The following is a 71,711-nucleotide window of genomic DNA, read 5'->3' as shown; positions in this document are numbered from 1 at the left end:
AAGGCTCCGGATAGCGTATGTCAAGTTTCACAGCTCTGAGAACAAGTTCATGTCCAGCCCGCTGAGGAAATCCAGGCAGAGGTCAGAATTCACTGTTGAGCTGTCTGCACACCGGAGGGTAGAGGACTGGGCCCGGGACGGGAGCCGGGGGAGCCTGCTTTCTCGGTGGTTTGGCCTGTCAACATCGGGACTGGAAACGAGCATGGGAAAAAGGTCAGCGAGGGGGGACCGGGGTTGCAGTGTGTGAGGGAAGGTGGGGTCTCTCTTCTCCTCCACCCATCCATCTCTCTCTTCCTCTTTCTTTCAAGAAACAAGCCAGTGGAAAGCATTCTGTTCATCGATGCTTAGATTTTGAATCAGCCATTTAATCATCCAACTCTCTATCCTAATAACCAACATTTTGTTTATCTATATATTCAAGTATCCGACATTCATCCATTCAAACATCTCTCTGACCATCCACCCAACCACTTGTTTGTCTGTTTGTCCTTCCTTCCATCCATCGAATCACCAACCATCTATTCAAACACCACTGGAGAACCATCTACCTGTCCACTCACCTACCTATCCATCCACCCACCCATCCATCCATCCAACAAATATATCTTATACTCACTCGGGATCAGACACGGTTCTATGGGATACAGTGATGAACAATACAGACCCAGTTTTTCTGGAGCTCATTTCCTAGTGATAAAATCCAACAAATATTCAGTGACTGCCTATTCTGTCCCCGGACCTTAAACAGGAAAGACGGATACAAAATGGGCAGTTGCCCCAGACCTCTAAATGCTGGGGTCGGGGAAGCACAGAATCTAGGGGGGCATCAAAGAGGCTCCTGCCTCTGGCCGGCACGTTCAGGAAAAGCCTTCCTGGGAGAAATGCTCTGTAGGTTCTGGGCGGTGAGTAGCAATGAACAAGTAGAAAACAAAGTCCAAGCACAGGCCCTGCCCTTCCTCCCCGGCATCTAGAACAAGACGTAACATGCAGTAGGAGCGCCATAAACCCTTGTTGAATGAATGTTGGGTAAAAGTGAGAGAGAGCGAGACGGTGCTTTAGGGAATTCGACGATCGCGCTTGGTACGGGGCCCGAGGCATATTTTTAATGCAGTGAAAGGTTAGAGGGCATAACCGTTTGCCCACCTGTACAATGAGGATGATAACAGTGGCTGCCTCGCAGGGCTGTGATCAGGATTAGAGCTCCCAAAACACTCGTGGCACACACTGCTACTCTGTGTTCCTATTAGTAATTAAGGTCAATAGCAATTGATCATTAATGACGCAATTCAACAACACGATACAGCAATAATAATCACACTGAATGCTCCGTTATTGGCACCTAGCTATTATTATTGCCATATAGTACCGTCATTCATTACAGGTGATGCTTTTCTGTACCGCTTGGCAGGAGGTATCTGCTGGGGAGTCCAGAGGGTACCACGGCCTCATCTCTTTTCTCTCCCTACTGAGCCCTGGCTGAGAGCAGTGGAGTAGCCCTTGGACTGCTGGACTCAGAGGCTTCTAGGAGGGCCTGCCATGTGCCCGGCCTCTGGCTGCTGTGGTGGCGAGGGGATGGCTGCAGAAACGTACAGGTGAGCAGGTCCCCACCTGACCGGAGGTAGGTCTCGCCCACGGCTCCAGAAGTGGTGCGTCCTACTCTCTAAATAATGCCATTATGGCTGTCACCCATGAATTTCGCTAAAACCTTTTGGAAATTGTTTATATTTTCAGCCGAATGACCTCTCGGGGTAATGAGTTTCCATAACGACTAATGGGTGGCCGGCGTGCTTCCGCCAGGCTGGGCACTGCCTGCTGGTTGAGCGCTGATGGAAGTTCCTGTTTGCATCCTCCCGCAGGCAGGGGAGGGGCGGGTGAAGGGCTGGGTCTCTGGCTTTGCCCCCAAATACCCTCTGACATGAGCCTCTCCCCACTTGGGGCTGAGGGGACAAGCTTGTGGCTGGCTGGAAGCTTGGAGAAAGCACTCCTAGGCCCAAAAAGGGGACACTCTGGCTCCGTGGCCACCTCTGCAGCTAAACAGAGGGAAAGCTTGGAACGCGAGAAAGCGAGGGCATAAATCCAAGTGTCAGCGTCCACGTCTGGACTTTTTCTCGGTCCGCTGTTCCTGCCGGTCGGGGAAGAGAAGGGGAGATTTACGGAGACCACAACAGACCACCTCCGGTGGAACTAGGTGTTACAGTAGAATGGGCTGCCTCCGACTTGCAGGAAACACTCTGCCAGCCAGCAGACTCCCCAGACCCCGCTCCGGGCCTGGAGGAGGGAAGGTTGGGCTCAGTTTCCAGCCTGGAGCCCTCCCGGCACGGCTCCCACCAGAGGGGATAAGCGATCCTACACTATCTTCAGTGCGCAAGAGGTGAGCTGATGGGCAGCTCTTTATGAAGGATTAAGAGCCGGGGAAGCACCTGGCAGATGTCAGTGGCCTCACAACGACTCTGTCTCTTTCTATCTTGGGAGCCGCGTGCCTCTCGCCGGAACTGAGCCCTTGGTGCCAGTTTCAACTCCTCACTGGAAGTGAGGGGCCTCGGTCACTGACAAGGCCAGGTGGTCCCATTGACCCCGAGGGCCTTTTGGCCAGGCTCAGAGGCCACGTGGCACCATCTACCTTCTTTCCAAACCCAAAACCGCCCGGAGGGTACCCCCAGGGTGGAGAGGGGACAACCTGAGGACCCCACTAATAGCTGCGGGGGGAACCCTCCCAGGACGATCAACCTACTGGGAACCTCTGCTCTCTCGTGTGTAAAATGAGCTCAAGAAAGATGAGCCCAGACTCACGAAATGTCACAGCTGAAAAAGGCCTGTAATGAGCCTTTGGCCGTGTCCCAGGGCCTCCGAAACTCGTCTGATCACAGAATGCATTCATTCACTCATGCACTCCGCTGACGTCTCTGAACACCTACTATGTGCCAGACCAGGGGCCAGGCATGCCGATGCAAGGATGAAAGGGCACATTCTCGTGAGGCAGGAGACACACGAGCGGATAAACAGAACAGTATTCCGGGCCACGATACGGGGCGATGCTATAGGAAGGTAGACGGTGTGACCTGGGGAAGTGACCACTGAGCTGAGGATTGAAGAACATGATGGGTGGGCCACGGGCAGATCAGAGCATTCCGGGCAAAGGAAACGGCATGTGCAAAGGCCCTGCGGTGAGAACCACCAACTGAATGAAGCCCAGAGTGGCTTAACAGAATAAAGAGGGGAAGAGTGGCACAGGTGCAGGCAGAGACAACAGGGGGAGGACCCTGGGGCCACAGTCCCAACTCCTGTGGGTCTCACTCTCAGTGAGTTGGGAGCTGCTGGTGAATTCTGAGCCAGGGTTTATACTTTAAAGTTCACTGGGTAAAGAACAGACGTGGGGGCCAGAGAGGCATTGACCGCTGGAAATGCTGAGTCAGGGCCCCCGGGCAGAGCCAGGCTGTCAGTGTTTCTGTAGAGTTTGGTGCTCAGGCAGAGGTGGACCCCTCTGCAGGCTCTGGCCCCTCGGTGGTGGACACAGGCGAACTGAGACCCTGAAGGGTCAGCGACTCTCCCAAGACGGGCCAGGGGCTGCTGGCTTCTCGGCCTTTGCTCTGCACAGAAGTGAAGCTCTGTCAACAAAGGGGAGAGAAATCAGAAGCAAGAAACTTTCTGAGCCTCTGTTAACTGTGTCCTGAGCAGAAAGAAAGAAAAGAGCTCAGAAATGATGGAGGGGGGACGATGAGCCGCATAAAATAGGGCTTATGAAAGAAAAATCAATCTGTGCTCCTTCTCAGGAAGAGGCCCCACGGGGCCCAAATTACCCCTGTGGGTTATTTGGTTTTGCCTTCAAATCAGAAAATTGTAGTTATTACAGCCCCAGGACTGATTGGCACGGAGGCGGCCTCGGGGCCGCACCTCTGGCTTTGTCTGCGCAAGATCGGGATGGAGGGTGGGTCTCATTTCCTCCCTGGTGGGTGAGGTCCGGGAGGGCCAAGCGTGGGCGTCTTCATGGGGCCAGTGAACCAGCAAACCGCTTCCCTCACGCACTGGAGCCCTGGTTCCTCTAGTCTGACACGTGCCGACGCATCGCATACTTTTGATGTTCACAGGGGTGCAGTCAGAGCTGCCCCCTCCCCTCTGGCAGCCCCTGCCCCCAAGGCTGCAGCCTGCTGCCCCCTCCCTCCAGCACAGCACAGCAGTAATGGCCCATTGATCATCCACAGGCTTTAACCTTAATCCCCTTTAAGCCTCAGTCAATAGCCCTTAATTCACAATCACCTGAAACGCCACTGATTTTTTGTTTTTTAATTTAACCTGGCAGTAAGTTTCCACTCCCACTGCCTCCCAGAGGGAAGGAGATGATTTCAAACCCCCTCCCCAGAGCCATTAAAACACCCCCGTCACCCCCCTCCAAAATAAAAGCCTATCTCTCAAGCACAAAATAAGCTTTTTTTGGGGGGGGGTCATTATTTATTGTAGCTCCATGACCTTTTAAATTCCTAACAGCTCCAAGAACAAAGGCAAGTCGCTAGGGCACGTTAGTTTTGCAATTTGTTATTAATTTGTGTTCCTTGGATGTGAGCAGATACCTTCCCTCTGGTGTGTGTGTTGGGGCCTCGCCTGCCCCCCTCTCATGGGAGGTGGGTTTCCATTTGCCAGTGGGTCTCCCCCAGCCCTGGCTGTCCCTGGTCACTTTTGTCCACACCACCAGACTGGAGACACCTTGTCAAACCGCCCCTTCTCCGCAACTCTCCACCTGTTCACTCACGTCAAGGCCACGCCCAGACGGGACGACACTTGCACCACACTTGTTTTTTTTTAAATCTCTCCTCATCGCGTATCATCTTTAGAGGAGATAAACTGGTAAGAAGACATTTTTACCACCAGCTGTGTCGGTTATTCAAGGGCTAAATTCATCCGCAAGTCAAGTTTCCACATTTTAATCATGTTCCCACAGAGTGGGGCACTGGAAAGTCTAGAGGGGCAGGTGGGGTGTGCAGGCATCTGACCTTGACGTTGCCTGGCTTGGCCACTTACAAGCCTTGTCATCTTGGGCCAGTCCCTTCAGCCTCTCTACAGTTTGGTTTCCTCATCTACGAAAAGGAGATCAGTGACAAAACTGAATAGAACTACACACACACACACACACAAATGGTGCATGCAAAACCAGTGATCTCTGAGTAAGGGCTGCAGATGGAACCAGTGTCAATGTTCCTGCTTTTGATACTGGGCTATGGTCACATAAGATGTCATCAAGCTGGGTGAAGGGTACATGAGACCTCTCTGTTCTTTGTTTGCAATTTCCTGTCTATTTCAAAATTAAAAAGTTGTTTTTCATAAACAACAAGGTCCTAATGTATAGCACAGGGAACTCTAGTCAATATCCTGTAATAAACCATAATGGAAAAGAATATGAAATATACGTATAACTGAATCACTTTGCTGCACAGCAGAAATTAACATTGGAAATCGACTATACTTCAATAAAATCAATTTTTTTAGAAAAAATTTTTTTCTTAAGGGCATAACAGTGTCGATTTTACCAGATTTTAGAGGGGATTCAGAGAGCTAAGTCAACGCGGAGTGCTGAGTGCCAAGCCTGGCATCCCTTACTGTGTTTACTAATGGGATTTATTTTTGACCCATCGGTCTATTTATTTAAACCACCGGCAGCTCTTTTTCTCATTAGGAGTGTCCAGAAAATCAGAATGGTGTTTGTTGAAAGGGTGTCTGCTGTGCTTGGCAAAAGAGAAACTTTTTCTTTTGTGGTGGTTCATTTATTCTCAAGGTTAATTGTTGCTAATTGTACCATTGGATTGTCAAAAGAAGTGTCAACACAAGCCCAATTAGATGTTCTGGTTGTTGATTGGCTCCCGCGAGGTGGCCAGGAAGCAGAGCCTTGGGGAGAGTTTGGGGTCCACAGAACAAGATAAAGTCCAAATAAGGGAGGGAGGACCCTGGCCACTGGTCCGTGTGGTGCCTGTTATCCCTCCTACCCTGTAGGAATTCAAGTCTCCTCCAGGCCTTTGCAAAGCAAAGTGCGTCTCAGATATAAGTGAAGCTGTGTCTTCATTTCGGCTCTTAGGCATCAGACGTAGCCTTTTGCAGAGGCCTACAGTTCTGCTCCTGGATTCTGTAGTTGCACGACAAGCCCCTGCTCCTTCTTTTTAAGCCCTTCGGTTGTTCACACTTACAGGCAGCTGGGGGTGTCACAGGCAAAGCTGAACCCAGATTCATGCTCATATCCCACCATTGCTGTGTGACCTATTGCAGGTTCCTTAACCTCTCTGGGCTTCTGCTTTCTCTTAGAGATTGCTAATTAAAAACACTTTTTGCTGTCAACACAAGGGAAAGCTGGCTGAAGGGTCTACAGGAATACTATTTTTGCAACTCTTCTGTAAGTCTCCATTCATCCAAAAAGTAAAAGTAAAAAAATTTGACCCAAGCACTAACTCTTCCTAGGTTGTCTGAGGACTGGAGATGACAAATGTGAAGTGCTTGGCATGTACCCAAGCTTTTTCACTAGCTTTTATGTAGAAGAAAGAAACAGCCCAAACACTGCTTCATCTTCTTTTCTTTTCCTTTTCTCCCCTGCTGTACTCTGTTTCAGATTAGGAAAACAGATTGATCCAGCTCTGAAGGGGTGATATAAATTAAAGAAGCTTATGGTCTATGAAAGAATACTCTTGATTCTATGGAGGGAAGCGTGTTTCTCCCCTTGGGATTGCAATCACAACCTTAGAAGCGAGTTCCTGGGGCCGCCAGCTGAACGCACTGCTGCTTCTCCCACAACAAGGGTGAGAGCCCACCTTCTCCCTAGGGCCATGCAAGGCAGGAGATGGTGGGGCTGGTACAGGACCCGTCCTTAAGCTGCTGAGAATAAAAGGAGGCTCAGCTTCCTCCTGTGGCGCATCCCCCAGGCGCTCCTGGCAAGCTTAACGCTTTGTGTCATTCTGGAGCCCAGGGACAGCTGAAGAATGCCCTGTATCCATTTCTGCTATTAAAGCAGGAGGGGTCCCTGATTGTATTTACAGGGAGAGTTGGCAGCGGAAAGGCAATTCAATTAAACAAAAGGCAGGACGCCCGGGAAGTTTGAAAGGAGGGTCAATGGCTGAAATGCTTCATCCAAACACAATTCCATCCCCACCTGGAGGCTGCAGAGAAGCTGTGTCCTGCGCAAGATTTACGGCCCCGAGCATCGCCTCCGTTGGGTAATAACCTGTGTCCTCTAATCAATACCCGTGCTGGCTGCCCGTCTGCAGCCTGGCCACCCATTTAGCAAGATCACTGAGTAATGGAAAGCGCAGTCAAGTTGTATAATGAGTTTGGGTAATTGGATGGACCAGGCAGAATGGCCCAGCTAAATATATGCAGGCTGCCAGTGTATTAATTAAAAGCTTGACACTCCAAGCCCCGTCCAAAGTGCCCCATTAATTATTCTTTGAATCCAAAGGTCAGACGTGGTGGGTGAGTTACAAGATGGTGATCACATTGCTCAACACCAAGGCCTCTGTGGTCGGCACCGCGTCGGGGCCGGGATTGACCTGTAGCTCCCATGGCGCATCAGCTCTCCTCTGTCACCTGGGCACCCTGGGTGCTGGATCTGGAGGAAGGGCCAGCAGCTGCGGGAAGCGCTGACCCAGCTCAGCCCCAGCCCGGGGCCCGGGCCACAGCCACCCAGCAGCAGAGTCTCCCTTGCATCGGCCCAAGGAGGAGCTCACCCCATTAGGCCCCTCACCTGTGACCTCTGCAGGCACACACAGGTAAAGGGGCTTACCCAGAGTCAGCAGGTGAGGATTCAAACCCAGAGCCATAACATGGTCCTTATTTCATATAGGAAGAAACAAAGATATTTTGGGCTTCAAGCAAAAAGCAGAAGTGGTGGAGCTCCCCCTGGGAACCTGACAAGCTGTGTGACCTTGGGCAAGTCGCTTTGCCTCTCTGGGCCGCTGTTTGCCTATAATTGATCAGATCACCTCATCTCTGGGACTCGAAACCACTTCAGAGAGGAGTGGACCATCGGGAGGGGTGGCCTCACTTAGCAGCTGCCCATGGGACCTCAAAACAATCCTTGGAGTTAGTACAGAGGCACGGTAGGCGGTAGCAGCGGCTCCAGAGGCCTCCATCTCCACCGCGCTGTGTCTCTGGGCCTGAAAGTGTCAGGCGGAAAGAACGTACAAGACTTCCGGAAAAACCCAGAACCGTGCCAAGAGTCAAGGACCAGCTATCTCCTCGGATGGGTCAGCAATTTGACAATATCCATCAGAGTTAACCACTTGGCCCCTTTGATTTGGGGACTCTGCTTCCAGGAATTTACCCTCCTGATTCATTGGTTCGTGCGTCTAAGAAGCAAGGGGCTTTCAGAGCAGGATTTCTTACAGCCCTCACCTCCGGCTCCTAGGTCCCTGAGACCCATGAGGGGGTGTCACACCATGAGAACCCCACAGCCGGCCAACAGGGAGGCTCACCTGTATTCCTCCACTCGATGCAAATATTTCCTGGGGGCTACTTCAAGCCAGGTGCTGGGCCAGTGACCAAGATAGGGCCTCCGCCTCCCTGGGCTCATATGGGAAGAGATCCCAGTTAATCCAGAGGAGAAAAGCTAGTGGCAACCAACACACGAGAGGCTCCACTGTAGTTGTTAAAATGTAAGATAGACACATACACGGGTGAATATATATGGAAAAGTTCCAGAAAAATGTAACATCAGGGTGAAGGAGGGGGGAACATTTTTTCTTTTAAATTGTATTTCCTCCCATCATGATTAATTTGCTTTTGCACTATCATGAACACATATTTTATAATTGTTTTAAAAAGAGTTTGAATTTGAAAACTTCCATGACCAGCTCTGAAGTCTGCCGATGAGACGGAATTCCTCCTCCCTCCAGGGATGGCCCCCCACCTCCTGGCCTCTGAGGGAACCGCACACACATCAAAGTTCAGAAGCCAGCAAAGCCCCGGGAGAGAGCGGCCAGGCGGTGTTCTAAGCCCGGCTGGTCCTTGAAACCACGTGACTGTTTATTTAACTGATGGCTGCTGTCCTAATTCAAACGATGTTCTCCCTGTAAGAAATGAACGCCCCTGAATCTGTCACCGTGACAAAGTGCATCTGCGCGTGTCCTTCAGGGGCCAAGCTGGCAGCTTAAGGTTTTGTACATTAATTTTTAACACCTTTTTGTAAATGGGTCTTTAGAGAGGGAATCAATAGGAGATCACATACGGTCTCCCCCCCTCCTCCCTCTCCCGGGGTTCGTCTGGAGGCAGAATGAGACAACCTCGTGGGCCCTGCTGTGGAAGGAAGGTCACGCTCCCCAAAAGCTGTGGCTGATGGGTAGAAAGAGGCAGGTGACTTTCTAACCGCGAGAGGACACCCCGGCTTGTGTCCAGACGCGTACGCCCCCAGTAGGAACATCCCGCTGTCCTTTGAAAATGCCCAAACCTTGTCAAGGCTTCTGGGCTGCCTCCTCCCCTCGCTCAGCCTGCTCTGTCCACATGGGCACCATTTCTGTTCCTTGTCTTGTTCCCACAACAAATGTTCTCCAGGTGAACTGATTTATTCTGTTTCCGCGAGGCTCTGACGTGGATTTGGCTTCGACAAGCTCATGTCCCATAAGGAAGGACAGAAAGGTTCTGCTGTGTGAGCTTGTTCGTTCGTTCATTCATTCATTCACTCATTCATTCTCAGCCCGTCTGAAGCTCCTGATGAGGGCTGAGTACCACGCTGGGTCTGGGGACCTGGCGGTGAACCATCACACGGGAAAGCCCGTCCACACGGAAGGGGCAGGCTTCCCAGGCGTGGTGGGCACTCGGGGATGGACCCCCCTCCTCCATGGTGCTGGAAACCAAATGGAGCCTGGGACGTGTGAACAGGCAGGGTTTGAAGGCAAGGGGAGACGGCCAAGGAGCCCGCAGACTGTGACCAGCTTCTTGAGGCTGGAGCTGCGTGACCTCAGTGCTGGGTTTCCATCTCTGTCTCCCACGCGCCTTCGCTCACACTGAGTAGAACTCATCCTCGGAAGCCTTCCCCACCCATTGCCCAGCACAGGCCGCCTTCACCCCTCAAACTCTCTGTGCCTCTGTTTCCTTATTCCCCCAGCGGGGATGGGACAGCTCCTGCGTGGCCGGTGCCAGGCTGCCTCCTAAACCCTGTCTGTGCTGCATCCCTGCTCGTCATCCCAGCAACCAATGCAGCAAGTTCTAGCTCTGCCCCCGCGACCCCAGGAGGAAACTAAGACTCAAAGAGCCCAGGAATGGCCAAGGCCACGCTGCCGCTGAGCGGCGCAGCTGGGATTTGAATGTGCCACGTCTGACCTGAGTGGCGATGGCCTTGACCACCCTCCTTCCTCCACGGATGGGGGTGGGAGGCACTGGGCTGCAGTGTGTAGAAGCCAGGGCTGGGCACGGCCAGGCTCAGTTACAGCTTCCTTCCTTCCCGCTGAGGTCCGGCCCGCATCCGGTCAGCATGAAATACACCACGGATGACCTCACCCCCAGCTCCAGCCATATCCGGGCCGTGGCCTTGGGGGAGCACCCAGAGGGGGTCCAAGGCTGGGCCACACTGAAACCCCAGACAGTGGGTGCCCTGCATCTCCCCAGACCAGCTGAGAGCCCACACGGGACCCCACCAGGTAGAGGCAGGGGTCACCTCCACCTGCTGGAGAAAACTCCTGGTATTTCATCGCACCCTTTTGTTTCTTAGAGGGTGGGTCCTGGTCCCGGTGAGCAGGTGGGGACACAGAGAGAGACAGACACAGAGAGAGAGGGTGGCAGCGGTCCTAAAGACAATGGAAAGCACAGCAGAGGAAGCCTGGCCCCGACTTCGATGGAGCTGAGTGGGGAGGGGGAGACGCGCAGAGGTCAAAAAGGCCAAGGCAGCATTTCCCTTCTGCTTTCCTGGACCCCAGGAGCCCCTTGGCAAATGTCCCTGTGGTTCCCTTGGGGCCATCCCCGAGGCCCTGCGGCCCGGCGATAAACCCGTGACAATGGGGGCTCCCCTGAGGCCTGCTTCCTCCTTCCCCACGTGCACTATTGATTATAACAACCCCGAGGATATTCAGAATAGCTGCTTCCTGAGCCCTTGCCATGCCCGGCATGGCTGTGATCCCACCGGACACTCATATCAGCCCCATGGGAGAGGCGCTGTGGTCACGCCCATTTTTCAGATGAGCAAACTGAGGCTTCAGGAGTCCAGCGGCCCACTGCCCAAGGTCATTCAGCTGGAGCAGCAGGACTGAGCCCATGACCTCGCTGTCCCCTTTACTTCATTCATTTGACTCAGTGACTAGACATGAAGTGGACGAGTCTATCCTCTTAGAAAGGGTCCCCCGGACAGGCCTGCCTCCCCGGCTAGAGTGGACACACCTGAAACAAAGGCCTGTGATGGCCCACAGGGCCTGGTGCTGGGCAGACTGTTTATATCCAATCTCAGCCTTATCAGGTAATACCATACCTTTGTGTAATTATACTTAATTGAGGGGGAATTGGCTTCTATCACAAAAGCCATAAATGGCTTTTATCACAAAAGCCATAATTCTGATTTTGCTTTTTCATTTTAAAAATTCCATTTATTTAAAAAGCAAAACAAAAGGCCTAAGAGGGCAGGGATGGGGGTATTTAGGCTGAGACAAGAAGAGCCGGCCAGGTGAGTGGGTGGGGGAGGGCACTGCAGGCAGAGAGAAGAACACGTGTGACTCTCAGACGGGCCCGGCCAGGCACTGGCTAAGGACACAGGGATGACCAGCCTCTGCTCTGTGCACACAAAATGGAACAAATGGTCATAGCAGTGGCCAACTGGAAGCCGGTGAGATTCAGGCCTGGCTTGACCTGGGGTCCGAATCCTAGTGGGTGACCTGGGGGGGCCTCTGAGACCAGCGTCCTCATCTGTCTCGGGGACGGGGTTCAGATTGAAACGTGAAATTGCTACTGCCCCAGTTGGTGAGTCAGGCAATGGCCCCCTGCCCAGAAGGATGCCGGTCCAGAGCCTGCTGGCCACACAGAGCAGGGAAAGTGACCTCCTGCCGGGGGCTCCAGCTCCCGTGGAGCCAGTGAGGATCTCAGGCCACAACTCAGAGGGGCCATGTTTCTTAGTCTCCCCATCACTGGAATTCACTGCCGTGGGCCTCTCCTGTCAGCTGGAGGGCACCATGGGGCTCCCTAGGGCGTGCTGAGGTCTGAACAGCCTCCAGAGTGAGGAGAGATGCCTCTGGCTGGTCCACCATCCGCAAAGGTGCCCACACTGCCCCAGCCAACGAGATGACGTTGGGGAACCCGTGTGAGCTCAGACCTCCCTCCTCCGGCCTGTCCTGGGCCCCGAGTGAGGATGAGTGCCCTTCCACAAGCTCCAGCTTTCCTCTGTCTCTGCCAAATCGCCCCCCGCCCGCACTCTCCGCAGTTCCTGCAGGACCCCCAGCCTTAGTTCTGCAAACAGCCATGATCCGGTGGGGAGGGCGGGATCGTCTCAATCTGACCCAGACGTGCACCCGACGTGTGCACATCTTCTGCTCCATGTCAGTGACCCGCGAGGCCTGGGATGCAGTGGGTCCAGCATGGATGGAAACCAGGGAGGTGAGGGCCCCCTTCCCTCACTCAGCTTCAAACAGGCAGGAAAAACAAGCCCCCCTGAAGGCAGCGACGGCCGCCAGCTCCAGCCCACTGTTGCCAAGTGTGGATGCCCAGATCACCCGGTTCCTCAAGAGAACCCAGGTGCCTGGGTTGTGTGTGGAACCTGCGGATTTCCCGTGGCCAGTTCACAGGGGACCTGCTTTCATGAGGAGGGAAGCTCCAGCAGGTGACTCCCACCTGGGCCCGTGGAGCACACACCTGGCAGGAGGCCAGGGGGTGCAGCCGGGCCGGCGAAATGCCAGAAAAGGGGGAAGGAAAAATAGGAAATCCGGCCTGAATGACTGTTTAAAGAAATGACCAGTTAACACTATCTGGGGAGGCCAGTCCTTGTGAGGAGCAGAGAACAGGGTCACCCGAGGAGACCCCCAGAACCATGACTGAAAAAACAGAACCATCCCGAATCCAGTGGGCCAGAGTGAGGGGCAGCGGGAGGCGTGTTCTAGGAGAAGGGAAGGAGAAATCTCGGCACCACGGGAGATCCTATCGGCCCTGCCATCTCCTGGGAACAAATTATTAATTACCCAGATCATGCCAGTGGTACCAGCTCTGAATTCCTTGAACGATTCAGTACTGACGTCAAGGTTCAGGTGGATAAGTAACTTCCGCCTCGGAGAGGAAGGAGTATAGCATCTGCCTGTCCTCAGATGAAAGATCTCCAGATAAGTGCTGTATTGTTGCTGCCACACTCCATTAGGGAAAGCAAGTTTAACCTATTCCAAGCCCTCAGGTTAGGAAACGCGGCCACAGTTTCCGAGGGAGAGAAAGTCATTTTTCTTTTGTTTTTTTTCCACTCTTCAAATTTAGTTTCACTTGCTAAGGCATGCACCAGAGCTTCCTGCTGGCAGGTTGGGTCCCAACTCAGCAAGCTGGCACACAAGCCCACCCCAATGTGCTTCTCCCATCCACCTCCCTCTGCCCCTGTCACCCACCCTACCTGCAGGAAAACGGGCCCTCCCTCCCCTGGGTCCCCATTGCCTCTGTTACCACTCTTCATCTGACTGGGCCAAAACGTAGGTATTTATTTGATTCTCTTTCCCCACCATGATGAGCGAAGGACATCCAGAAAGATCACTGTGTACTCCTAAGGACTTCATACAGAGCCTCACATCGCAGAGGCACTAAGTGATAATTGGATGGAAGGAAGGAAGGAAGGAAGGAAGGAAGGAAGGAAGGAAGGAAGGAAGGAAGGAAGGAAGGAAGGAAGGAACCAAGGAAGACTTGCCAATAATTAAAGCAACGCTGATCAAACTGTAGCGTGCAGAGTCCTCATCTCTAAAATGGAAACAGTAACCCTACCTCTGAGTTGGGGGTATTATTGCCTCCATTTCACAGATGAGAAGGCTGAGGCTTAGAGAACCCAAGTTCCACAGAGGCTGCCTCCCGGTCACCTGCCCCAGAGCCCACATCCTCAGCCTCCCTGTTGATGAGACACACACAGTTCCCGTCCCCTGGTGCTGAAGTCTAGGTGGGGAGGGTGGGAGGCTCGTGGCTAACTTGTCCTCTGGCTGCCACTGGGTAAGGGTATGGGGGAAGCAAAGCAGGAGGCATCGGAAGGGTCAGAGAGGGACTCCACATGGCGGGGGGTTGGGGGCGGCGGGGGGCGGGGATGAAGACGGTTCTGGATTCAACTTTCATAGTGATTGTTTGCTCTGATTGGCTCAGGGTTACTTGGATAGCTGTAAAACGGAGACCTGGCCCAGTGCATTTGCCAGCACTATCAACCCTTGGATGGGCAGGCGGTGGTGAGGAATTTCTGTAAAAGAACTGAAGGCAACTCTGAACTTGCCCCTAGGTCTCCCCGTCTTAGCTGACATTTTATTTTTTATTTTTTGCGGTACGCGGGCCTCTCACTGCTGTGGCCTCTCCCGTTGCGGAGCACAGGCTCCGGATGTGCAGGCTCAGCGGCCATGGCTCCCGGGCCCAGCCGCTCTGCGGCATGTGGGATCTTCCCAGACCGGGGCATGAACCCGCGTCCCCTGCATTGGCAGGTGGACTCTCAACCATGGCGCCACCAGGGAAGCCCTAGCTGACATCTTTCAGAGCTGGGTTGCCTCCTGGGTGGCCCACTGAAGCACAGATCATAGCTTTTCTGGTGCATTAAATGATTCCCCCATTAAAGGGGGCCTGTTTGGCCAAAGATCTCTGGGGGAGGAGAGGAGAGGTGCGTGATGACCCCATAGTGAGGATGTGATATCCACACAGACAGTGACCAACAGCCCAGGGCCTCCGGCAGGCTACACTAAATGTTCATGTCATCGTGGCTGGTTTTTGTTCCTTACATATTTGTTTAGATTACACCATAATCCCTGGAAAAGGTAAAAGGCCCTTCCAGAGTATATGTTTAAGACCCATTAGGAAAACCCTGCTGTGTTCGAATGGAAAAATAGGATCTGGGTTAATGAACTGTTTCTTTGTGTTTGTTTTATCTTGGTGTCCTAGGGGGTTAGTGCTGGAAGCAGCACGGATGGCCCCTTCTTCTCAGCCCTGTGTTTTACAGAAGGGGAAGCTGAGGTTCTCTGGACTGCAGGTTTCTCACTGTTTAAGTGACATAAGCAAAGAGGGGAGGTGAAAACGACCCATGAAGTAGGGGGTTACACTGGAGATACCAGTATGAACTCACTGCTGACCTTAATATAGACACAGGTAGTTGCAGATGAAAATATGTGTTGATACGTGTAGTGCCTGGCTTAGTGTACACACACCCATCTCCTCACTCTGCCGCCTGAGCACACCTGGAAGCAACAACACCCCAGAAGCAGTGAACACACCCAGCACCCAGATCTTGGTTTCTAATACCATTCTCCAATAAAAGCAACCAGAGCTCCTTAGAGAAGTAGCTTATTCTGGACAGGAATATGCAAGATGAACTTGGGGCATCTTACAGTGCCAGAAAGTCAGGAAATGCTTAATAATAATAATAGTGACCACCCACAATGATTGGGGGTAAGTCAAAGAGACATGGGAGCCAACGGAAGAACCCCGAGTGGTCAAAGCCGGACAATTTATGCAAGAAAAATAAAAATGTAATACTGGATTAAAACTCAAAGCTAAAGCAAATATCCATGAGACCATACTGACTAAATAAATGATTGAATAAATAAATAAACTGGGGAGAAGAGAGAAGTCTCCCATGAAGAATAATCCCAAATAGTTGATGTATCCTCCAGCCTCAAGGAGGTGGAGCGTGACCCCTGCTCTTTACGTGTGGGCCGGGCATTGTGACTCCTTCCAAAGGGGATGGGATGCAAAGGGAGGGGGGAAAAAAAGAGTAACTTTACAGTAGAAAAAGCTGATAAACACGACCTCAGCCAGGTGGTCAAAGTCAACGTCAACAGTGATAAGTCAGGTTGAGTGCGTGGACTCCTGATATGATGTGATGAGAAGGGTGCCCTTCGACTCTTCCTCCCCAAAGCCTTTAACCCTAGTCTAACCAGCAGAAAAGCATCAGACAAACCCAAATTCTACAAACTACCTGACAAGGAAAGTCTGGAAAACCTCCACAGCGAAGAGGAGCCTAGGGAAACGTGACTATCAGATGTCATGTCGGGTCCTGGGTGGGATCCTGGGACAGAAAAAGGACATTAGAGACCTAAATGGGAAGGAAATCCAAAAAACAGGGGATATTTATACACGTGTAGCTGACCCACTTTGCTGTACAGCAGAAAATAACACAACATTGTAAAGCAACTACACTCCAATTTAAAAAAAGAAAAAGGACATTAGGGGGAATTCCCTGGCGGTCCAGTGGTTAGGACTCTGCGCTTTCATTGCCGTGGGCACAGGTTCAATCCCTGGTCAGGGGATCAAGATCCCATAAGCCATAAGCCTCACAGCGAGGCAGAGGAAAAAAAGGAAAAAAGGACATTAGGGAAAGGACTAAGAAAACCCACACAAAGTACGGACTCTATTGCTCCCTTAGTTGTGACAACATACCGCACTGATCTGAAACGTTAGCAGGGGAACTAGGTGTGGGGTACAGGGGAACACTCTACACATTCTTCACAGTAAGTGTGTAAATCTGAAACTGCTCTAAAATAAACAGTTCATTTGTTAAAAAGGCCTTCACCTCCACTGAATCTATAATCAGGAAACTGCAGTATACTAAAACATGGCCCCCCAAAGATATGGGGTCCTAATCCCTGGAAGCTCTAAATGTGCCTTTGTTCGGAAAACGCATCTTTGCAGATGTGACTAAGAGTCCGGAGATTACCCTGGATTATCTGCGTGGACCCATAATCCATGACAGATGTCCTCATAAGAGCGAGACAGAGGAGAGGAACAGAGAGGGGAGGCCACCTGATGATGCAAGTAGAGACGGGAGGGATGCGGCCACCTGCCACGGAACCCCTGGGGCCACCAGAAGCTGGAAGTGGCAGGAAGGATCCTCCCCTCCAGCCTCTGCAGGGAGCGTGGTCCTGAAGCCACCTACATTTTAGACTTCCACCTCCAGAGCTGTAACAGGATACATCTCTGCTGTTTTAGGCCCCCCCCCCCCCCGGGGTCGTAGTCATTTGTTACAGAAGCCACCGGAACGCAGTCAACCACCTTTTCACAGAGTCCTGCCAGGAGCCCGGTGCCTCCCAGGTGCCCACGATTCAGCCCTGAGAACGACAGCAGGGTCCCCGCACTGAGCAGGATGGTAAGCACAGCAGGCGATGAGGATGTAATTACAAATGTTCGAGGGATCACGATGGGCTGCATCGTGAGAAGTTCACGGCCACAGCAGCACGGAACCGGGGATCTCACCTAACCTTGGCGCAGAGGAGGCCCCGCTGACACTTTAGCCGAGACCTGAGTGGGAGAGGGACCAGCTGAGTTTGTGTGGGTGGTGGGGATGAGGGGAAGAGCATCCGGGCACAGGGAACAGAGTGAGCTAAGACTCTGCGGCAAAAGGAAGCACAGTTTGCTGAAGGAGCAGCAAAAGGACCAGGGGCGGGATTTAAACCATGAAGCACCGGTAGCATGGTGGGAGCCATCGTGAGAGAAGACCCGGGTGGTCGCAGGGGTCTGGACCCCTCCTGACGGCCCAGCTGTCACCCCTTTGTTGCTGGATTGGGAGAGGTCCCGAAGGTTCCTGGCGAGGGGCGCTCAGGGCAGCCGCGGTTTAACAACCGGCAGGGAGGGATTTCACAATTCCAACCAGGCGTCAGAAAACATTTTCTGTAAAAGGTCACATAGTAAATATTGTAGATTTGGGGAGGGACGACTCAGCAGAGGAAGTGGAGGAAGCAAGCCTGCAGCAATCCGTAAAAGAACGGGCGTGGCTGCGTTCCAATAGAACTTCCTTTGTGGACGCTGAAGTGTGAATTGCAGTTGATTTTTCAGGTCATGAAATATCGGTTTGATTTTTTAAAATTTAATCAACCATTTGAAAGTGCAAAAAGCGTTCCTAGCTTGCAGGCCTTACAAAAACAGGGGGTGGGTTGGATTTGGCCACAATTTGCTGGCCCGATTGTCCCATCGATCAGCTCGTAGCTGCACCCGGCACTGAAAGTATCAGCCCCGAGAAGGTTTGCAGGGCCCTGGTGTGCAGAGAGCAAGGCAGAAGGGGCCACATGCCCCTGGGGTCGAGCTAGGCGAGGCGGGAATACAGGCCTCGGTGCTAACCTGGCCTTCCTGGTGCCCAGACACTGGAAAGCCTTCCCCTCAAATCTACCCTTTGGGCTTTCTTTCCAAAAGACCACGGAACAGCAGGAGGACGGGGCTGAGTCTACGGGTCCCACTGCCTTGGACTCTGTCTGCTCAGAGGCGACGGCAGCAAGGCGCCTTTTTCTGTGGGGCTGTGGTTTCGCCATTGAACTCAGACTCCGTTAGGCAAGGCTGGGCTCTAAAACCACATCTGAACCTGTCACCCTATGGTCCTGCCCTACCCCACACACACCTGATCTCCACCAGTCTTGAAGGCATGGGGGAGGGGAGGCAAGTCCCCTGCAGGAGAGTTTTACTTGGAAGTTAATTTTTAAAGATACAGCTTTCTTGACCAGCAAGGCACGCCCCTTAGAAGAAGCTGGGCAAGGGATGGGGGCCCAGGGAGGCTGGGGCGGGAAGCCAGAGGCCCCTATTTTCAGGTCCTCCAGGCCTGCGCCGAATGTCAGCAGCTACAAAATACGTTATTTATAAAGCACCTTTGCAGAGACAGCACCAAGGTGTGGAAGCAGCCTGGCATCCCACTGCCCGAGCCCTTGCCAAGGTCTGTCTGTCACCTGCTTCCCTTCCACCCCTCCGGCTCCTCCAGCAGCCCCTTCACTGTCAAGTCACCCTCTGCTCAGTGCCCTCCAATAACCCCTCACCTTGGCCTCCGAGGCCTGTGTGGTCCAGCCCTTGTTGATCTGTCTGGCTGCACCTCCCTCAATTCTTCTCTTTCACATGCCCCTGCTCCCCGAACCACAGGGCCTTTGCACCTGCTGTTGCCACTGCTGACGTTCCCTGCCCTGTTGACTTAGTTACCTCCTTCTCACCCATCAGGGTGCAGGTCCTAGCTTCGTTTCTCCCCTCTTCTCTCTCTCTCTCTCTCTCTCTATATATATATATATCTATATATAGATATATATAGATATATATATAGATATATATATATCTATATATATCTATATATATCTATATATAGATATATATATATATAGAGAGAGAGAGAGAGAGAGAGATTCCCTGGAAACAATATGTCTCCCATGGATATAGTTATGTAAAGCACTTGGCACATAGGAGGTGTTCAGTGAACGGCTACTGTATTTTTTCTATTGGCTCAGTCACTATTCATCAGGACCCTAACACATAACAGGTACCAGGCTAAGTGTTGGGGAAGAGGAAGGTTTGGGGTTGAAAGGCCTGTCCTCTGGTTCTCACAGTCAAGTGTCATTATCATCTTCCTTTTACAATGAGGACAATGAGACTCTGAAAACTTAAGTGACAACTGCCCAGAGGCAGGACAAAACCCGACCTGAAGTCCATGCTCATGACCCCGATGCCACAGTTTTGTACAGGCCTTTTCGTCTTTCCAGGACACCGTTCTCTTTCATCTTTGCCTCGTGGGTAAGCAGAGTTACTATGACACATTATGGATGGGAAAGCTGGGATTCAGGGAAGTCCTGAGGGTGACACCGGGTCTGGGCCAGGACTCGCCTGCCCACATTCTCCGCAGCCGCCGTTTGCTTAGCAGAGCCCCAATTCCCAGTGGCCAGGCAGACTGGGAAGAGCATTCACACCCGTCCCCTTGAGCCGCGCCTTCCAGAACTGTGTGGTCCTCCCAGCCGTGGGTTCCACCAAATGAGTTTTGCTGTTACTTCAGTTAGCGCTGCTTTTGGAATCATTGTCTCTGTTGTGTTTCTCTCGCTTCAGTGCAGCCCAATATGTTCATTTCCATGAGCCAGGAGCCCCCACGAGGTGCTAAGAAACAGAGTCTGAGCTACAAACACATCTGATGTTCTCTCGCTGCTCAGCCTGGGAGCTGAGGGCCACTGCAGAGACTCCGGGCCACATGCAGTAAAGACATGAGGCTCCTTCTTTCTCTGGGAAGTTTTTTTGGTTATTGAAACAAACCTCTTATTGACTCTGGTTCTGTTATTATGGGGACTGGCTCCATTGGAGTCAGGGTCTACCCTCTGGTCCTAACACCCACTAGTCATGTGACTTTGGCCAAATCAATCTTCTCCCTGAGCCTTGGTCTATTTACTGTACACGAGTTAGCATCTGCTGCATAACAAACAAGTCCCAGACTAAAAGGCTTGAAACAATAAACCTTTGCTGTTGTTCATGGGTCTATGGATCAGCCAGTGGTTCTTCTGGGCTCAGCTGAACTCACTCGTTATTCCGTGGTCCTCTGCAGTTTAGGTGGGCAGCTCTGCTGGTCTTGGCTGGGCTCTCTCATGTGTTTGGGGGCTGGCTCGTTGTTGGCTGGTCTAGGATGGCCTTGGCCGGGACAACTGGGCTCTCCTGCTCGTGGCTTCTCATCCCCCACAGGCTTATTCTCATGGCAGCTGGGCAGGGTCCCTAGAGAGCAGAATCACTGAAGACCTCCTGTTGCCTGGGGCTCTGGGCTGGCGCACTGGCCGTTCTGACTCATTAAGGTGAACAAAGCCAGCCACAGCCCAGCCCAAATTCAAAGGATGGGGAAACCGACATCTTTTGGGGAGAAGACAGGGAGTCACATCACGAATCCTGTGGACACAGAGAGGGTTAGGAAGCGCAGTCGTTTCTGCAATGTCTGTCGCCACCTGTAGGGAGTCACATCACTAATCCTGTGGACACAGAGAGGGTTAGGAGCCGCAGTCGTTTCTGCAGTGTCTGTCACCATCTGTGTAGCGGCCACTGGTTTATCTTCTCTGGATTTTTGACCTCCAGCATCCACTTCTTCTTTCTCACGTCATCCTTTTGGGGAACTTCCCCGCCCTTGAATGTCATCAGGCAAGACTGTTAATAATGAGTGCCGCTGTCCCCAAGTCGAGAAGCAGGCCCACCAGCATGCTGGCCGAGCAGACCCTCCCTCCGGGAACAATGATGATCCAGCAGAGGGTAACCGAGCCTGGAAACGGCTGCATTCGCTCATTCCAGGAGTGATTCTGATCAGACCTTTCCTGCAGCCCCTCTGTCCTGGGCCTCGAGAGCGTCTTTGGTTCCAGCCCAGCCCCAGGCCTGGTTCTCCTGCCTCATCGATTCTCTGAGCCCCCAGTATCCTTCACTGACCTCCTTGCCCTCCCCCATCTCCAAGCCCATCTCCCCCCGGCCCAAGGGGTCCTCCTAAAGCATAAATCCCAAGACGTCGCTCTCCTGTTCCCAGCCCTGCAGGGGCCCCTCAGCTCAGAGTCCAGACTGCTTCCCTGTGCCCTCCAGGCCCCCAAGCGCGGCCGGCCATCGGTGACCCCGGCTCAGAGCCGCATGGCTTCAGTGTCTGCTTCCCTCTCCACGTGGCCTCTTCCCTGTGTGTCTGCATCCTCTCCGCTTCTTCAAGGAGCACCATGTCCCTAAATATTAATGTGCATCTTGCATCTAAAGGTGGCCAGTGCCGAGCAGTCTTGGGGTTCGCCTTTGCCCGATCTGCTGTCAGCGGGCACTGAGCTGCTCTCAACTTCTCACTATTCACGGCGCCTGGGATGAACAGCCTTCCGCAGACACACCTGCTGCACTCCTGCGGGATTCTTTCCAGAGGTGACCCACTGGAGCCAGGAACACATGAACTTCACCTCTTGGCCTCAGCCTCCCATGACCCTCCAGAAAGGAGGCCGCCACTCTGGCCTCTGCCGGCGGAGTATCAGGGTGCCCACCTCCTCACACAGTTGCCTACAACATGCAGATGGCTTTCAAGACCCTTGGGAGTTTGCCCCATGCTGGACACCGCAGACAGTTTAACCTGAATGTGACCAGCGCCTTGATAAAGTGGCACAGGAAGTGGCTGAAGCCTTGTGTAAATGTCCCAAGGCTAACACAGGCTCTGAGGCATCGCCAGTGAAGTAAAAAACAGATGAGAAAGGTACGTGGAAGTTTCAATCTCTGGGAGACCTTTGCCTGCAGCCTGACCAAGGCACATCATAGCCCAGCAGGCGACAAGGTCTGAGCTCATTTTCAGCAGGTCAGCCCAACAGGCAGCGTTGATGCTGGGGATGGGTTGGAGGAAAGGGGGCAGCTGGAGATATTTTGAGGTCATCTTAGCCTCTCCCTAAAACATGAGTTCTAAGCCGGGACCGATTCCTCAGGGCACATCTGGCAGGTCTGGAAACATTCTGGTTGTCACAAGTGGAGGGGGGGGCGGGTCTACTGGCATCTCGTGGGTAGAGGCCAGGGATGTCGCTAAACACCCTACGATGATGCACAAGGACAGCCCCCACGATGGAGAAGGATCCAGCACAAACGATCAGCGGCACCGGAGCTGAGAACCCTTCCACAGAACTGGCGAGAGGTTCGGATTGTGGCTCAAGGTCAGCCTCTACCCTGAATCCTTCTCCTTCCCTAGTTTCCTCAGCTATGGGCTGTAGATCAAAATGGTCCCCACACAGTGTTATGAGAATCGGGTGAGACAGAGCAGATGACGGGACCTCCATCCCCAAGAGCGTGTCTCCGAGCAGACGCCCAAGTGGCTTTTCCAGACGAACGTGGGCTCCTGCAGCAAAGTGAGGACCAGGCAGGTGCAAAGCAGAGGCTGCCGCCCTGTGACATCTCCAGAGCGTCGTCTTCATCTCGTTTCTCCAGTGCATCCATCTGCCGGGCGTGACCAGCCCAGATGAGAGGGCACCAACCGGCAGGGCAGCGGGCCATCTGCACGGACGCCCAGACACCTCCCTAAATCACAATCGCTCCTGTCGACAGATGGCGGCCACTGTCACCACGCTGCCCGGTGGCACTCTCTTTGACAAAGGAACTCGGGGCTCTGGAGTTTTCTGGGAAAGAATGTGTGTTCCACGTGCACCCAAGTTCAGCAGCAGTCAAGCTCCCCCGACGAGGGATGGGCGGGGAGGGAGACACGTCACATCTTGGCCATAAATCTCTCTTGAGCAGACTTTTCCTGAGAGCGGGTCAGCAGCCCCTCCGGCCTCTGTCACCTCGTGCCTGGCTGGGCTGTTGTTCCAGTGCCCCAGGGTCTCTGGGGCCCTGTCTGACCCCTAACCCTGTGGGGAGCCCAAGCGCCCCTTCTAATGTGAACCTAAATGCCCCCCCCCCACTCCATGGCTCCTCAAGGAGCCTCAGTCTTTGATGCCTTACTAAAGGCTGCCTTCTCCAGGAAGCCCTCCTGATGCCTTCCCAGAATCCCAGGGCAGAACAATAACAGGGAGCTTGTGCCAATTTTCCAAACACTTAGATGTATTACCCCATTTAACCCTCACAAAAACCACAGATGAGGGCACCAGCACAGAGAGGTTGAGCAATTTGCCCTAAGTCACAGAGCCAGTAAGTGGGGAGCCAGGATTGGCACCGTGGCCGTCGGGCGGTCTCCAGAACACTTAGTGCCCTGGGATCCCCCAGTATGTCTCTTGGACCTTTGATCGCCCTCCAGATGGCTGCCTGGATGGCTCTACCCAGAGGACCAGATTCCAGGAGGCAAGGACCAGCCTCAGAGCCCCAGGGCTGAGCCCAGAGCCTGGCGCCGGGTCAGTTCTGAATTGTTTCCACCAGGCCCTTTGGCTCATGTGTGATTCCAAGCTGTCTGAAGGACGGGCTGAAAGACTTTCTTTTCATCACCATCCATCTCCCCAGCTGCTCCCTGGCAGGCACCCCCAGCCTCACCATGCTGGGCGCAGATGTCGTCTGGCTGGAGCAGAGCAGCGCCCCTTATGGATGAACCCCTGCACCCTGCGACTTAGCGCCCCGTCTCCTTGCTGTTCTTTCAACACGTGCTTCTTTGCAAAGACAACCAGTCGGGGAGTCCTAGTCTGACAGGGTGCACGTTCCAATAACCCAGATCACGTCCTGGCCGAGGCTTAGAGCGGCCTGAGGGGGCTCCTCGTGTCACACGCGGGGGGCCGCTGGACGGTGAAGGGTTTCATGGCAGATACATGGAGGGACTGCAGACACAGGCCCCTCCTCTCGGCCCCTCTTCCCCATGATTTTCATTGATGACACACGCCCCGTGCATACCCTGCTAAGTGTTTATGAGCACCAGCTCCTGTAGCCGTCACGACCACCCCGTGAGAAAGCGTCCTCACTATCCCACTTTACAGATGGGGAAATCAAGGCGGAGGGAGGTCAAAGAGCTTGCCACAGACGGCCCGAGGTATGGGGTCAGGCTTCCGGCCCCGAGCACTCAGGCCTCCCCGGATGCTGCTGATAAAGGGCTGCACCCCAGACCCCAGCTTTCGAGCGCAGCGCATCACCGCTGCCTCTCTGCTTTCACCCTCACCTGCGCAGGTGGAATTTCTCGGAGTCCCCGGCGGCCTCTCGTTGTGCAGATACAGGGCCACGTACGTCCTCCAGCAGGACACCGGCCCTCCTTTTCTCCCAGCTTCCAGGAGAAAACCCATCTTCGGAGAAAGACCTCACTGATGAGGTGCTGCCACCCAGAGCCATATCGTGGCTCTCACCGGTCCCAGGCACTTTCGCCTTCCTGGCCCCCTTCCTCCCTAAAAAGTACTGAAAAGCATATTTTACAATTACATCGGTACGAGGATGAATGTAATCCAGGCTGAATCTGTTATTAGATATTCATTCTAACGATGTGCATTTTTCTTCCGACTTTAAAAGAAATGTCAACATTGTCAAAGCGCCCTGGAAGTCTTGTGGGCCGTAGCGCTGTGTCTACTGAGTCTAATGGGGAAGGTGGCTCTGAACTGCTGGGCTTGCGGCAGAAGGGGGCCGGGTCCCGATCTCTGCGCCCCTGGTCTGGGGGCCCACAGCTGCGCTGACTCCACCTTCTCATGAGACAGCGGCTCAAGTCCACGTGGCAACGGGAAGGTAGGCAAGGGGGATGCCACGGAACCGCCCCCCGTTTCTTGTCTCTGTCCTTTAGGAAACCACCTTGCCCCAAACTCTTTCATGCACGTCAACATTGCGGGTAACCCACAACCCATCAGTTCCCCAGACATCAGGCTATGGATTCCAGCCTCGGCTTGGCCAGGCCACCGTTCACCGCCCTTCCGCCCACCAACATCCCAGGATCCAGCAAACACATGCGTCTGCCTTTGTAACAGGGGGCCCTGCCGCGTGTTGGAATTGGAACCACACCAGCATCCTCCCAGCGCACGGCTGCCAGCCTGACCCTAAGCCCGCCCGGAGCCCTTACACCACCCCAGACGCTGTCAGGAGCGCCTCAGTTTAGGCGAAGCTGGTGTTCCTGACGGGTTATGTGTGAAAGGAATTTTGCATGTGTTTTGTATGTTTCCTAAGACACCGATCCAACCCTCTGACTTCAAGTTTCTCTGAACCTCGGGCCCTGGGTCAAGGAATCAGAGTTGATGGTCTGTGCGTGAGCCCTGATGAATGGTTGAGGGGCCAGCGCATCTGCAGAAGGAACCCCTCTGCACGTGGACAGTCACCTCCAAAGGTCCGTTCCCGGGCCAATGACAGCCCAGCCAGAAGACTATGTTTTGGTGTTTATATTTTCTCACTCCACCGAAAACTTCTTTGACAGCCGTCATTGGATTTCTCGCTTCTTGCTAAAAAACTTAGGGGAAGGTTTCAGAATATTATTTAAGCAACAGGTTTTTGGTTTTTTTTTTCTCCAGGTATTTTGCTATTTTAAGTAACATTGTGATGAATACCTTTGTGATCAAAGTTCAAGGTATGAACATTTGCAAGTTCTTCCATCATTTTGACAGACTGTTTACAGATGGACCATTGCAGCTTGCACTTCTGCCAGGAGGCGATGAGGATGGTACCTCCTCTGTACTGTTGTCAGGTTGGGTCATTGCCGAAGTCAGTTCTACGCTCAGAAACTGCTGTCTTGTTTTGTTTTCCAATTAGGGAATAAAGGGCTGAACCGCGCCAGACACAGACATCTGTTGGAATGTGCAGAACGAAATCTCCTCGATCTCAGATTACCAGATGAAATATAGGACACGCAGTGCAATTTGAATTTCAGATAAACAACCAGTAATTTCTCAGCACAGTGTGTCCCAACGATTGTATGGGATATACTTCTACTACAAATTTATTGCTTATCTGAAATTCAAATTGAACTGCGTTTCCCACATCTTCGTTTGCTAAATCTGGCAACCCTACCCCAATCCCCCTTTGTAAGCCTGTGTGTTTTATCTGTTCTTTTCCGTCACACATCAGGGCAAAGCTTTTTACCTCTATCATTTATGAGCTCTTACTCTATGCTAAGATGGTCCTACAGCACTTTCTCTGCATTGACTCATTTCATCTTCACAATGACCCTACAGGTCAGTACTATTGTAGTACTATTGTAGTAGTATTGTTTCGCTTACGGCAATTGAGCAATTTATTATCTTAAAAGTTTCTGTGAGTCGGGAATGCAGGAAGGGCTTGCGGGGTTGTTCCCGCTTGGGGCCTTTCCTGAGGCTGCAGTCAAGATGTAGACCCAGGATGCAGACTTCTGAGGGGTGGCAGTGGGCAGGACGATCCACCCCCAAGGTGGTTTCTCTTGCCAACCGGGAACGTTGCTGCTGACTGTTGGCAGGAGGCCTTATCATCCCCCATTTTTACAGGTGGAAAATTTGAGGCTCAGAGAGATTAAGGAACCAACCAGGGCAGCAAGTGGCAGAACTGAGGCTGGGGCCCAGGCCTCCTGACTCCAGAACTGAGCCCTGAATTTCTTCTCCGTTTCATCGCGGGTGAAGTATTCTAAGTGCATCAGAAAGGAAACTGTTGTAATGAGCTACCTTAAGTGCTACTGTGTGCGACTCTGAGCACAGCCAAAACCAAGAGCAGGTCGCCCACTAGAATTCTGATAGACCTGGAAAAGACTCATCGGTAATTACCCTATGAATTTATGACACAGTAACAGGTGTGCTGAAAGGGCATGGAGTTTGTTCCTATAGGCATGTCCCATGCCAACAGGATTACGCTCTTAATTCGCTATTTCATAGATAATTTGAAGATCCAATCCGTTCCCTGTCAGAACAATTATAAACTCGAAATTTATGGAGCCCACATTACCAAGCGTGGACCACGCAATTCTGCAGGTGCAGAAAATACGACATCAGAGGATGATTTCATTGAGGCCTGAGTGCAAAACAGTGCAAATTCTGCTGTTCCGGGCCTTTTTGCTAATTAACCCTGAGCCTCTCAGAGGCTTCCAGGCTGAATGCCCATCTCCCTAATCCTTTCACAACAGTCTCTTCCCAGCTTCCTCTGTGTTCCCTGCAACTCTCAAGTGAGAGACGGCTGGGCCCCCCTGACGAGGTTGGGAGAAATGTGGTAACCAGAGCAGGTGGGTACCACTTGTGGTTGGCTCCAATTCCCGGCCCACAGCTGCTGCCCAGCTGCAGGGACCCAAATCCAAACATTTTCTGAGGATTTTCCCACCATCTGGGCTCAGACACTCCCATGCCCAGAAGCTTCCTTGTGAGCCAAAGGGGCCCAAGTGTTCCATTTCAAATGTTACCAGTGCCATTTCCAGCCTGTTCCTGTCCCTGAGAACATTTGAATCCCCTCCCCCCGATGCCCCCCACCTCCTGCAGCAATGAGGCCCCATCTGTCTTCCAGCAAGGACTGTCCATCAGAAGACGGGCTTCTGCCCAGGCCCTCATCCATGCCTGGTTCAGAAAGAGCTTGGAACCTCTCCAATAACATTATGTTACCCTTTGCTGTCCTCGTGGTTTTACTATCCTAACAGAGAAAAGAAGCAACTCAAAGTTCTGAGAAAAAGCCCTCTTCCCATGCTTCAAAAGTCTCAGGATATTCTCCCATTAGCTACGTAACAGCCCAGACATCTGACACACGACAGGGGACCAGGGGTCCAAGTTGTTCCTCACAAGATCCCAAGAGCCTGGGCAAACCTCCTTGCCTTCTTTTCCTCGCATATGTTCTATTGCTCTGCTCTTGAAAAGCGGGTCTCGGGCTTCCCTGGTGGCCAGTGGTTGAGAATCTGCCTGCTAATGCGGGGGACACGGGTTCGAGCCCTGGTCTGGGAGGATCCCACATGCCGCGGAGCAACTAGGCCCGTGCGCCACAACTACTGAGCCTGCGCGTCTGGAGCCTGTGCTCCGCAACAAGAGAGGCCGCCACAGTGAGAGGCCCGCGCACCGCGATGAAGAGCGGCCCCCGCTTGCCGCGACTAGAGAAAGCCCTCGCGCAGAAACGAAGACGCAACACAGCAAAAATAAATACATTACTTAATAAACTCCTACCCCCAACATCTTAAAAACAAACAAACAAAAAAGCAGGTCTCACATCATGAATTCATTCATTCAACAGACTTCCCTGGGCTCTAGACAGCCAGCAAGAACAGCAGGAATGGGCACGTTTATCGAAAACGTTCAAGGTGTCCAGGAGCTCGTCAAGCCCCTGGCAGATATTAACAAAGTCCACACGGCAGCCCTGTGAGGAAGCTGACATTGCCACCCCAGTCCTGAAAGCAACCGGGGCTCAGAAGATTAATTCACTGCTTCAAAGGCAGACAACTCGTTAACAGCAGACTTACAAACCCCAGAGCCCAAGGGAGGGAGGCCTCTGATGAGACATTGGGACCAACACACACACTTGGACACCACACAGCTTGACGCTGGGAAAGACCATCACAGCGAATGTGCATTTCGCGTCTCTGTCACTGGACTTAACATCAGGAAACACAGATTGCACTGTATAGGACAGACAGAATTCGGGTACAAGGAGGTTCTATTTCTTGCTAGGGCTAAACATTTCCTTGAACTATAAAACACAGATGAGAGATTTGCTGTCTATCTGTGATAAATACACCACTGTAACTCCAATTTTCCACCTCTCTCATATATCCACGCCCTTGGCAATACGATTTTGTGATCCCTGCTATTGAGAAACGGAGTTCATTTCTGTGCCGCTCGAATCTGGGCTGCCTTGTGCCTTGCTTTCAGTAGCAAGGTGTGGAGGAACTGAGGCCCCAGGGACCCTGCATCCTTTGCTCCCTCACATTCCTGCCTCCAGCAGGGAGACCGGCCTGTGGGAAGAAAGGGACCACACGGAGTAGAGCCAGGTCAGCCCAGCCAGTCCCGAGCCAAGCCACCAGCTGATGGTACATTATAGACCAACCCGCAGACAGCAGCCAAGCCTGCTCAGTAGATACACTCAGACGACCCACAGACCCATGGGCAAAATAACAAATGGTTATCTTTTCAAAGTCACTAAATTTTGAGATGATCTGCTACCAAGCAATGGCTAACTGAACTGTTGACAGAAGCTAGCCAAACGTCAAGCATTTTGCTTCATTTCTCAAGACTGATCATTTGAATCTAAGCAGTACTTGGACCCATGATAATCCAGAACCCTACCGGCAAAAAAGAAAAAGAAAAAAAGAACCCTAATGGCAGCCCGGAGCCATTCTATCCCGAGGCACATCCTTGTAGGAACAAGGCTTCGGTTGAGAAGGCGCTCAAGGACCCGCATTTGAGGGCTGAAAAAGTATGAAATCTATTGGCTCCGAAATACAAACAAACCTTGCAAAATAAAATTGATAAATGCTTCACTAAAGGCCTTCAAAACATTAGCATCTTGTCAACTAGTCAACTGCAACTCTGCTGTATCCACATGTAGCTGTCTAAGTCCAAGTTAACACACCCAAGCCAAAGGAATCATTTCTTCTGAGTAAAATTAAAAAATGTTGAAAATCATAAGTTCGTATAGTTACATCTTTCCCACTTTAACTGACCCTAATTCCACATGTGTCCAAAGAAAAATAATAAGCCTTTCGGAGAATTTTACAGTCCCCGCAAAACTGTCTAGCATGGATGTGCGTGCACGTTCATGTAGTCAACATATTGTGGCCCAAGACCGCTGACAATGATGGTGACCGTGGCCTGCAAAAGTCTGCAAACAGCTCTGGGAAAGCATCCTCATTTTTCAGATGGAAAAAGTGAGATCTTGACATGCTAACTGCTAAGGAGGCATTAGCATTGGTCTAAGGCAAGAAACACACCACAGGCAGACGAACGTGGCGAGACAGCGGAAGAGCCCCATGGCTGGCAGGTACCTGTTAGGTGTCCTGGAGGGGAGGCCTGCGTGGTCCTTGCTCCTGTATCAGTCACAGAATCCCAGGCTGATCACGCTCTGTCTGCTGGCTTGCTTTTCCGCTGGACGGTGGGCCCTCCAGGCAGGAACTGGGCAGTACTCCCTGTGAGTGCTGAGTGCTGGTCTGAGTGCTGCGGTCACGCAGATAACACGATGGATGTCCTAGCATGGGAGACTAATGGGGGGGACGAGAAATAAACAAAATGACAAAATAAGCATGCGCAGGACGAACCACACGTGAATTAACGAGGAGGTCTGCAGCCTTGACCTTCACCTCCCCCTCTGGCTCCTCCACCTACCCTGTCTGAAGGGGAACCCCCTCTGTGAGATGGAACTGGGGAGAAGGGCTGAGGACAGGAGGCTCTTGCCTCGTGGGAGATGTGGAGAAAGTGTGAGCGGGTGCGCGTGTGCGGGAAGATGCTGACACGCGTTGCCGATCTGTAGGGTCTCCCTTCAACACCTCTGGGAAATTCAAGTGACGGACTCGAGTCTTTTCCATCACTGAACTGTGCCTCTTAGCGGCTCTCTCCCAAGACAGGACCATGTGGATGACGGCTTGGTGTGCACGGTGAAGGTCACCAGGAGGACAGGAATTCAGGAAGCTGCAAGGAGTCTCGTGTGGTGGGAGCATCAGTAGTAACTGGGCAAGATGAGGTTGTAATAGATAAACAACAAGAACCTACAGTAGAGCTCAGGGACCTATAGTCAGTATCTTGTAATAACCTATAACGGAAAAGAATCTGAAGCCGTGTACCTGAAACTAACACAATATTGTCAATCAACTAGCATTAAATTTAAAAAATAATTTAAAAGATGAGATTGTAGATGGGGAAGGACCAAATCAAATATGGCCTCACAGTCACATGAGGGCTTTACGCTCACTTTATCTTAAGAGTAACTGGTAAATAGTACGTTCTTAGGAACTGGCCTTCCCCCTGCCCCGCACCCCATGCCAATACTGACTTCCAGTTTACATAAACCAAGAGAAAAAGCAAAACCTTCAGAACTCATCTCACCCCAGATCTAAGCTAGGGCCATATTTAAAGTCCCTGCGCCAGTTGGAAGTCCCTCTGTTGTCAAATAACTTTGAAGAAGATTCAATAGCAATTCTGATTCATACTGATGTTTTCTTATCTGATTCATACTGATGTTTTCTTATCTCTAACTTATACCTGTAATTAGGTATAAGTTGATCCCAAGCAAAGCAATTTGCTTGATCCCAAGCAAATCAATTAGTCACTAGGAAAATGTTTCCCCTGGTCTTTGATCCAAGCAACTAAGTGCATGAGTACTTAAAATATAAAAGATTTGACTTTTGAAACTCCAGACACTCTGACCCTGGGTAAGACTGGAGTATGGTTGTGGGTGATGGTTTCCTGGGCATCCCCGTAATGCTACACACACACACACACACACACACACACACACACTCGTTGGCCTCAGACTTATAGTTACATTGCAATTTGTGAGACAGTCTCCTCTAACACTTTTCTTAAAAAGAAGGCATATTTCCCCTTTGAATTTTCTCTTTCCCCCAATTAAAACCCTAGGCTCTTTCTTGGGTCACAGGGCATGGAGAGAAATAAAGATGGTACCGGGTCTTCTCTGGTGAGAAATGCTAGAAAGATGTGCCTGGACAGAGTCCCTGAATACGCCTGTCAAGATGCATTTCACGTTGGCAGGCTGCAAACTGAGGAAAACCATGGTTTCTCTTGGAAGCACTTAGTTCACTTAATTCAAGGCAGACATGATACCTTAACCAACGTCCTTGGGTTACAGGCACGTGCAATAGGGCCCCATGGGTTTAGCTGCCCATCTCCCATTTCCCCCATCTTCTGAGAAGAGCATCGAAGCTTCCTTCAGTGCAAGAGCTGAGTGAGCATCGGAGCCCAGGCCAATCCTCTGGCCCAGTGACCAGTTCAGGGATGGACAGATGACCCAGGTTGGCCCAATTGCAATGGACGCAGGACTTTACAGGAGCAACTGAGTCAAAGCTCTCTCTTTTCCCTTGGACTTGGGACCACAAGAGCTGGTAATTACTGGGTTCTGTCTGGTAGGTTAGAGGAGAGTGCCCACATTAGAATTTTTATCCCATTACATGAGCTTCAGGAACTGGAGGGATTTTGCTGAGAGAAGAATGTGTAATTGCATAAAATCCAAGTGTAAAGTACACCCAGTGCTTATACGAAGTTGAGCCAGAGACAGAGCATCACCAAGAACCAGGCTTCATGCTGTCTTGTCTCTCTGCTAGGACTGTAGGTTCCTTGTTCCTCTCTCCATCTCTGAAGACGGGCTTTCTTCAATGCTCTGTCTAAGGCAGTACACACACACACACACACACACACACACACACACACACACACACACTGGAATATTACTCGGCCATAACAAAGAATGAAATAATGCCATTTGCAGCAACATGGATGAACCTAGAGATTATTATACTAAGTGAAGTCAGACAGCGAAAGACAAATGCCATATGATATCACTTATATGTGGAATCTAAAAGAAAGATACAAATGAATTTATATACAAAACAGAAATAGACACACAGACATAGAAAACAAACTTACGGTTACCAAAGAGGAAAGGTGGGGGGAGGGATAAATAGAAGTTTGGAATTAACATACACACACTATATATATATAATAGATAACCAGTAAGGATGTGCTGTAGAGCACAGGGAACTATACTCAATTTTTTTTTTTTTTTTTTTTTTTTTTGCGGTACACGGGCCTCTCACTGTTGTGGCCTCTCTCGTTGCGGAGCACAGGTCCCAGACGCGCAGCCTCAGCGGCCATGACTCACGGGCCCAGCCGCTCCGCGGCATGTGGGATCTTCCCGGACCGGGGCACGAACCCGTGTCCCCTGCATCGGCAGGCGGACTCTCAACCACTGCACCACCAGGGAAGCCCTATACTCAATATTTTGTAATAGCCTATAAGGGAAAAGAATCTGAAAAAGAATAGATATATATGTATGTAAAACTGAATCACTTTGCTGAGCACCTTCAGCTAACACAACACTGTAAATCAATATACTTCAATAAAAAATTAAGAAACTTTTTAAAAAGAAAAGGGAGCTCCTTCCTGAGCTGTGACACCCCCAATTGCAGCGCCCTCACCCCCAGTATCTATCGAGCTGTCAGACCATCCCACTTCTAAACTCCTAATGGACAGTTTGTTCAGGTGGCCAACCCTGGTCCAATCAGATATGGCCAGAGTGGCGGGGTCATGTGGTATAAACTCTGCCACAGAGATCTACCCTGTGGGTGGGCGGTTAAGTTTTTAAAGAATGGGCTTTATAGACACCCCCAGAATGTCTGGCATACACGGATATGGACCTTGTCTTTTGCATTCTCCATGAGGAAAATATGCTCGTGTTGGTGAAAAGATGCAAAAGCGATCATAATGGGATGGAGGCCTAGTGTTTCTGAAAATGGCAACCAAACGAAGGAGTCCAGTCTGAAAGAATTGCCTATGAGGGGGTTCACTCAACAGTAAGGAAGAAACAAATCTATCCTGTTTTTAATGGCTCCCACTGCCCTTCCTGATGTTATCAAAATTCCAGAAAGAATCAGTCACCCCCAGGATCACTATGGGACAGGAGAGGTTCTCAACAACCTTCAGTGGCTCCCACTTCCTTGTGTACCAGTCCTCACTCCACTCACTGTTTTCCCTAATGTTTCACGAGTATCACTCGTGAAACGTATCTCCCTTTACCTAGACAGTACTTTCCATCCCAGCCCATCAGCCCTCCCTAATTCTTAAATAAGTTGGTCCTTCTTACCTCCTTATTAGCCGTGGCACTTTGGGGACATTACTTCACCTTGTTAAGCCTCAGATAGATCACTTCTCTAGAGGTGGGGATAATAACAATACATTCCGCAACTATGACAGCATCTACCCAAAATACGGACATCTTTCCGCTTTAACACACTGATCTCACTTCTAGAAATGATGTGCACGTATATGAAATGACTACTGTGGGGTTATTCATCATAGTATTATTTGTCATATAATAAAAATATTGAAAGTGACCCAGTTGCCTATCAATAGGTATCAGTTGAAGAAACCATGGTAAATTCATCTCCTAGACATAAGCGGCAAAAACAGCGAGGTACAAAAGAAGTGTGGGTTCATGGTATAATAGAAAACAAATACTTGGTCTCTGTGCCCAGTTTCTGTCACCAAGCTTCTAAAACCTCTGGAATTTCCTATCTTTTCTGTACTAATGAGGTGACTCATGGCGGGGGGCAGGGGCCTAGGTATCTTCAGGATGGGGGCTGATGCCAGAAGGACGAAGCCATGATTAAAGGGTTGGAACTTTCAGCCCCATCTCATGACCCCCAGGGAAGGGAGAGGGGCTAGAGGTTGAATTCAACCACCAGTGGCCAGAGATTTAATCAGTTATGCCTCGATAAAGACCCCTACTGGGGTTTGGGAGCTTCTGGATTGGCGAATGCATTGATGTGCTGGGGAGGGGGAGGGGGTGGGCTTAGAGAGGGCATGGAAGCTCTGTGCCAGCCTGACACCCCCTCCCCCAACAACCTGTTCTACGCCCCTCTTCCATCTGGCTGTTCTTGAGTTACATTCTTTGTCAAAACAAAACAAAACAAAACAAAACAAAACACCTGTAGTTGCAAACAGAGTGCTTTCCTGAGTTCTGCAAATCATTCTAGTGAGTTATCAGACCTGATGGGGGAGGCAAGGTTGTGAGAACAGCCAAACTGTAGTCAGCTGGGCAGAAATGGGGATCACCTGGGGACCCCTCTTGTGCTGGTATCGGAAATGGGGTCGGTCTCCTGGGAACGAGCCCTTGATTTGTGGGATCCGATGCTACCTCCAGGTACCCTGAAATTGAATTGAATTGACACCCACCTGGTGTCACAGAATTGGAGTAGTGGTGTGGGAAAATGACACATGTTTGGTATCAGAAGAAAACCACGCATTTGGACTAAGAAGTGGCGTCCGGAAAGAAAAATCACAGTGTCGTATGCTTTCACATAAGAAAGGAGAGAGAAGCAAGTCTATGTGTTTGGATTTGCCCATACTCTCACAACGGAACAGCAGAAGGGTAGACTAGAAAGTAACAAAAGTGACCACCTAGAACAGGGTGGCCAGGTCAGAGATGGGGATAAGACTTCCCTATATGTAATTTTTTCATAGTTTTAATTTCTCAATCACGTAAGAGTATCACTTGTTAAATGCTTTAATTTACAAAATCTTCGTATAATTATCACGAGCCTTAATTCCTCACTGTCTTGCCATTAACTAAGTGAGCGCTATGCAGATAGGTGAGGACCAAGTACGAGCCACGTGACTGTGGGCTAATTACCTCTCTGGGTCTCTGTTTTCTTGAGAATCTGAGATGAGGACAATGAAAGCACCTATATCATGGAATTAAATATACCGAAGATTTGAAAAGGTGGCACATACTTTGAATAAATGGGAGAAATTAATGTGTGTTTTGGACTCCTCATAGTATCTTGCACAGGGAGAAGCCCTACAAACATCCGTGGATTGACCGACTGGAATAAAGCTTTATGGGAAAACTTGCTCCCTGGGAAACCTAAAAGAGTCTTCTAATGATAGGCCTGGATTTTCAATACTAGACTCAAAGAAAGAAAGAAAAAGAACGTAAAATATGCAGGCAAGGGAACATGAATAGGTACTTGAAATTCTAAAGAAGATGTGATACGCGCACACACACACAATGGAATATTACTCAGCCGTGAAAAAGAATGAAATAATGCCCTTTGCAGCAACATGGACAGATCTAGAGATTATCACACTAAGTGAAGTAAGCCAGACAAAGAGAAATATCATATGATACCACTTATATGTGGAACCTAAAAAGAAAATGATACAAAGGAACTAATATACAAAACAGAAACAGACTCACAGACATAGGAAAAAGATGTAAGGTTACCTAAAGGGAAAGAGGAGGGAGGGATAAATTAGGAGCTTGGGATTAACATATGCACACTACTATATATAAAATAGATAACCAACAAGGACCTACTGTATAGCACAGGGAACTATACTCAATATTTTATAATAGCTTCTAAGGGAAAAAATCTGAAAAAGAATATATATATAATATATATATAATGTATAACTGAATCACTGTGCTATACACCTAAAACTAACACAAAGTTATAAATCAACTATGCTTCAATAAAAAATAGATTTTTTTAAAAGAAATTCTATTAATAGACACTCCAGAGAGACAGACCAGCAGAGCAGCAGTATTGGGGACAGAGCATAACGTCTTCCAGAAACTTTTAAAATAGGAGCTGGGGGTAGAGATCCTCAGACTGAAAAGTTATACCAAGTACTAATTGGTATACACTGGAGGAAAAAAAAAAAAATCCCCACTTAGACACTTGCTACTGAAACTTCAGACCATCAGCGATAAGGAGAAAATTCCTAAAGTACCAGAGAGAAAAGACAAATTACCAAGGCAGGAAGGGCAGTCGGTCTTAGACAAGATTCTCCCCAGCAGTAACCGACATCAGGAGAGAATGACATAACATCTTTAAGCAACTGCGGGAATACAGCTGTCAACCTAAATTCCATCCCCAGCCAAACGGTCATCTATAAATTCGAACATAAAGACATTTCAGACGGACAAGGACACAGAAAATTCACTACTCACGGAGTTCTCTGTAGCAGGGATTGGCAAGTGGTAGCCCACTGGCCCACTGACTGTTTTGGCAAACAAAGTTTCATTGGAACACAGCCAAGCCAGTTCATATATTCATATACTCATTATCTAGGGTTGCTTTCCAGTTACAACAGCAGAGTAGCTGCCACAGACACTGTAGAGTCCAGACAGCCAAGGATATTTACGCTCTGGTTCTTTACAGGAACATTTTGCTGATCCCTGCTCCACAGGACTCAGTATTTACACGTGTGTCTATTCATCCAACATATACTTGCTAAGCCAGACCTAAACACGGTGAGATGAATGATGGCAGGTTCCTGGTCCAGGCAGACGGAAGCTTAGCAAGGGCAGTGCTGGATAGCCACCCCTCTTTTCTGGGAGGTGGAGCCCACAGGTGTGTCTGAAAACAGCAAAACAGAAATCTGTCTCGACAGAGACAACTCAGCCCCCTTTGAATCTCATGTTTCAGACAGGGAGCTGGTACCCTGAGATAGTTCAAGGGTCACAGAGTTGGCTTTGGTTCCTTGTGTCACGGACCTGGTCATGAATTCCTCATCCCTCTCACTTGCCATCTGTCCACATCTGCTCTCTCTGACTGTGCCCTGATGCACAGCTGATGCTGCAACACCCCGCATCCCACCCCCGCAGGTGGTGCTGTGCGGGGAGCCAATACTGGCCAGACTTGACCTTGGTGGTTATTGCCAATAGTGTAGATAAATAGGAATCGATGTAGAGCAGCTCCATGATGGAGGTCTGTTCAAACAAAGACGGGAGAGGAGAAGGGAGGAAGGAAGCAGGGGAGGCAGCAAGCTCGTGTTCAACAGACGAACCCCTCCTCCCCGCCCCGGTCCCACGGGATTCTTTCCCTCTGTCACGAATTCTTGATCCCTCTGCCTCTTCCGTTTCTCGCCCACCTCTTGTCATTTACTCAGCGCCTCATTCCGGAATGCTGGAAGGATTAATGTGACACGCGTGGCAGAAGGGTGCTCATGTTTATTCACTCCGGCCCCCCACTGTTATAATTCTTACAATTTCCCTGCACTAAATACCACTCAGATCTCAACAGTTCTGAGCTTTCCTGCCAGCTAAGAGACAAGAAATCACATATTCAGGTGACGGAAGGACCCAAGTGGATTTATAATGGTGTGAATAGCAGGTAGCTTGATTTACCAAAGCTTCGAGATACTTAAGAATTCATATAAAAGGATTTGGGGATTTTGAGAATACATGTCTTCCAGGGGTGGGGATGGGGGTAATTGACTATCCTGACAATTTCTATAAGTCAAATTCTATTACTCTGAGGAACATTCACGGATGTGCTTCCGTGAGAAACTTCTAAGTAAAAATAGGAACTCGGGACTAGTTCAGGGCAAACTTTGAAGACTGTATCTTTGCCTTGTGTGAGTTTAGGATTCAAAAAGTTGTCTATATACTTGTTTCCTTCCACTTGGCCTCCCAATAAGGCTGTGCGGTAGGCAGGGGCCAGTGATCACATCCATTTATAAACGAGGAAAGTGAGACTCCGTTTAAGGTTGGTTCCCCTCGGGGATTTGGTGGCAAAGCCAGGTCTCCAGACCGAACAGCCCCTTCCACTGGGCTTCCCCGGCCTGCAAACTGGGCAGGTGATAGACCCCGCGCCTGGAAAGGCCCCCAGCTTGGTTCTACTGTTGCCGTCTTGAAATTCTCAATAATTTTGACCCAGCGTTACTGAACCAGGTTCATTTTGCCCAACGCACAAGCGAAAATGCTAAGACTCCAAGGTTTGCAGCAAAGAAAGGGTTTACTCACGTGGCAGCCAAGCGAGGAGATGGGACACCAAGTCCCGGACGCCCCTTCTTGAAGGCAAGGGGCTTGGGGTGTTTGGGGATGAAGAAGCAGGGTGTTCTGAGGCGTGGGGGCCGTGAGCAGCGTGGAGAAGGTGGTTGGAAAAAGGTGCAGTAATTGTCATTCTGCACAGATGTAACCAAGCTCCAGGCCTCTGCACGTTAAAACACGGAGGTGCTTAGCACAATCGGAGGGTGGAGACTTGAGCCCTCTGACGTCAAAGGTCACCGAGCAGACGCTCACATATGCCCAGTTGGAGGGCTGGTGGTCTTATCCAGTCTTAACTGGCTCCGCTTGAACTAGACACAGCTGACTCCAAGTTCTTGGAAAACAACTTGGACAAATATCTTATTCTTTAGGCTACGTGCCCCTTGGAGGACAAGCACGTGTTTTGTAGCAACAATTAAAACGACCTTGATGGTGAAAGCAGGGTACAGGTGTAATGGATTCAATTAATGATTACCCACGGTTTCACCAGGAGTCCTGCATTTGCATTTTGCGCGGGGCCCTGTAACTCCTGTAGCCCATCCTACCCACAGTTCCACGGGCTCCCCTTCTATTCCTCCACCCGGATGCCAGAAACGCCCGCCACGCTGGGGCTTGCTCTCCCAGCTCCCGGGACTCCTCGGCCCTCCTCGGCCCTCCTCCTTCTCTCTGGATCTGCAGCAGCTAAAAGGGCTGAGAGTCCAGGAGGAGTACCCCCCATGCACACTGGCAGCTCCTCCTGTGCGGCTTCACATCCTACAGGATAAATCAGTACCCAACTCTATCAGTTCATCAAAGTCAAAATTCTCTAAAATGTGTTTAATTAAAACAAGAGTCTCTTGGGCTTTCTCAGATTAGACGTGATCAAACCCACCCAGAATACTGGATTTCTCTTGGCGTTTAGGCTGGGTCTCTGTCCAATTCCCTGCCTCTGATGGTCTCCAATTCTTGACTCAAAAGGCAGAGAGGGAGGGAGAGAGAGAGGGAGGGAGGGAGAGAGAGAGGGAGCCCATCGGAAAGGCTGCAAAGGTCCACTGTTGGCTGTTGGCTATGACCGTCCTCTCCCTGGAATCCTGCCCAGCACGTGTCCGTGCCTCTGGGGACAGAAGACAAAGCCATGCATCGTTACGAAGGTGACCAGGATGGTGCCCGGGGAAGGAGCCAATGCTCTCCCCAGATTTATCTCTTCCCAACCACCCCGAATGTTCTTTCTTCCTTGGATGGTCTCCAGATCCCGCTCCTTCCTTAAAATTCAAGCAGCCCCCCTCACCCATCTTGCTCCATAATTGACTTTAGATGAATCTACTTCCCGAACGATAACTCTTTTCTGTCCTCTCCAGAGGTCCACGGAAAACTGACATGTAACCATGCATATCACACCAGCGAGAAAAACCCACATCAGAGCAAACTTTGAGATTTTTTTTTATTATGCATTTGACAGTATTTTCTGTGTTAGCACAATGAATGAATTTCTCTCTGAGATATCATCTTGCCACAGAGACAAACAGTGCACAGGTGTTTAAAAAATGTGATTCAAGCCCTAAGGACTATGAGTGGGACTCAGAACACAAGTGAACATCTCTCTAGGTACAGAGGCTTTGCGTTGAACACATCCGCCACAAGGGGTTGACACAGAGAACAGTTTCACAATAAATAATTGCTTCTCTAAACTGCACCCCATCCTGCTGGCAAATCAGTCCCTTCCATTTCCTTGTGACACTCACTTTTATACCTGTAACGCTTAGGATATACTCATCGAAAATTTAGCATTTGGTCAAGGCTAGCACCCCGGCATCCACCATCACATCAGGACCTCGGCAGGCCCTCAAAATGCCGGCTCTTATCTCTGTGCCGTCGGGTGAGGGGGCGGCCTCTCCCCATCCCCGTGGATGACTAAACACTGCATCAGCTTCAGAGGCTCAGCAATCTCAGCGTGGCCGCTAGAGCACAGCTGAAAGAGATTGCGAACTGTCAGGTGTTGCGATTCCCAGTTGTTGCCAATTACATAGATAAATAGAGATTTACCTAACTTACAAAGCCTTTGTGTCTGCAGCTTACTTTCAAGCCATTCCCCCAAAGATCCACATTTCTTCCGGAAAACAAATATCACCTTAATAGCCTTGAGCTGGGGGTGCCTTTACAGTGGCTTCCAGGCAACTGGGTCTACTGCTCATCATCTGCCTGTGAAGGGCACAGAGGTCTCTCTGCTGCACGCCAGGGGGTTCAAAACACAGGTGTTAATTTCCTCCTCTTATCACAAACATCAAGGTTTCTTCTTTCTTTCTTTTCTTTCATTTATTTTTTTGGAGATACATTCTTTTAGCGGCACCAAGCACAGCTGAAAATGCCTGTCTAAATCCTCTAAGCCTGAAACTCATCAAACCTGTACAGCTGTGATCCGCGTCTCAAGTTGACGCCCGGCGGCCTCAGCGGCTCACACCCCATGCCTGCCCCATGTGAGGGCTCAGACGTCGGCATGCTCCTGCCAGGGCCTGCATCTGTTCCAACATGGACAAGGGTTTACATTTGCAAAGAGTTAGCTTGAAGTCCACTTATTCTCCAAGAGAAGTGGCTTTGCAACGTGCCATACCTCTCCGCAAACAATTTCCTGCATGAAACCGGAGCCCTGGGCGTCGGGCCCCAGGGCACAGCTGGGATCGTTTTACCCATTAGGGAAACTGGGGTCTTTGGATGGGGCATTCTTGGGGAAGGGCTGTATTGTTAAGTGAGGACCCTTTGAGTGGGTTTTCTCCCCCAGGCAAAACTCATTTCTTGTCCTCAAAGAGGTGGAAATGTGAACCCAGCAGAAGCCATAACTGAGGCCTTCCTGCTGCAGGACCCTCCCCCAGGGGCCTCCCGAAAGGGCAGGCAGAGCCCGGGAGGCGGCGAGGTCCACTCCCCGGGCAAGCGTTTGATGGTGGAGGTCTAAAGCCTACTCGCTTTGTCCGGCCTTAACTTTAACCTATCTCGGAAAAGGGGGGCAAAAGAAAAAAAAAAAGAGGCCTGTTACAAAAGAAGAGCTCTCTGCTGGCTGAAAGAGGAGACGCCTCCCCAGCCTATCTCTAGCCCGTTCCCTGTTTTGAACGGAACCTCCTCGCCAGCGCTTCTAGGCAATTTCAGAGCCTGCCATCCACCTGGGAAGGTGTGAATACAATCATCGCTGCTGACGCGGCCACGGCGAGTTCTCTCTCCCACGGTCTGCTCCCATCTCTGATGATCACGTGCTCAGGATGGCAGCAGCTTCCACTCTGAGAATGTCAATCTGGAGATTACTAACTTGAGTCTTGCAAGAAAGTAGGGACCGGGCTTATAAGGAAAGACTTTTTCTTCCCAAGTAAAGCGTCTTACAGGAGCTTGACATGCATCGTAAAGACCTAGAAGAAGCACCTTTCCAGGCCCCAGTGGGACATCTGTGCCACCGTTCTCATCTCCTGAACATCCAACAGAATGATAACACCAACAGCAAAAGCAACCAGTGCTTTTTCTGTGCTGGCCTCTGCTGCCTTCCTAGAACACACCCAGCACAGCACATTCCTACCACAGGGCCTTTGCACTTACCCTTCCGCTGCCTGACATCCCCTTCCCTCTCTCATCCCTCTGGCTCACCCCTCCCCACTTCCTCCAGTTCTTTATGCCAATGTCACCTGGCCAGTGAGACCACCCCTGTCCACCCATGCTGCCACCACCCCCAACACTTCCTGCCCCCAGCCTGCTTCCTGCTCTCCTTCATATGCCCCACTCTGTGTTTAATGCATTGGTTTGCTATCTTTTTCCCCCACTATTTAAGTGCCGGGAAGGCTGACCTTCTGCCTTATTCCCTGTGGTGTCCCCAGCATCTAGGACGGTGCCCTGCACATCACAGGTGCTCAACAAATCTTTGCTGAATTGAATAAATGCCACGATGGATGGTGGTTTTAATCACGTCCCTCCCTTGCTGAGAAGGGTTTGGTTTTGGGGTGAGGAAGAGGAGAAAAAGGAAGAAGAGGCAAAGTGGGGACCAGCTGGGGCCTAATTCATGCTCTCCTGGCGTCTGTCTCTGCCTCTCCTCTGCATTTTCATTGTGGATGCTGACAGAACCTTCTCCAGACGACTCAAAGCAATCTGCCACCAATTTGGAAAGCCTCCTGGATACTAAGCAGGGTTTAATCCTCCCTTGATCAGACCCTGTAGGACCCCAAGCCGCCCCCCCCCAGGCCATTACTATGAACATCAATTACCATCCCGTTGCAGATGTGTAGGCAACTCAGTAATAACGATTTCTGATCGACTGAATGACAGATAAACCCAGTTGCGCTGCAGGAAACCCTCAGGATCACATAAAAAGACAAGTGGGTTTAAAAAAAAAAAATTCCTAAAATGAACCGGAGGACTCGGAGGGCCTGGTGCCCAGCTGCTATAATTCACCTCTGTCCAGAATCAGCTGCTGAAAAGAAGAAATGATTCTTTTTGTAGAGACCACCAGTTGTTCTGGGAGCAGAGGGGCAACGTGGGCACCGATAGATAAGCCTGCAGGGGCTCTGGGAAGCAGCGACCGGTGAGATTTGTCCAGACCTGGTGAAATCCAGGGTTGGACATCACTGCTCAAAAGCTACAGGGAGCTCAGGACTCAGCTCCTAAGACGCAGGGCAGGCTGTCCACAGCTTTAGGCTGTTCTGTCCCCAGGGGTAATCTACCAAAAGCACCATTGCCCGTGGATGCCCACCACACGCGGTGTCCCGCTGTCGGCCCGCACAGACCAGATGCGCCCCACACGTCCTCTGTGCCCCCCATATGGCAGCGACTCAGAAAGCAGCTTCACCTCCTCGGACACACGCCCCCGGCAGCACCGCCAGCCTGCTTTCCTGCTTCTTTGTCAGGTGTTTGTGCCGTCCTTGAATTCCTGTGGGGAGAGAGCTGGTTTGAATGAATCAACCCACATTTCCACACGGCTGGTTCTTCAGCACCCAGTTAGGAATGATTTCCTCTTCCCACTAACATGAGCGCGGTCCCCCAGGTCCGCCTCTCAGGCACAATTTCTGAAGGCTGAGCACACGGTGGGTGAATTCCTACCAGAGTCCAGCCTCCACCCACACTACTCAGTTATTCATCAGATGTTAAGGAGCCAGGAAGGAAAATGCGGTTGGCGCTTCTGGACAGCAGATCCTGGGCCCCTGGCTACCACAGCACCTGCTGCGTAGGAAGCCCCCCCGCTTGTGCGTCTCACTTGCTCAGGAAGCACCTGGAGGTCCCATCCCACCAGCAATGGCTCTTGGAAGAGGCAGCTCTGCCTGGCGGGGTTGATGCGTCTTGGCCCAAAGTAAAGAAAAGGAGGAGCAAGGGGCATGAGTAGTAAAAACCAGCTTAAGTGGCTACACGGGTCGCAGCTAGGGTCTGCTTGTTTATTCAAGTCCACACTGACTCACAAGCTTCTCTCCAGCAGTTAGAGCAGACTACAGGGTCTCAAACTCAGGGGCCTGGGGGGCTACCAAGTAAGATGATGAGTGACACAGGTGAATGGACATTGCATGTCCCACTCGAACCTGAGTGGTCCTTATTTGGTTCCAGCCTATCCGGCCAAGAGGGGATGTGGGCTGGTGAGACCAGATGGTCCCATTTGCTACTTTTGGAGAAGCTTAAAATATGCATTTGTCGAGGAGGGGGGTGATTCTGCAATTTTAAAGTGTTGGCAACTTATTCAAATTTTGGCAAATTGCCGTGCAATCCAGAAGAAATACGTCTGGAGGCCAGACATGGCCGTGGCGCGTTAAAGGCCTTGTTTTGAAAGGCATTGAAGGGACGGGGCTGCTGCACCCTCTGCGCGCAGCCCGCGCCCCCCCCCCACCCCCACACTCACCCACCCCCGCCTGCAGGACCGCATCGGGTGGAACAGGCAGAGCCCTGCTGCACCCACGTGGCCCAGGGCAACCGATCTCTGGAAATGCAGAAAGCCAGGGAGGGGGCTCATACCCGCGGGCAGCCAGGGTCCGGGGAGGGGGTCGTACCCGCGGGCAGCCGGGGTCCAGGTGCAGAAATGCACGCAGGCGGCGTCCTCGCTCTCCGCACAGGCGCAGCGCGGCGTCCCCTTCGACGGCTGTGAGCTCCGCGGAAAGGTCCCGGCCGACCTCCTGCCCCGGAAGCTGCCTCTGTAGTTGGACAGTCCATAGGGCACAGTCCGTCTGCAAAGGACAGAGAAAGGTCAGGGCCACGTCTGGACGAACCGCCCCAGCCTCTGTGCTCATGGAGCTGGTGAGGGCGTCCGAGATGGTGGGCCTGGGTATGAATGAGGCAGGTGGTGCAGTCCTGTTCCAGGAACTGGTGTCCACACCCTCCCCTGCACCTTGGGCCTTGGGAAACCTCTGGAGTTGAATCTGTCATCCCCGCTACCCCGTACTCCCCAGGCAGTGGGCTGGGGCAGCCGGGATGGAAAGATGGGGAGGCCCTGGGGGAGATGGATGATGGCCTCTCTACATCCTCCCAGCAGCCAGCCCTCTTGCGGAGGGAGCATGCAGACGCCGGGTGGATGCGTTTTTAGTCTTTTCAAGACCCAACTGTGGCCAGCACGCCTCCCAGCCCGGGTCCTTCCAGGGCAGTTCTGGTTTTCCTTCCAGCACTCAAACCCCTGACATTGACATTCCCGCTGCCCTGAACACTGGTCCCAGCTTTCATCCTTGAGCCAGTGGCACCTGAGCCTGGCCATCCAGACCAGTAAGACACCTTCCAGACCCGCAGCCCAAGGCCGGCCCTGGCTCCCGCCCTGCTGGCCACCGAATTTCTTCTGTGCGCACATCATGTTTATAGCCTGTACTCACTGGAATAGGACAAATCCAATTACGGCCATTAGAGACATATGCTGGCCCCCGAACACGGCTTCCTCAAAGCCACAAACGTCAGGGGAACCCTCTGTGCCCTGTGAGATTCAGCCGAGGACAGAACTGACCTTGGGAAAAGTCTTCTTATGAAACTGTTTACCCATCTCATTTACGGTTGGCGCTGGGATGAGGGTGATGGTGTCATTTGAAACAATAAATGTTTGCATCTGTTTCTGGTGCTCGTGTCCATCCAAACCATTGCTCTGCAGGGACGGGAGGCCACTGCCAGGCAATTCAGTGGGAAAAAGTTGAAAGCATATGCTTAATTCATTAGCACTACTGAACAGGGTTTGGGGGACAGATTACTAGTAACTAGAGGAAACACATGTGGCCAAAAGTTACTTTTCCAATAAGTCTTGGTTTTCCTGCTAGTTCCCAGGATCCACCACCTTGGCTTCCGTGAGCCCCATGGAGTCTCACCAATCATCCACCTCAAAGGCGGCTCTGACATTCTCTGTGCGTTTTCAAAATAGCATCAAATTGAATTTCCTTTAATTTGAAACACATGCCATGGAGCCTTTCTGGGGTGGTGAGGGCAAAGTGGGGGGGGGGTGCCCCATCGTGACCTAATGCTTGGAACGGACCTGCTCCCTGCTGGGCAGGACACTGGAGCTAAGAACATAACCCCATAACCCCACCCTCTTTCTCTTTTCCCCTGTCCCCACTCCCTCCCACCCAAGTGAGTTGAGAAACGGCCTTGTACGGCTTCCCTGGATCCAAGCAGGCCCAGTACTGAGCAGTCTGTGCTCACAGGATGAAGAAAGCAAGCGGGGGCCTGTCCCCTTCTGAGCTGAGTCTTGGCTAAAACCCCATCTTTTCTCAGCAATGGGAAACAGGGGTGGGGGTGAGATTGCAAAACAATACAGACATTGTGGTGAGGCAGGATTTGGCTAAAGGTATAGATTTCCAGTAACAGGGCCACATTAAATCTCTAGGTGTTGACATTGAACCCACACCCCCATTTCTTGGTGAAAATTACACACAAGGAATAACAACCACGGCTCCCATTTTTCCATCAACAGCAAGACCTGCAATTTTGAAATTGCTGTCAGTGGATCAGGCAACTGTGTGCGCAGAGCCACTCAACTTTGCAAACGCACGAAGTGTTTTTAGTGAGGAAACAAGGCGACATGGTATTTGCTAATAGAGAACCGCTAAGCGCTTTCCCAGCAGCCTCGTGGGAGGAGCTAGTATGCAAATGAGCCCTTGTAACTTTCCAAGAATGCTTATGGAGGCACGAACCCCCTGCTCCAAGCCCCAGGTGCTCAAGGTGTGCACTCCGCTGGCTGACCTGGAAGCCGGTGGGGGATGACAACATCTATGAACCAGAGGACTTAACAGATGGTCCAGACCACAGATGGCCCCCCCCCCATCAAGAGTTCCGGGTCCAGTGAAGGCCCACCTCCCATAGGTCACAAATTTAAAGGTTTTTAAATCAATCTGATAAGTGCTTAAATAAGAGAGTTCAGCTTCAAAACACCTTGGAAGTTGGAGCTTGATTTTAGGATTCTGGGGCTCCTTGGAGTTCCACGTCGGAACATGGCAGCACAAGGTACATTACCTTCCATCCTGCTCCATCCCACATGCAGCCCAAGCTCCATCTACCCCCCCATCCCACAAGCAGCTGTCCCTTGACCACCCTGTAGGCCTTGGGAGATGTGCTGGAGCCCTGTTCTGTCCGTGGGTATCAGACCCTGGAAGTGGGCTCAGGGACATCTGAGTAGAGGGAGTCCAGGATGGTGACTACCTGGAACATGGTCTAGAAGAAGGGGTATATGGCTTTCAGTCTCATAGACTCCTTGCAATGGGGTGGGAGATAAGGCCAGAGGAGGGTCAGAGGCACCCTCTACGCCACAGGACCAGGGCAGGTGTCTTTCTTTTTTCTATATATATGTATTTTTTAAATTAATTATTTATTTATTTTTGGCCACGTTGGGTCTTCATTGCTGCGTGCAGGCCTTCTCTAGGTGTGGCGAGCAGGGGCTACTCTTCGTTGAGATGTGTGGGCTTCTCGTTGCGTTGGCTTCTCTTGCTGCAGAGCACGGGCTCTAGGCGCGCGGGCTTCAGTAGTTGTGGCTCGTGAGCTCTAGAGCGCAGGCTCGGTAGTTGTGGCGCAACGGGCTTAGTTGCTCCGTGGCATGTGGGGTCTTCCCGGACCAGGGCTTGAACCCATGTCCCCTGCATTGGCAGGCAGATTCTTAACCACTGCGTGCCACCAGGGAAGCCCCTAGGTGTCTTTAGGTCTAAGAGTGGATACCAGCTCCTCAAGAGTACAAGAAAGGGCTACTTCTTTTGCACCTGCTGTGGACCCAGCACAAGGCTGAGCAAATGAAGACTATTAATTAAGCAACTGGTTGTTGATTGTGAGATAAACTAGTCCAATAAGACTGGATTCTCTCCAACCTAAAACATTCAACAACCACAAAATTCATTATAAAGAATTTCCAACACCTGCCAAGCATCCACTATATCTGGGCATACCTCATTTTATTGCGCTTCACAGATATTATGGATTTTACGAATTGAAGCTTTGTGGCAACCCTGCATTGTCAGATGCTGATTGGCATTTTTTAGCAATAAAGTATTTTTTAAGGGATATACATTTTTTTAGACATAATGCTATTGCATACCTAACAGACTGCAGTATAGCGTAAACGTAACTTTAATATGCATTAGAAACCAAAAAATTCGTGCAACTTGCTTTTTTGCTTTGTTGAGGCTGTCTGGAACCAAATCCACAGTATTTTCAAGGTCTGCCTGTATCTCCCTGGTATTAGTCTAAGTGTCAGGAGGATGCAGAAAGGCCTTAAGGAGTTCACATGCTACTGGTGTATGAAAACAGTACAGGTAAGGGAAACCTGACAAGCCAATACGCCCAGGTATGTGCAAGGTACACAGAGCACAGAGAAAGGTTACCTGGTGATCCCATTATTATGTTGTAAAGCACTTACATGACGAGCACTCCACCCGCTCCACAGTTTCCTGATCTATGAAAGGGTTGTCAGACGGACTGAATGATACACTGCACTGCATGAAAAATGCTTAGCAAAGAGCTCCTAGTGGTGAATTAACGTGACTGCTGTTGTTGCTTTTTTGGTCTGGGAATTCAAGTGAGTTGTACCAGACAGAAAAACCCCATCTACCAGGACTGCGTTTGAGATGTGTGCCTAAGTAATAAAGACAGGTAAGAAGGACCCAGAGTGTCGCAGGGCACAGCAATGCCATTCTTTGCCAGGCTTCCTTTTGGCTGGTCTATCATTCTACACTGTCTACCCAATAAGCACTCGTGTTTTAGTTGGTTTGGTACCTTTATCATTTCTTGAATGTTTCTTGAACGGTGAATTGGAAGCACCTAATGATGGAACCAGGAAAATGAAGTTAAATCGGCTGAGAACTTTGACCAGCACACCATCTGACCTGTGGTTTAGCCTGTGTTTTACAGTGGGGCTTAGAGAACACAATTCTTTGTAAAAGTAGTCAGCTCTCCCACCTATTAATGTTCCAGTTATAACACAGAGCTCCAAACAAAAGAGAAGCAGATGAGAAGGTGAGTCCAAGTGCTCTTAGACAAAACACCCCAAAACATTCACACAGGCAATGTCTAGCATTGTGTGTATTTGTATAATAAATTGTCCTCAGCGTATGTGGTTAGAGCATTCATTAGTTGATCAGTGATGGTGGTACCAGAGTCATATTTACCATTTAACATTTTCTCCCACGTGTCATACATAAATGTTAAATACTAAACTTCCAAATCTCCTGTATTCATGGTTCATCTGCATCGTCACACTGGAAGAACTTTCTTTCTTTCTACAAGAAGTTTTTAAATAAGGAAAGTTGAATGTTTCTTTTAAGAATCTGTTTTTAAGTTCAGTGTTGCCTTTTCCTACATGAACCAACCATCTCCATCCCTCTGATCGGAAAATTGGCTTCAGTCCCTGAAGTGAAAGGAGGGAAACAGATATTCACAAGGGTCAGCTAGAAGCAGCAAAAGGAGCTTCACTGGCCAAATTCTAAATTCTCAGGAAAGTTTATCGAATTGTCCTTGAAAACCCAGTTTTGATATCCTCCCCCCCAACACGGAATAGCACTCAACAAATACCTGTGGAGTGGTTTTCAATGTACGGGCCCTGGACTAGACTCCGGGTGAACATCCGTGAACGAGACAGCCCAGTGGCCCTGTACACACACAGTTTTAATCTAGTACAGGGGTTAGCAAACTGGCATTTTTGTGGGCTTCATCCAATCAAAAGAGGGTGGTTTTTCTTTAATCTGAAAATTTCATACAAACATCACAATTTCCAGCTTCTCTTGTATAACTGGAAGTTATACTCGCTCCAACCCCACACTCTAACATGGCAGCAGGTGTCTGGAGCTGAGTGATACTGTCAGAGCCTGGCTCAAGCTCTCTGTTTGGCCCCAGTCCCTGTATCTGTCCTTCTTTGCTTGCTTCTCTCACCTGTCTAGCCCTCAGGGGCATGCAAGTTTACAAGCCCTGCTCCAGTGGCTTGTCCCATAAAGCAAAGCCAGACAGGTCACGTGCCACGGCGACAAAATTAGCACCTGCTACTATTTTTACAAATAAAGGTGCTGTCATTCTCAATTCAAAAAGCCTAGGTTCTAGGGAGTGTCTCCCCAACAAACAGAACATTTTCACTTCACGGTCAGAACATGAAGTTGACGCTCTGGTTCACATTTTTCCTGCTGAAAGGGAAAGCAAGGACAGGATCGCCTTTGGGACACACTGTACAGAAGGCATGACTCTGCTGACCAGTCCTGCAGCCGAGAGGAAGGGGAACAACTGTTTCCCAGGGGGAGGCAGACAGGCAGAGGCAGCAGCCCCAGCTACCAGGCACCAGCAGTCATTAGATACTGCCCCCCACCACTCCCCAGAGAATCAACTTCGAGACTCCAACATGCTTTCTAACTAGGGCTTGATTTCAGATTTTATTAAATTCCTTCCTTAGAAGACACCACTCACTTGTTCTCTCAAGCTTCAAAATATCTTCTTGGGCAAGGAAGAAAGTGTGGATCAACTTCACTGACTGTCTTTGTAACCTTAGCCAGAAAAAACTGCTAGCTAAGAACTCTGTTTAAGAGTAAGACAGGATGAAGTAACTACAGGAAGTGGCTGAATATTCAAAGGTCTATAAAAGCATCCATTCACTTCAACAAGCATCTAGTGGACCACCCACCCCCCCACCCCACCCCCGCCCACTGCCACTTTGCACAAAGACATAGAGGCAAGAGGGAAACACCAGCTCAGAGACAGGAGCACCCCTCTCGAAGGACTTAAAAGCCCACAATTCTCTAGAGCCTGGGATCAACGCTGGCTGTTTTTGTCTCCTGGAATCCAATCTCTTATCTTTCCCCTGGGGAATTATCCCTCCCTCCCTGTGTGAGGTCCTGCAGAGACTGTCGACTGACAGTCTCACCTTCCCCTGCCTCAGGACTCAACAGGTGACCCAAGCTGGCCCATCACACCCTCTCCCTCCCAAGACACCTGAGCAAAGCAATTCAAGGTCAGAAAATACTCTGAAGCTGCTACTTGCCGGGTGGCTCCATCCTGCCTTGTCTATTCGACTGTGCCCCCACTGGGACCCCCAGTCCCGTCTTGGCACCTCTCCTTTCTAAGCCTGGTACTGCTTCTCCCTCCCTCCCAGTTTGTGGGCCACGCTGTGTCCTCCCAGGAAACTTCTATGCTGTGTTAGCAACACTAGGTTTCTGTTGCTTGCGACCAGTGACCTCTAGCTGACCCCGGAACTCACTTTCTCTGGATGGATGCAACCATGATCTCTTGGGTTTCATAGAAAGACCCGGAGTCTCTGCAGCTGACAAGGACAAGTAGAGATTTTCTTCATGGAAACAAACACAAAAGAATACGTTCCGCATCAGGACAAAACCCAGCCAACGGAGCTGGCTGGAATCCTTTCTTCCCAGGTAGGCCCACTGTGAAATGTTCGGTTTGGATCACACTTTGGGCGGGTGGAAGCAAGCGGATGACCCCATGATGCTCAGGGCCCAGCCCCCAGACACTTGGCTGACCACCTCACAAGGCTTACCCTCCAGTGACTTGATTCCTTGTCCACTCACCAAACGCCTGTGAAAGTCTGCTTGGGACAGGCCTTGTGCCAGGCAACCACTGGGTGCCCTTCCGACCTCCAGGAAGGAAAACAGCCAGAACACATCTCCTCGTTGGCCTCGTTATGCGAGCAGAAACACACACACACGCTTTCTGGCTCTAAAGGACGCGCCCCAAACTTCATGCTCACGAACAACACAAAGTGAAGTGACCATTTGCAGCTTCACTTCTGCAGAAAATCCCCGCATCTCTAAAGGGGAGGATCCCAAGGCAGATTGCTCCTCCACCACCAGCACTGGGGAAAGTCCTCCTGCAGCCTCAGAAACAGCCAATGGCCCAGAGCACTAGAAACATCAAAAGAGCGAGAGCAACGTGCTGTGGGCTGGAGATTAATTTTTTTTAAGACATTCCCCCCACCCCACCCCCCGAAAAACCAACCCACGACTTTCGAATTTATCCAGGACTTGGTTGTTGGGGAATTTTACCAGAATTACATACATTTTCAAAGAGAACATTGACTCTCCATCAATCGGACCCAAGGCGTGGGGGCGTTCCTCACCTGTGCTGCAGGTGTGGCTTCCTTCTTGTCCCCTGGGGTTGGTAACAGCTGGTCTCTGCCTGTTCACCTCAGCACCCAGGGCAGCCCAGGCAGTACCTGGCTCAGAGCAGGTGCCCAATGATACCTCAGCATCTCAGTAACAAAGGTCTGCTACGTGAAGAAAGGAGGGAGGGAAGGAGGTCTCAATTGGCCATTTCTTCTAGGCCATGCCCAGTCTGCAAATGTACAGAATTCCTGGCTGAGTCACTGGACTTCACTATCGTTGTCCTCAATCGGCCCCTCTTTGCGGTTCTTCTAGAGAGAATATGGTCTCTAGATCACAAGAAATGGAAGAACCATGTCTTGATAGTAACTTCCACAGACACAAGAGGAAGAAACCAGGCTGCCCGGATGGATGAGGCCTCAGAGACAAAACCAGAGGCTGCCCTCGGCAGACAGACCCAGGTTTCTGGCCCAAATTGAAGACTAGCTCCCTGAGAGGCCCTAGGTGAGTGGCTTCTCTCTGGGGTTGAGAAATGAAATGACTGGCTCTCCGGAAGGTCCGTCCAGCTCCAAATTCCATCGAGAGATTCCCGAATGCCCTCACTGTTCCTTGAGCATCTCCGAACAGCACAAACCCTAGAGCAGGGCCCAGCCCTTCTCTCCAGCAATTAAACCACAATGAAATGTGGCGTCTCTACCCCACCCAAGCGGAGAGATTCCCAGGATCTCACCAACTGTATTTAGAAACCTTTGGCCCAAAGAGTAGGACTCTCCCACGTCCTACCGCCACATAACTGAGCTTAAAAATCACCCCAAAGCCACAGGCTGTCTCATTCCATCAGCTCCCTGGACACGGCATCCTCCTCCCCTAATGCAGACACAGGGGCTCTGAATGAAGGATATTTGACCAGTGGTCAAAGCAAGGGAGAACGGCAGAAAAATCCTTCTGTGTTCGGTGTGTGGGGTGGGATTTCCAAGAATGACAGCTTAAAAAAAAAAAAAAAAAGTTAGGGCAACAAACGCCTGCAATATTTGGAGAATGAAGCCATCTATGGAATCCAACAGATTAGCTGGTTTCCCCTCCATCTGGTACAACCCAAATGCCTCCATACGAGTTAGGCTAGAGTTTCTCTCCCCAACCCCCAGTGACCCTAACGAATTCCAGGTCGAATGTAGGCATGAGCAATCCACGTCTGTCTGGCATGGCCTCATTATAACTTTATGCAAAGCTGCAGACAGATGTGGCTCAAAATAGTTCCCAGCAGTGGAAACAAGGGGTGAAATAAGGAGCAGGTATTTTTTTAAGAATGGGGGGTATCTGTACAGGGATTAAAACAAAATAAAGACACCATCACACACCCCTTTAAATAACCCACAGACAGCAAGAGAAGACACTGTTGCTAATTTTCAGGAGACTTCATCTTACGGATGGAAAAATCCTACTGAAGGAAGACATGCTCGCCATGGCAACAAAAATAAAGACACTCGTTTTCTTCCTAATCTAATTGTTTGCGTCCTTGTGGCAGCTCTGATCACTGGATAGCTGACCTCAAGCTAAGAAGACCTGAGTCCCTCTAGAGAGACAGGCTTTATCCCCAAACAAGAACCAAGCACAGGGGCAGATCCTGTCTTTATTAAAAATGTCGATATTTGGTCGATTACGACGAGTGATTTTCGCACTAATGTTGACTTTTTGAAAATATCGCATTAAGTTGTATTTTACTTTTTGACATCTCCAAGTTTGCACCTGAAAGAGTGGGTCATGAGCCCCACCCTATTCTCCACCCTGCAAGAAACCCACGGAAATCGGATTTAGAAAAACCCAGAAAAGCTACAGACACCTCTGCTCTCTTGCCAACTTGCTTCTGACTTTTGGCAAAGCTGCTGGCCGCTCCCCAAGTTGTGGGCTGTTCGTGCCATCACCGAGCAACAAAGGATCACAACACGTCGGCCACATCAGCCTCCGAGGCTTTCTCATGGATGCGTGAATCTGTTTCTGGTTTTTAAATTACCGGGCCGGGCACAGGGTTCGCTGGCTGCCCTGTTCTAGCGTTACTGTTTATTAAGGCCTCCTGCTAAGTCAGCCCTGAGACGCTATAAAAGAAGAGAAGACCTGTGTCTCCACGGCTCTGAACATTGCCAAGTTCTCCCAAAGCTCTTGGCTCTCCTGAGATCCTGAGCTGGGACACGTGAGAAAGGCCAGGGGATGCCCTAGCCTGCTGTCCATTCCTAGGAGACTTAGCCGGGGAGCAGGGCTTTAGAAACCCCCTGAACTGTGTCTGGACCGGCAGCTCATCTACACTGTGGCCATTGCCCGGATTTATTTTCCTTCCAAATACAATTGGTTCCTATCCCAAATAGGGGGAAAGCGTGTGTGTTTGTGTGTGTGTGCATGCGTGCGCACACACGCGTGTCCCATTTTAAGGAGGTCTCTGTTTCCACCGAAACATGGCTTAGAATGAGATGGGGTCATTTCCCTCTTAAACAGTCGATCTATTTCTTATGTGCTCCAAAGCTGAGGTCAGTGGCACGGGGTTACCTGGAGCTAGGAAAGGGGCCCCAGGCAGCCCCACTGGACGCGCTGAGATGCTGCCAATCCGGAGCGGGAGGAAGAGCTGGCGCTACAAAGCCCTGTGCGTTCCGACCCAGCCGTGGGACCCCCTTAATGAAAGCAATGTTTGCTCCCCAGCTTCCTTTATTTTAAATTCTTGCAGGAATATACCGCACCAGAGATGTCAGAGCCTTTCATCTGCCTTCACATTTAAGGCCAAGTTCCTAGCTGCAATGCCCCTTTCATCTAGCAGAAATCTAAATTCTCCCTTCAGGGTCATGCAGGGTCACGACCTCTTCCTACCGAGTTTTCTGGAGGCAAATCAAACTGCCTTCCAGCCTCAAGCCTCTTTCTCATCCCGTCAGGATCAGCTGCATTTCAACGAACCCATTTCTGTCCCTGGATATCTCACCTCCTCACAGCCACTCTGGGGTAGAAAAGGGGACTTTCAGTCCACGTGAACCCAACCGGAAGGTCACCTTGTGTGAGCCGACCTTGCCAACAAACTCTGAAATTTAGCCCCGAGGCCGTCAAATCTGAAAGACGCATCTTGCCGTGAAATGTTCTGAGCTACGGCTACCCAAACTCAAAATTGGGATGGAAACGTCTACTAGACTTCCAAGGGGGAGATGGTTACACGGGAGGGAAACAACTCAGAGCGTCAAACCACGATCAGTCAGAACCCTGAGCTCAAGATCACTTTTAGTCCGGCTGATACAGTCTTTTCTTCTGTGTCCTTATTTATTTACCACTTTTGTAAACAGATTCCGTAGTTATTTCCTGGGATCCCTTCCTAGTGGCACACACTCAGGTCCCCGGCGGTGCTGGGTGCCTGGGAAACGGCTGCAAAGCGTTGTGTCTATGCTGCTGGACTCACCCTTACTAAGATTTCATCGTTTAACGAAAAAGTTCTAAACAGATCATTCGAATTATCCTGAAATGCCACACCCCCTCCCTCTCCCCTGCTTCAACTGTACCCACCTCCCCATTTAGCAGAGGGAGCCCAGGGCAGCACCTTCCGAGAACACCATGCCCTGTTGCCCCAAATTCTAGTTATTTACCAAGGTGGGTGGGACTCACGCAAGAAAGGAGGGGCAGAAAGGGCAGAAAGAAATCTCATCAAGCCTGTAACAACCTTTGGCCACCAGAGCGCTTATCAAGCCACTTATCAGCAGTCCTCCAAACACACCTTTTCCCAGGGTCTGTAAACCTTATGCAAATCAGATGCTAATAGACCGCGCACCGAGGGCCATAGAGGAGGGAAAAGCTGAGGTACCCGGGGGCAGCCTCCTCAGCGTTACTGCAGGAAGCAGCGCGAGCCCAGTCGGAGGGTCCAAGGAAGCTGACCTCAGCAGGACTCGAGCTACCTAGTTACCGGCTTCTCCAGTCACAGACTGGGATACGGCAGGTGGGGCGGCAGGACGGGTCAAGCAGCCCCAGGGGCTGTACAGTTATCTGCGTGGTCACGTCTTTGAGGGACTGAGTGTCTGCTAGAGTCCAGACACTGTGCTGAGAATGCCCCTCACGCTTTCTCATGTCGTCCTCACACATCTTTACTCAGAAGCCACGGTCAGCGTCAGTGTGGACCACTGTCACCATCATCACCATCGTCTACATGGTCATGACGTAGCTCAGAAAGACTATCCTTCTGCCTCAAAAGCTGCATCTCCAACAACGATGCTCCCAGTCCTGACTCACGGGTCACATGACTGTCATTGGGGTCTCTGAAATCACATGGTGGGCGGGCAGCCCGCCCCGCATCAGTGGGAGGCTACAAACCAGATCCATCCATTCCTCTGGGATGTTCTCAAACTTAAAATGTCCCTTCTGGGGCTTCCCTGGTGGCGCAGTGGTTGAGAGTCCGCCTGCCGATGCAGGGGACGCGGGTTCGTGCCCCGGTCCGGGAGGATCCCACGTGCCGCGGAGCCGCTGGGCCCGTGAGCCATGGCCGCTGAGCCTGCGCGTCCGGAGCCTGTGCTTCGCAACAGGAGAGGCCACAACAGTGAGAGGCCCGCGTACCGCAAAAAAAAAAAAAAAAAAAAAAAAGTCCCTTCTTAGAAACGTGCTGGCATATTTCTCTTGAACAACACAGGAGGCAAAGATGAGTCTGTGGAATTGTTGCCTTTTTGTGGTAGAATACATTGAAATACAATTTAAATGTTTTGTTATTATTCTTTTCACTCTGCTTCTCTGGGGAGACACGTGTCATTCCTGAGTCAGTGTGGCCAGGTTGATCATCTTGTTAGGTCACCATCCTAGAGCCACACTGATGTCTGCAACTTACCCAGGGGCACAGGGAGAGGGTGGTACCACCCCCAGGCCATGCAGCGAGTCACATCCAGGACACAGGGCAGAGCTCCTGGGTCTGGAGTCTTCCCACGAGATTACAGAGCCCAGATTTTCCACCACAGCCATGATTCCAAACATCCCGCACTGCTCTTTCCAGAAATACATTCCTACTTGTCAGCCCATGTGGCTCGGATTTTTGTTTGGAAACATGGTCACTGTCACAGCACCACAATGCCTCCCTCATTATGTCCTTGGAGAGATTTAACAGATGGAAATTTCCCTCAATTCTCAGGAGAAAAGTGGGGAGGAACAGAGCAGGGCTCCTTGCTGGGGGCCCTGCAGCTAACTCCACTGGCCATCTGAGAGTGAGTGGCTTCACTGCACAGCCAGGTGTACAGTGGCAGGTGCAGAGGGACTGCCCTGCTATGGGGTACCATTAGCACTGAGCGCTCTGTGATGGTTCATTTTTTATGTGCCAACTTGGCTGGACCATGGTACCCAGATATGTGACCAAATGCCAGTCTAGATGTTGCTAGGAAGGTATATTTTAGAGGCAATTAACATTTAAATCAGTAGACGTCGAGTAAAGCAGATCACCCTTCATAAGGTGGGTGGGCCTCATCCAATCAGGTGAAGGAGAGGGCAGAGAGGAGTGAGGTGCCCTGAGCAGGGAGGGAATTCTGCCTCCAGGATGCCTCAGACTGAAGAGTGCAACATCAGCTCCTCTGTGTGTGTGTGTGTGTGTGTGGTGTGTTTATATACACATAGATACCTACACACACAAGTCCTATTAGTTCCATCTCTCTGGAGACCCTGACAGACACAATCCCCCACCATGTCATAGGACACTCCTGTTTTTGAAGTATTCTCATGGAAAACAACCCCGAGGGCACAGGGATGTAAGCACAAGTAGGGACACTACTTGTCCCTACTTCCCTCCTTATTATCTTGTTCTCGGCAAATTTTCCATGGCCTTAAGACGGGATGTGTTTTTCTCTGGTGCGGAGTTTTGTTTTTGTTTTTGTTTTTGTTGGCAACAGTGGGGTTGCTGGGGGGAGGGGAGGGGCGGGGCTTCCTAACGTGGCCAAGGAGAGCCACGAGCATCCCTTGTCCCGTGCGTGAGCTGCTATCTCCGCCGCCTCCCCAGGGGCGAGAAGGGCAGTGCCCAGGATGCACTTGGTTCATTTCTCTTTGGGGTCCCAGATCTTCTGGAAGAAACAATGGAAGTCATGGGCAACAGCTCTGGGAAAATCCACACTCCCGCACGCGTCTATAGGGATGTGCGACCTCTGGCAGCACCCACACACCCTGGGACAGCAACGCCTCATTTGTGGGAGAAAGACCCGCAGACGGAACCTCAGTGACAACAAAGACAAGGGCCTCACAGGAAGTCACCAGCGTTACTGGGATCTACTACGTGCTGGGTGCTACTCGAGCGCAGGTCTGGAAGAACCAAGTGTGCAGAAGGATGTGGGGAAACCAGAGAACTTGGATCTCACACCCAGAAAACACCTCTGGGAGCAGCTGGTCTCTCGAGCCTTCACTTTCCACGTGAGATACAGTAACTACAGCATCCCTCCTGAAGCTTGTGGGTCCTTAAACGCAGCCAAAACAACCATTCTCCAAGAATGCCTGCAACCTTGCAAGCATCCTTCCGAGATACAGCCGGATTTTTGCCTCTGCCTCCATGTGACCGGAGGGCAGAAGAAGGAAAGACACCAGAAGCTGAAAACCACCCAAAGTTCAAGACTCTCTGTTTAGGCCTGAGGCTCCAGACCCCTGCGGGTTCCCAGCATAGCCAGCCGTGGGGACGGGATGCAACTCACACCCTGGAGAAGTTTCGAGACAGCAAGAGGGTCTGCTAAAGAAGAGGGGGTGACAGCTAAGGGGTGGGGCTGGAAAAGCCCTCGGTGTGTGCTACCCTCGTCCGTTTAGCTCAATCCAGTCATTCTTCAGATGCTTCCATTTCTCCAAAGGTCCAAGTTCCCTAAAACCCATTTCCTCACTTCGCGATCTTATCCAATATGTTTTAAAGTTTGCCAGTGGACCTGTCCATATATCAACAGAGAATTTTTGGACGGAAGGAAAGAAAAGAGGGAAGGAGGGAGGGAGGAGGAAAAGAAAGGAAGACAGAGAAAGACCATCCAGGAACATCTTCCGTATAAAAGTTATGTCGCTTGTCTGACTTCAAAACGCTCAAGCCTGGCTATTGTCATTTTTTTTCGTTTCCCCGGGTAGCTCACGAAACTCCCAAACACCATATTTAATCCTTTCCCCCTAGTGTTTAAAATGAATCAGGGTCAGGGAAGAGGGGAAGAGGTAAATCAAGCTGTGAGAGGAACGTAAGCAAGTTGGCTAGAAAAAGCCAAAGACCCGTGGCTTCCTCTCGGGCCCTACACCACAGCTCAGAACTGGGAGACAGGATTCCCACCAGGTCGCAGGGCTTTGCGACAATCGCTTCCCGCAGCCAGCGCTCAGGGCTTGGCAACAGGCAGAGAACTAAGGTGGTCTCCAAATATCCCCTCCTCTCCTCTGCAAAGGCCCCCCTGCCCCAAATTTGCTTAGCTTTCTTCTTTCTCCTTCTAGACCCACAGCCTGGGATTCCTACCAAGGCTGCCCTCAGTCCTGGGTTCTGTGAAGCTAATTTGGTCAGAGGACGATGCCAGGAAGATAAGCATCAGAAATGACAAGTGTCAGGGTGATGGGGACGGTAGGAGAAGGTGACCCTGATCACTGTCTGAGAACAGAAGGCAATCAGTGACAGCCCGTCCAAGAGTCCCTCCCCAGCACACATCACTTTTATGACCTGGCCCCATCCTGCCTACTGTGGGCTGACGGTATGTGCAGGAGCTGATCAGACACAGCCCGGCAGGCAGATTCTGCAATCAGGGTCAGCTTCATTTTGGGGGACCTGGGATAAAATGCAAACGTGGAGCCCTTGCTTCAAAGAGTATTAAGCATTTCCACCGCTGTGCTGCACACCTGAAACTAACACGATATTGTAGGTCAACTATACTTCGATTTTTTTAAAAAAAGTATTAAGCATTTCAAGATGGCAACAATACGCTTTAAACCATGAGGGTCTTTCTGACCTGGAACCCTGTGCACGTGTCCAGGCTCCCCGCTGGAGCCAGCCCTGCTTGCCATGCTGTACAACAGGGTGACTTTCCAGACCTCTCCCAGATGCACTGAGAGGGCTCACGACCTGGTTTGAAACGCATTCGGCCCCCCAGGTTCACCCTCTTTTGCACTTCATCCTCGAGGTGTCAGTGAAACAAGGTGGGTATGTGAGGTCCATCGAGATATCACCCGGGGTGCTCAGAGGTTAGATGGCTCGGGATGAAGGAACCCCTGAAGGACCCGAATCAAGGGGCTCCAAACACCGTGGCAAAGTTGCCTTTGCGGGCCAAGGGCTCCAGGAAGGCTAAGAACCCCTAGTCAGGTGCGAGCAGGACGCCCACGAGACCCCAAGAACACCTAGAGACATCTAGAGCCATCTGGTCCAAGTCCCAGACTGTAGAGACCAGGAAGGCAAAGTCCAAAGGCTGGTGACCAGAGCAAGGTCAAGCCCTCTTCACAGTTTGCAGGATGATGTTTCTGCAGAAGGGGTTCCTGAACTGAGTCGCTGCCCACGGCCTCGGGAGAGAGTGAGCTTTACAGCAAGGAGACCCCACAACTAAGTCAGGTATCACTGTCTCGGTCCTGCAGTAAGAGAGTTCTTAGGGACCGGAAGGGCCAAGGGGGAGCTGTCCAGGGCAGGGGGTGACAGTGGGCAGGAGAAGCCAGCCTGGGAGGACCCGCGGGCTTGCCCCCACAGGAGGTAAGGCGCCTGGAGCCCATGGAATTTCACCCCTACGGGGCAGGTTCCATGAGGCCCTGCTAAGCCCACCCCTGTGCTCCCTAGAGAGCAGGCTGATTTCAAGGAATCTGAAACTCCGTGGAGGCTGGCAGGGTCAGCAAGGGGGGCCAGGCCCACTTAGCCCCTGGGGCAGGAGATAACTTTCGGGGCTTCTTCCCTCCCAGAGGGACTTCTCAGGTGTCTAATCCCTCCGGCCGGCTCATTTCACTCAGAGGGAGGGCGCGCCCTTCCACCGGATCAGAAACTCTGGGGTTGGGTTTCTCCTGGGCCAGACCCTCGGAGGGGATGGGGGGTCACACCCTTGACCTGCAGACCTGACCTGGGCTGGTAGGAGAGCCTAGCAAGGGCTGAAGGCTGTGCCAGGCGGGCTCTGGGCTGACCAGGCTGGGATGGGACCAGGTCATCCCGGAGTGTGAAGAGAGGAGCCTGGCCCAGGAGCCCCCGCCCCCAGGGCTGACTCACTCAGGAGTGTTGATCCAGATGATGTCCAGGTGGCAATAGTAGACACACTCTTTGTCCTTGTAGGTGAAACATGTACAGCGCCGGGCTCGGTGGTGCACGGGGCCCCCCTTGGCCGCCTGCTCCCCAAACCGACCAGGTCCCTCCTCCTGCCCAGGGCTTCTGGGGCTTGGACCGCGCACTGCTGCTGTGGCCACAGTGTCCTCTGCGTCCCCCTCCGATGTGGCGGCAGAGGGGGCCCGGGGCTCGCCGCTCCTGCCAGCGTCCCCAGGCTGAGGGCGAGGCACCAATCCTGCAGAAGGCAGATTGAGGGGCTCCTGAGTTGCCGAGGGTGCAGGCCCCGGACACCCACCATCCCCCAAAACCCAGGGGAGGGGGAGCCAAACCTTCTGCCAAGTTTGCAAGCTAATGGTACTTTCTGTTAAGTCTCCAAGCTACGCCCGAGGTTCGGAAAAGTGTGCAAAGCTAGGCGCGCCGCTTCCGAAAGGTTTGCAAGTTGCGTGCACACTTGGTGAAAAGCTTGGGAGCTCTTCTCGCCGCGCAGCGCGCAAGCTATCTGTGCCCGCTGAAAACGTGCAAGCATTGTGCAGGCTTTCGGAAAACCGTGCAGTCATTTTGCACAGTTTCTGAATCGTTTGCAAACTTTTGGAAAAGTTCCCGACTTCACGAAATACCGACAAAGTCCGCCCCGGGCCCCGGGTCTCCAGCCTGCGTGTGGGCTGCAACCTCCCGAGCCCCCGGGGGTCCGTGCCCTCAGCTTCTGCCCCCCAGCCCGCCCCCCGAGCGCCTGCAGGGGTGGCGAGCCGGGGCCAGAGGCCTCTGCCAGCAGTGCCCCCTTCCCCGCGCCCCCCGCCCCGCCCCGCCCGTCCCGGGGTCCTTTTGTGTGCGCTCGCGCCAGGAGCCGCGCGCCGCCCCGCCCGCTTACCTGCGGCAGAGGTCACTGCGAGCCCGAAAAGGAACCACAGCCGCAGCTCCATGAACCCCGATCGGCCGCGGGAGCACCGGGCCGGAGGACGAACGCCTGTGGCCGTGAAAGGGGGCTCGTGCCGGGCACGGCGGGCCTCGCCCTCCGGCTAGGCGGTCTTCGAGGCCGGCCGCTGGCTGGCTGCGTCCCGGGCTGCGGCCAGGAGTTGGCTGCGACGGTCTCGAACTTCAGAGCGCGCTACCCATCCCGGCGCAGGGCTGGCCGGCTGTGGGCTCCGGCTCTTCTGCTTCCCGCACCACCCCCCTCGCCTCCCCGCCCCCCGGAGGGGCTGGAGCTGCCGCGCAGGGCCTTTGAACCCGGGGCGCACGGGGGTCGCCTCGCAGGCGCGGGGGAGCCGGCCAGGCGCAGGGCCGGGTGCGATGGGTGGGGGCCGGGACAGCTGCCGGAAGGCCACGCGCGCGCACACACTCACACTCACACGCGCGCACACACTCGCATACACACGCACACGCGCGCACTCACGCTCACGCGCCCACCCCGCCGCGTCGCTGCCCGGACCCTGCAGCTCCCACCGCAGCTCAGTGGGAGAGAGAAAAGGCTGCGCCTGAATCCTATCTTTTATCTCTGGGGCTCTGGAAAGCAGCATTTCTCACCGTTCACCTAATGACACCTTACCCTTGCACAGACCTGCCTGCCAAGGCCCTGGGCGTACTTTACACTCGTGACTCACGGGCACAGGCAGCGTCTGCCCGCCTCTCCCGGGAGCTCAGAGCTGATGGGTTTGGGCAGCAATCAGGGGCAAAGTCAACCAAGAAGTGCAGCTAGCGGTCCTGGGGTGTCCGTGACTTCCGCACAGTCCCCTGCACTGGGGAGGTGGCCTCGGTGAGAAGCAGGTTCCTCTCCCAGTCGTGGTCCTCCCACCCCACGTGTGGGAGGCGCTCCTAGCTCACTTGAGACTGGTCTCCTGCCCTGAGCACCACAGGAGAGAGGGTCGGTTAATTTCCTTGTTAAACACCCCCTTTGCTGAGAACTGTGCCTGGGCACAGGAAGTACTCAAGAAAGATCCGTCGATGAACGACAGAATGAATGAATAAATGCTTCCCATGGACTCCGCCCTGGACTGCTGACCTCTGAGCACACCAAGAAGCCCGTAGAGCCCCTCCCTGACCAGAGTTCCCCAACCAGAGGGAAGGATGCAAAGAGAGGCAGTGCCCCAGGTGGCATCGGGCACTTCCCTCTTGGCCACTGCCTACCCCATCAGCTTGGACTGGATTGGAGTTGGCGTTCCCTGAAAACCCCAGGCAGGGCAGGGAGTCACAGGCCACACAGAGGAAGATAAACAGGTCTGAGGCCCTGGAGTCACTCCTCATGTCGCAGGGTACTTGTGGTGACTTGAACATGTCCACCAGTCCTTTGACACTCCTCCCACAAAAGACACAGTCGAGTACCACCCCACTCCCCTTCAGCCTGAGTGACCCACTTGGAAAAAATCGAAGGCAGCAGAAGTGACATGAGTGCCTTTAGAGGCAAAGTCATAAAAGGTGGCACAGCTCCCACATGGCTCTCTCCCTTGGGATCCTGGTCCTCTGGGCACAGCTACCATGCCGGGAGGAAGGCCAAGCAAGCCCACAGAGAGAAACTGAGGCCTCGCAGACAACAGCCCATGCCAACCACTGTGTGAATGAATGAGCCTTGAGGTGACTGGAGCCCCCAGCCTTGAAGACTTCCAACCGAGGACTAGCCATCCCCGCTCTGTGCCCTGTCTGAATTCTGACCCAAGAACCCATGGGCACAGGAAATGGCTGTTCTGCACCCCACTCTGCGTTGGGCAATTTGTTACAGAGCTGTAGTAACTAGAAAGGTACCCGAGTCCCCAGAACTGAGCTGAGGCTTAAACTTCTCCATCACCTCCAGCCCCCTTCCATCCTACCCAGTCCCTGAGTCCAAGTCAAGGTGTGGAGAGGGAAAGATCACATCTTTTAAGGTCATTTGTCACCAAACAGGACAAATACCCTACAGGGGCCTCTTCCTCATTTTCTGTGTTGCATGTTTTGAAAATTAGAAAAGTCCAAGACTAGAATCACCTTCTGCTCCTGCCGGGCTAGAACCTGGATCGCTTTGTTATCATCCCTCTCCTTGGACTTAAAATACTCATCGCCTACAAAATGAAAAACTCCTGGATTGGGGGATGGCTGGAGAAATAGAAAATACAGTATACTCATCGGCTAAAAAGAGAAAAGGGGCAGAGGGCAGTTTCCTGGTATATTCAGACACAGGAGATGTCAGAGCTCTCGGACCACTCGGTGAGTCTGCCGCCTTCCACAGCTTGGACTAAAACCTGCCCCACCCGGATGAGCCTGCAAGGCACGCGTAGCTACGGAATACCAGCACGGCACTGGCCCGTCCTCAGAGTCTTCTAATCTAGTTGAGAGAAGGAGAGTACGGTCAGCTGGAGAGTCAGAAGAGTGAGAATTTCAACTGGTCCTTCCAGCAACCTGAGGACCGTGATGGAGGTGTCCCTGCCATGACACTCAACGGCAGCCACGCACAGGTGAGAAAGGTCCCCCCTTTTCTACTCCTTCAGTCCTTCTGACTGCGCCCAGGAGGCTCCTCAGTTGGGTGTGTCTTTAACGTTCTAATAATCGAACATTTTTGTGCTTAGAGCCTTGAGCAGGCCACAGAATCTAGCTAGGACTTTTTCTCGTTTTTTTTGTTGTTGTTGTGCTAACATACGTATCATGTAAAATCTACCATCTTAACCGTTTTTCAGTGTACAGTTCAGTGGCATTAAATCCACTCATAATGTTGGGCAACCATCACTAACACCCATTTCCATAACTCTTTTCATCTTGTTAAAGTGAAGTGCTATACCCGTTAGACATTAACTCGTCATCCTTCCCTCCCCGACCCCTGGCCACCACCATTCTACTTCAATCTGTCTCTGATTTTGACTACCCTAAGTACCTCATGTAAGTGGAATCATACGGTGTTTGTCCTTTTGTGACTGGCTTATTTCACGTAATATAATGTCTTCAACCTTCATCCATGTGTCAGGATTTCCTTCCCTTTTAATGCTGAATAATATTCCATCCTATAGATAGACTACATTTTGCTTATCCCTGCATCTGTTAATAGACACTTGGGTTGCTTCCATGTTTTAGCCAACGTGAATAAAGCTTCTTTGAACATGAGTGTACAAATACCTCTTTGAGACTCTGCTTTCAGTTCTTTTGGGTGTATACCCAGAGGTAGAACTGCTGGGTCATTAGGTAATTCCACTTTTAATTTTTTGAGTAACTACCATACCATTTTCCACAGTAGCTTTACCATCTTAGATTCCCACTAACAATGCACAAGAGTTCCAATTTTTTCGTACCCTCCCCAACATTTGCTATCTTCTGGGTTTTTTTTTTTATATATAGTAGGCATCCTAATGGGTATCTCGTTGTAGTTTTGATTTGCATTTCTCTAATGCTTATTGACGTTGAGCATCTTTTTGTGTGCTTATTGGCTATTTGTATATGTCTTCTTTGGAGAAATGTTTATTCAAGTCCTATGCCCATCTTTTTTTTTTTTTTTTTGCCACAGCACGTGGCATGCAGGACCTTAGTTCCCCTACCAGGGGTCGAACCTGTGCCCCCTGCAGTGGAAGCGCAGATTCTTAACCACTGGACTTCCAGGGAAGTGTCCCCTATGCCCTTTTTTTTTTTGCGGTACGCGGGCCTCTCACTGTTGTGGCCTCTCCCGTTGCGGAGCACAGGCTCTGGACGCGCAGGCTCAGCAGCCATGGCTCACAGGCCTAGCCGCTCGGCAGCATGTGGGATCCTCCCGGACCAGGGCATGAATCCGTGTCCCCTGCATCGGCAGGCGGACTCTCAACCACTGCGCCACCAGGGAAGCCCTGCCTATGCCCATTTTTTAATTGGATTGTTTGGGGGGTGGTGTTGTTGCTGGTCCACTTAGGACTTTGTAACATCGTTTTCATTGCATTTAAATTTATATTTATCTTTCACTTATGGCATGTGTGGTAGTAATATAAATTCCTTTCTAAATTAATTTAAGTTTTAAAAATGGAGATGAGCTGGAGAAGGTGGGTTGTGTCCTGATTTGAGCCACTGGATCCCACTGGGCCTGAAATCCACACTCTCCCTGTACTCTTCATTTGTAAAAGCTCATAGTTTCTAGTTTTTTAAAGTTGATTCGGGATTCTGTCGCTTTCACCTGAAAAACAATCCTGGCTGGAACACTACCAGTCTTCCTGGGCTCCAGGCTGTGCAGTATGCAAAGGAAACAAACATACAATTCACAAGGCGGTGGTGAAGGTTTTAATCATTGTTCTGACCTGTGAGAGCACAATTTGTACTATCATTATCCTCATTTTACAGATGAAAAAATGAAGGCTCAGAAAGGTTAAAGTGAAAGTTCTACAATCACACAGCTGTTAGGTGACAGAGTCAGTATTCAAATTCAGTTCTATCCAATATCAGGGACACAGTTCCTAACCGTTAGGCAGCGCCGCTTCTAGATCTCATACCCTGTGTTTATAATCACACCCATTTTCCTCCGAGTGTCATCGATGAGTCATGGCTTCTCCATTTGTCTTGTTTCTTTATTCCCATAATCTCTGATGAAAGGTCATGGGAGGGAATGGAGACGGCACGCCTCCCCCGCAGAGGACACTAAGGAAGGGTCCTTCTCCCCCTCTCGAGTCTCCATCCCTCCTTAGTCACCCTTTGCTGTCTCTGCCATCAAATGCCCCCCTAAGAGAAGTGATATATCAGGACACTTCTGCGACTCCGCCAACTGCATGGCTAGGGTCCTTCTGTTTAGTTTTCATTAACATTTTCCAAGCTGGTAGATGTGTGGATGTATCTTTGAGACCGTACCTCTCGCTTAAATTTTGACTAGACATCCAGCTGTTAAGAATATTGTGATTTATCTAGCTAAGCATCCCCTCAAGATGCCTCTTCATGTGCTTTATGACTCTTTTGAAGATTGTTTTCCCTTAAAATGAGGGGATTTAAGTGAGAGTAACATAATACGTTATGTAGTTTTCCACTATCCTGGAGTTTCTTCCTCTCGCCTGGCCTCATCAGTGGAAACCCTGGACTTGCCCAGAAATCAGATAATTAAGTGCTTTTCCACGCTGACCAAGTCTTAGCTGTGCACCTCCCCATCTTCCTGTGGTCACTGGGATCCACTGGAGGAGGTACCAGCCTCCAAATTCCTTGCTTTAAAAGCGACATAAATTGTTTTTCAAGTTCTCAGTGAAATAAAATTACCACAGTGCGTTCCAAACTTCAGCCCTGCCAATTCCGTGTGCTCAAGGGCTAAAAGAAATTAGTCGATCCCCAAAAGAAATCTGACAGCGAGTCTCAAAAAATTTGTTTAAAAGAGATTTTTCCCGTGTTTTCTGTCACGGATGCTTGCTGTTGCTGCCCCTTGGCCATCCCGTTCCTCCAGCTCTGGTTCGGACTACATCTTCCCCTGGAAAAGAGCTTCTCCACACACTATATGGTGTGGGTGGGGCTGCAAGACCAGGCTTGTGTCTCTGGATTATCCAATCAGAGCATCACAGCATATTTGAGATAGGCAGGCCTCCAGAACTGTAAGATAATAAACTTGCTTTGTTTTAAGCCAGTATGTTTGTGGTCATTTGTTACAGCAGCAAGAGGAAATGGACACAATCTTGAATACAGTGAATTGAATACAGTGATTGGTTCGGATATAAGCCCGTGAGCTAAGCCCAGCCCTATCAGAGCCAATGGGATTCAGTTCTGGGACTTTGAGTGGGACACTCTTCTCTTTTTCCATGGAGGTGCTGAGAGGACCAGATGGAAGCTTAGAGGTGCTGGCAGCCATCTTGTCACCATGAGGGAAAAAAAGTCTGTCCAAGAATGGAGCCAATATGGAAAGAGCAGAAGTACAAAGTGGAAGTAGGGAGATGAGACTAAGTCTTGAGCCCCGGATCCAACATGGCACACTAGACTTTTCACCTACATCAGCCACTACATTCCCATCTTTGTTTAAGCCAGTTCAAATTAGGTTTCTGCCACTGGCAGTCAAATTCATACTGATATATTTTGTCTAAACTCATTGTGAAATGGGAGTCAGTTGTCAAGACAACTGATGCAGGGGTGAGGCATCATTGGGTAGCAACTGGCAGTAGATGTGGCTACTGGTGGTTGCCTCAAGACAGAGTAGCAAAACGTCATGCTGGTTGACTTGGCTGGGAATGAGAAGGGCTACCAAAATAAATATTTTAAACTTTTTAGAACATCTGAGGTTCCATACTTCCAGCAGGCGAAAGACATGAGTGCCTGTTCTAAAACCATTTCTTGTGGTAGCAGGAACTACACAGGAGGGGCTGGGAGAGCTAGCTGAACCGTGAAGCAGCATGTTATACAACCATCAGGTGCAGTGCCGGCCCAGAGCCTCGTGGTTGCCTGTCACAAGCATCAAACCATAGAGAGACCGTTGCCTGATGGAAGGGCACAGAGACTCCACCTTTTCCAGCCTCAGCCCTTGGCAGAAGCAGATTTAGTTTGGGAATCTCGGGTCTACATTTCAGTGTCTGTTTTCCTTCAGCAATGCCTCCAACTCCTGCATTTCCCACCCCCTCCTAAGAGCCTCCACCCAGACCACGGTCTCACATACCCACTCTCAACGTACCTCCGATGCTTTACCTAAAGGTGGGAATTTCAGGCATCCCAGCAGATTAATGGGCGAGATACTTTTGAACAAGTTAAGTCAACATGCCACAAACACACCTGCCCCTTTTACCTGCCTTGAAGTAGCCTTTTATCAGAGGAATTTCTCACAAACTGTACCCTTCTAAAGCTCACAGAGGGGTAAGTTCCCACGTCCACCAAAGGCAGCCAATCACTGCATTTGGGAAGCTTGATTCCAGCAGCTGTCAGACGCCTTGATCTCTATGCGGAATAAAAACATTCGCAAAACTTTCCTCCATTCCCTTCACCTCACGGCACGAATCCTGCCCAAAGCCGCTTTAAAGCCCAAACGCTGCCCCTTCTAGAAAGTTCCACCTGATTTGCGTGGTTAAAGGGAATACCTTCTGAATCTCTTAGAGCTGCTGAAACATTTAGACTTGCAGTCAAGCTAAATGGTAACACTTGTGGGTCTTGGAACTGAACGGCACCTAACTGAAATCCTGACACCCCCTAACCTTGCCTAGCTGTGTGACCTTGGCCAGGTCGCTCCACCTCTCTGAGTCTCAGCTTCCTCATCTTTGAAATGGGGATAAAAGTAGTAGTCATCTAGTAGGGTTGCTCTGTGGATTCAATGAGAGACTATAGGTAAAGCGTTGAATATAGGGCCTGGTACAAAATAAATAAGAATTTCACACATGTTATCCAGCTGTGGTAGTAGTCGGAATAATTACCGTTGTGTGCAGACTTTACCGATCCATTGGAAGTCCTCTGAGGGTGGCGTTTTCATTACCTAGTGACACAATAGTATGTGTAGTAACTGTAACAATTGGTCCACGAAGCACTCATTGGCTAAGCAGCTCTGCAATCGTACTGATCTCACTCATCTATCCAGTGGTCATCTGACTGCTGGGGGGCCAGGTTGACCTTCACTGAGACAACAAAAATGACTCAGCTCTGCTGGCGTGATTCTCACCCTCCAGCAGCCCAGCCCAGCCATGTCCTTCCTATGGCAGTAGGAGGCGCTCCAGAGAGAGAAAACCCGATGCGCTGACCCTTCTCAAGCCTCTGTTGTTGCCACATCTGTGAGCATCTCATCGGCCAAAGCCACTCCCTTGGCAAGCCCAAGACTGGGGAGGACACTACAAGGTTACAGGGTCAAGGGATGGTAAGGGAGGCATGAAGAATTGGACCCCTTAGCAACCAACCACAGGCAGGAACTTAAGTCCTCCAACACGCCTAGAATGGTAGGTAAAATTGACCCGAGAAATCTGCAAGAGTCGGCTGAGTCGGACACGACCTTGGGCTCCAAACCTAAGTTGCCAATGTTGCCAGACATCAGAATTGGCGATTAAAAATAGAGGAATTTACAGACTACAGGTGATTCACTGTTACTGAAGTTTGGGGGTTTTTTTTTTCCTCCTCCAAACAGCTAGCTTTACTTCCTTAGATGGAAATCTTTAAACTTTTGTTCCCAGGGTCAGAGAAAAAAAAAGATCTATTCCATTTGCCTAAGTTCCCTTGTGTGTCAAGCACTTTTCTCCTCATCTAAGTCTCCTGTACACCTGGGGAACCGTCCAAACTTCCAAGAGAAGTAAGGAAACGAAGGGTGAGAGGGACACGAAAACAAATGGAAGAGGAAGTTTTCGGGGGGCGGGGGGCGGGCGGGACACAATCCTAAGGGGCTGCCTGATTCTGGAACTTTCCAAAGTTAGAATAAAGAAGGGACTCCACAGAACTCAAGTTATGGCACGGATGCACCTTCTTCTGAAAGAAATTTCACAATCGCGTTTTGAACGAGCTCCACATTTTCTCCTATAAAAACGCTTTCCTTCTAAAAGACAAGAGAAGCCGCCACAGCTGGACACCAGTTAAACAAAAGAGTAATGAACTGAGTCTGGAAGTCATAACTCAAGTTCAGAAATCCAGAGAGGCCAGGATTTAACCTGATACCTTCTCAGAGATGAAGAGCTCTGAGACACAGCAAACTCTCCGGCCGGGACGTGGTGATGAATTGGGGGAGGAAATGGAAACAGGTTGCTTTTTTTAACCTTAGGATTAAACTCTTAGTTCCCAGAGATGTCCACGGGTGTCACAGTGAAAGTGAATTTAAAAGGGTCCTAAGTGTGTTCCTTTATTCATTCAACAACCGTTTGTGAAGCAACTGTCAGGAACCAGATACTATTCTAGATACTGACGTTAGGACTTGAATGAGACGGATGCTTCCGTGGTGCCTGCAGGCCATCAGAGAAAGACGATAATCAATGAACATACAAATGATTAATTCACATGAATTTGGGTTGGGATAAGTTCTATGAAGAAAAATGCATGAGGTGAAGGAGTAGAAGTGACAGAGCGGGTAGGGAGGGGGCCCCCGTTTCTTTTACTATTTTTATTTTTTAAATGTTATTGAAGTAAAGTTGATTTACAATGCTGCGTTAATTTCTGCCTTACAGCAAAGTGACGCGGTGATACATATGTATGTGTGTATATATATATATAAATATATTCTTTTTCATATTCTTTTCCATTATGGTTTATCAGAGGGGCCCCGTTTCGAACGGAGTGGAGAGGGAGGTTGCTCTGAGGACGTGCCATTTGAGCAGAGACCCAGAGCTGAAGGAGAAAGCCCCGCCATGCGAAGACACGGGAGAACGTTCCAGACAGAACAGCACGGCGGGAATGAACTTAGCATGTTCCAGGAAGGGCAACAGGTCCAGACTGTTAGTTACTCTCCACAGTATCATCTGATCTGCCTTCCGAGCCCGGATCCAGGGCGGCTCACTCCCCTCCCCGTTTAAGCCGAGCGCGGTCTCGCATTCTTTTTT

General features: G+C 50.9%; 1 protein-coding gene across 1 annotated transcript; it reads right to left on the bottom strand.

Moving 5' to 3' along the window:
- Positions 1-40,572: 40,572 nt before the first annotated feature.
- Positions 40,573-62,267, bottom strand: EDN3 (endothelin 3; the record flags this gene model as incomplete). The annotated part of the gene is made up of 5 exons (XM_082856822.1): positions 40,573-40,612; positions 43,460-43,540; positions 44,643-44,816; positions 61,294-61,582; positions 62,216-62,267. The coding sequence occupies 5 exons, from the start codon at positions 62,265-62,267 to the stop codon at positions 40,573-40,575; spliced, it is 636 nt and encodes a 211-aa protein (XP_082712948.1).
- Positions 62,268-71,711: the final 9,444 nt, after the last annotated feature.

Source organism: Leucopleurus acutus (genome assembly GCF_964270905.1).
Source record: "Leucopleurus acutus genome assembly, chromosome: 16".
In the NCBI taxonomy this organism is placed as follows: Eukaryota; Metazoa; Chordata; class Mammalia; order Artiodactyla; family Delphinidae; genus Leucopleurus; species Leucopleurus acutus.
The sequence above is the reverse complement of the archived record's forward strand: the minus strand, read 5'-3'. Positions and strand labels throughout refer to the sequence as shown.